The 56,063-nt window shown below is 34.8% G+C and overlaps 2 protein-coding genes across 5 annotated transcripts; one reads left to right on the top strand and one right to left on the bottom strand.

Annotated features, from left to right (window-relative positions):
• Positions 1–20,159: 20,159 nt before the first annotated feature.
• LOC115724845 (uncharacterized) lies at positions 20,160–26,589 on the bottom strand. 2 transcript variants are annotated; one of them, XM_061117109.1, is made up of 2 exons: positions 26,276–26,589; positions 20,160–21,365 (listed from the first exon to the last, which is right to left on the bottom strand). In XM_061117109.1, exons 1-2 carry the CDS (start codon positions 26,498–26,500, stop codon positions 20,391–20,393), a joined length of 1,200 nt encoding a protein of 399 aa, XP_060973092.1. In that variant the 5' UTR covers positions 26,501–26,589; the 3' UTR covers positions 20,160–20,390. The 2 variants fall into 2 exon arrangements, with proteins under 2 accessions (XP_060973092.1, XP_030510065.1); XM_030654205.2 differs by having other exon boundaries at positions 26,285–26,589.
• Positions 26,590–26,662: 73 nt separating this feature from the next.
• On the top strand, positions 26,663–32,931 carry LOC115724823 (uncharacterized). 3 transcript variants are annotated; one of them, XM_030654170.2, is made up of 10 exons: positions 26,663–27,045; positions 27,408–27,475; positions 27,783–27,844; positions 27,928–28,077; positions 28,201–28,377; positions 28,598–28,810; positions 29,191–30,911; positions 31,577–31,642; positions 31,735–31,804; positions 31,980–32,931. In XM_030654170.2, the coding sequence occupies exons 1-10, from the start codon at positions 26,846–26,848 to the stop codon at positions 32,679–32,681; spliced, it is 3,429 nt and encodes a 1,142-aa protein (XP_030510030.1). In that variant the 5' UTR covers positions 26,663–26,845; the 3' UTR covers positions 32,682–32,931. The 3 variants fall into 3 exon arrangements, with proteins under 3 accessions (XP_030510030.1, XP_060973089.1, XP_060973091.1); XM_061117106.1 differs by having other exon boundaries at positions 26,669–27,045; positions 31,577–31,643; positions 31,721–31,804; XM_061117108.1 differs by having other exon boundaries at positions 26,917–27,045; positions 27,300–27,475; positions 31,577–31,643; positions 31,721–31,804.
• The last annotated feature ends 23,132 nt before the right edge of the window (positions 32,932–56,063 follow it).

Genomic DNA, 56,063 nt, shown 5'->3' with positions numbered 1-56,063 from the left:
CGGGAGGACACCTCTGTCCTCTTCTCCCTCTACCCCCGGGTTCTTGGTGCACGGAAACGCTTTTTCGGTCCTCTCGATCCTGAGGGCCAAAGCTCCCTTTTTGGGGCTTGCCCCTTTGCGGACCTTTCCCTTTAGGGAAATCTGAGCGAACCTTTCGCGGATCCTGCGCCTTTTTCTTTCGCCTTGGGGTAGAGGTAGGGTTTTTTGTTTGGTTCCCTTCAGCAGGGTACCTTATAGGGCTAGGCTCCCTAGATTTCTGCTGTTGGGAGCTAGGCGAGGACGTCGCTGGTTCCTTGCCAAGTCCAGCATTCATTGCCTTGGGGTGCACGTGAATGCTAGCTGCCTCCATGGCTTTTTGCATGGCCAGCATCACTTCTTGCATTTTCTGGTTTTGCGCTTTTTGAGCTTCGATCTCGGCTTCGTGATCGATAGCTTTTTGTCTGAGAAGCACCAATTCTGAGTAACTACCTTCGTCGTAGGCATACTCATCGAGGTTTCCCTCGTAGTCATCATCTTGAATTCCTTCCTCTTCCTCGGAACCCTCAGGTGCTCTTGAGGCTACATCTTCCTCATTCGGGTCTTGAGCATCTTCAAGAGGGCGAGGTTGACGAGTACTTCTAGTCTCCACCATGTTTGTGAAGTCAAGTGTTCGTTTTCAGTGGCTTTCTTCAGCTCTCAATGAAAGCACCAAAATATTGACCGAGGTTTTCGGCAACTAATAATATATTATAAAATTACTGAGCTGTAAGAAAGTGAGAGAAGGATTTTTACGTGGTTGGGGCGTTAATGAGCCTTAGTCCACGAGTCTTTGTTATTTATGGATGTCTTTAATCAGAGAATGTATTTGGGGAGTGTTTCACCCTTATAAATACAGAGAATGTTCTTGGTGAGTATTTACTCTACTTGCTCATATGCAGCCCAAGATTCTCGATCCCATTTAATGAGCTTTGAGGGGGTATTTATAGTGTTTTTGGTGGGGTGATCCCTAGAATTATCCTTACAAGTGTATCTGTAAGTATCCATAAAGTTGGGTATTCCCAATGAATATACCATGGGTAATGCATGGTCAAATCCCTAGGTGCTGTAGGGTTTTTATGTGGAATGTCCTTATTGCCTTTTGACTGACGTGACTCTTCACAGTGTAGCCGTCGCTAGACTTAAATGATCATTACTGTGCCGCTGCTGGTTGGAGGTTGTGCCGTCAGACTTTATTGCGTGTAGCAGTCCCAACACGCTTCCTCCCATGCGGCATTTAATGCGACTTGATTGCTCAGGAGAAGCCTGACACCTCGCGGAGATGCCTTAGCGTTATTCAAGCTTCCGGGAGCATATAGAGTTCCATGTGCCTTCTCCGGGGGCTACGTCCTGGACGCTACCTTATGGCATAAAGACTTAGCAGATATTGTAAATTGCTTGATCCACGTGTCCTTATCTGGTTGGTCCGCGTATATTGGGTAAAATCAGGGGCAACAAAAAGTATTAGCGGCGGACACCCGCCGGTATTGGTTCGCCGCTAAAAAGATTTAAATGCACCACGCATGAATTTTCCTGCACTTATTATCGTCCCACTAATAACGGTAGGCTGTCTGCCGGTATTAACCTAAGCCCGCCTATATTGCTATTAGTTTTATATTTTTTTTATTTTCCAATTTAATATACCCTAATACCGGCAGATTCTTTTATATTTTCAAGTATAAAAAAGTTATTTATTTTAATTCTTTTAATAATTTTTCACATATACATAATTTTAAAAAAATTAGGGGCCATAGTACCTCTTGTCTCTGTCATTGTCATTTCCAAATTGATTGAATATTTGTTTTAAGTATTTTTACATAATACACTAAATTGTTTTTTAAGAAAATACAAAATACGTTATACTGAAAAATTTTATTTTTACGATTTGAACTTTTTTATTTATAAAAATACATTTTAGAAAAATAATAAATTGTTCCATATTCTTTTTTGGTTTTTTATAGTTGATTTAAAGTTAATATGAGATTTATTTTCTTATTATTGTTTGTTATTTTATAGTTGATTTATAGTTGTTGTGAGGTTGATTTCTCGTTGTTTTTTAATCGTTTTCTTGCACTTCATTTTTTTTTATTGCTAAAAAAATTGTATTTTTGTAATTTTAAAACTTTAAAATTGTATTTTTTGTTTGAAAATTTTAATTTGTAAAACTGTAAAGATAAAAGTTAGGTCATACAACTGTAAATAAAACCTTTATAAAAGAATAGGGATTTTTTTTTTTTTTACATTTTAAAACAGTTTTTTTGTATTTATATAGAAATATACGGATCAACCTAAATCGCAATCCAAATCCACATATATAGCAACCCTTGCAGCAACCACTGGAGCAACCAAACTGTAAAAAATAAAAAATAATATTAAAAAATGGTATATGGGGTGATTCCCCTAAAATAACTGCAAATAATATATATATTTAAATAAAAAAAAAAACCCTTGTTATTAGTACCAGTAATGTCTAGCACTTCCTAGGTGACGTCTTGCGATTGGTTAGCAATACTCTATAAAAGTTAATATATTAAATTATATGGTACCCGATACTTAATTAAACTTATAACAATATTATACTTTAAGAGAAATATTAAAGACCACCCATGGTCCCTAACACTCTTATGATATGTAATATCGCTAAAAAAATATATATGTTCAAAGATTTATAAAAGGACAAATTTATATTCTATTTATATTCTTTAATGTTTTATGTTTTGTTGGTGCAATTTAATATCAAGTCTCACTTATTTTAATTTAATAAAGGTACTAGGCACTTTGGTGCCCATAGTTAGGGGTGTTTGCAGTACGGGTGGTGCGAGTTGTAGTCTTTTTTTTCAAACCAAACTGCAACCGCACTGTGAGAAAATGCGGTGTGGTGCAGTACAATTTGAGCGGTTTCAGTGGCAGACCAAGAATTTAAAGTGAGGGGGGCGTAATTTTTTTTTTTTTGTAAAAGGAGGGAAGGCATAAATAAATTTAAAAAGAAAAATATAAAGTATAGTTGATAGGATTTGAACCTTTACCCTCTAACTTAGAGGCCATTTACCTTAACCATTACACCAAACTTACTATTATGTCTATAAATATCATCTTTTAATACAAATATATGTTGTTACTAATTAAATTATATATACATTTTTTTCCCATTTTTTTTTTCAGGGGGCGACTGCCCCCCTCGCTACAATGTGGGTCCGCCCCTGTGCGGTTTTTATTATCATAATTATCACATTATAATAAAAATTTAAAAATTATTCTAATAAAGCTTTAACAATAAAAAAACTTATTATAGTTTTAACATCATAACATATATAATCATCAAATAATTATATTGGGTTGTCTCTAAAAAATAATGTAATATATACATAAATTATATATACTTGTTTTATATAGAAAAAAGAATAAAAGTTACATTGAAAAAATTGAGAATTTTATAATCTATAGTGCACTATAGTTTGAACCGTAATTATTAAATTTAAAACCGCAAATCTAACCGTACTATATAGTTTGGTAAAAATACAAATTACAACCGCATTGCAAAAGATTTCAAGCCATATTTTTTATACGATGTAGTACTGAGCGAACAATTTATATAGTGTAGGCAGTTTGATAAATACCTATACCTATGATAATGCTCATATTTTAAAGATGTTTTAGCATTTTCTTTTATTTTATTTTAAAAGTCAAAAGAGTCAATTTCAAAAAGAAATAATTAAGCAGTCGGAGCTTAGAAACTCTTCAGCAAGTACAGTGTGCTAGTATTCCTTTTCAGAAAAAAAAAATAGAGACACGTGTGTGACCAATCATGATCCAATAAAAAATATCTCGTAGATAAAAATTTTATGTACCAAATCAATTTTAATTCTACTTAACAAAAAAAAAAAATCAATTTTAATTCTCTACTCGATTTTGTCTCCCACCACGTCAACTTTTTGTTCTATATACTATATGATCTATTCTTTTTCTTTTAAGGGATAGTATTAGTGTATGATTTGTTTTTTTTTTTTTATGATAAACTATTAGTATATGATTTTTTTTTTAATAACTAAGTATATGATTGATATGACATGGAATGGAATATATCATATGATTTTTATTATCTTCCATTAACTTTTCAAAAGAATAATGCATTTTTTCTATTAAAATGAATACTGATTTTTATAATCTTCCATTAACTTTTCAAACGAATAATGTATTTTCCCTATTAAAATGAAGAGTTTATTATTATTATTGTTATTATTATTATTATATTTTTTAAAGCATTATTATTATTATTAATTTTATTTTTAACATCTTTCCATTGACAAAAATATTTTCTAATTTAATTATTTATTTTTGACTGAGTTTTTTTTTTTTTTTTTTTTAATGAACTGCAACAAGAGAAATGAAAACAAAACACGGGTTGCAGCTACACACAAAAGAAAGAAAAAGTTAGACTCTCTAGATGAAGTCCTTATCACGCAGAAGTAAGCAGCATTTTGGTGAGCTTCTCTATTATCGGTCCGGGGTATGTGCTGAAGGGAGACATTATGGAAATAGGATAAGGACTGACAGATCAACTCCACAAGGCTTGAAAGAGCAGAGTTGTCTTTCCAACTACTTTTGACTTTTAATATTAGCTGGTAACAATCAGACACGATGAGACTCGGCTGAAGATGAATTGCCATGCACCAGTTTAAACCTTCCAGGATGGCTTGAGCTTCAACATATATTGGTGTGGATGCACCTGATTTGGGGATTGAGATAATCGCTGCTCCAAGACCTATTTTCAGAGATTTAGAGTCCAATGCACCATCCATGTATAAGCTAAACTGTCAGGGAAAAAGGCAGGGGTAATGGTATAGCTTCCCGTGGTTCCCTGGATTCTCTCTGTGTTTGGAGGTTCAGTATATGCATTAAAATGTTGAGCTTCCTTGTAATCCTGCAAAAAACTAATGACAAAATCCTCCACATCAATATTTTTAAAGTGATGATTATTAAAGAGAGCATTATTTCTTGTGTTCCATATCTGCGAGAGGATACTAATAAGCAATGTGAAATTGTCTTTGCTAAGATTGTTTGAGCCTTGGAGGTAAAAATCTTTAATGTTACAATTTTGATTAATGTTATGAAACGTTTTGAGAGATGAGTGCTTCCAAGAAGTCTTTACTCTAGGACAATCAAGAAGAGCATGAGAGACGATTTCAACCTTCCTTCTACAATAATGGAAAAAGGGATTCGTGAGTGATGGAAGGCTTTCTATGAAAAATGTTTTATTTTTGGAGGGATTTGCAAGTTCCAAACAAATTTCCACCAATATTTTAGGCTATCAAGGCTTGAAGTAGAAGGAGAAGCAGTGTTATTGGCAGTATTGGTGAGATGGTATGTCGAGTTAACAGTTAGGGTACCGGAGTGGTGATGCCCTCAAATGAGGCTATCGTGGAGAGTCTGATCAATGGGAATTTGGAGTATGGCATGGGCTTGGTATTCAGGTAGGTAGTGCAAAAGTTTATCCTTATTCCAAGTGTTATCAAGGTTTAGGAAAAAACAGACATTGTGATCAAATGGGTTGATATCATGGAGGAAAGTAAGTGAGTACAGGGAAGGAACCCAATTAGAAGCAGACAGGGGAATGGATCTACCATTACCCACTTTCCATATAAGGCCTTTTTCAGAAGGTCTCTTCCCCAAAGGGGGCTTCTCTAGGTAAGAGATGAGTTGTGACCTTTTGGGGCAGTAAGGAAGTCATTACTTTAAAGTATCTGGCTTTGAGAAGAGAGTGGAGGAGGGAAGTAGGGTTGGTCTAAATCCTCCAAGCCTGCTTGGCAAGAAGCGCTTGATTATGGCTAGTCAAAGTTCTAAGCCCCAACCCCCAAAGAACTTAGATACAGTGAGTGCAGACCACTTCTTCCAATGGATTTTTTTACTGTTAGTTGTAGACCCCCACCAAAATTGGGAGATTATACGTTGGACGGTGTGGCAGGTGGCTTTAGGAAGCTTAAAACAAGACAAGGCATAACAAGGCACCGCTTGGATTATAGCTTTATTGAGAGTTTCCTTTCCATCCTTAGAAAATAATTTGTCATTCCAGACATTCATCTTAGAAGAGACATTTTTGGTTGAGTTGTTTAGGTTGTTTCCTTAGTTGTGTTTTTATATTGATTAGATTATATAAAGTAAGAAATATGACTAATTTTTCTATTTATGGAAAGTAAGGCATAAATGGTAAATTTGATGACTCAACCAATTTCTATCTATCCAGCTGTGTGTATATGATCCTTTGCGAGTTTCTTGAAATGTTTGATCAGATTTTTTTATGAGGAAAACTGAAGCAAGAATTTTCTTTTCCATAAAAGGAAAGTCGCACTTACTGCTCACGATTCTGTAGGTACAGAATAAGAAATTTCTAGGCTGATTGAAGTGTTTTAGAATTTTCAAGTGAGTTGTGGTCTTAGACCATGTATGAGCTGTCAATAAGGTGTATATTAATTATAAATACACCTTATAACAACTAGATCATGTATCTCTTTCATACATTTTGAATTGTATTCATATCTTTTGAAAAGCGAGTCTTTATTTTGTAGAGAAGAGTTTGTTCACATCTTTTTCTATGTTTATGTATTTAGTATTATCTTGAGTCTGTAATCAAGTCTACAAAAGAAGAAGAGCAACAGTGCTACCTTCAGGAGATGGTGCTACAAGCTTTTGAGAGATTGCTTTTCCGTCTTGTCTTGGGAGGAAGAAAGCACTCTTCAAGAAGATCGAAGGGAGCTCAAGCACTTGAAGTTTTAACAAGATTCGATCAGAAGGTAGAATACATCAAGCTTGTGGCATACAATAAAAGAAAGTATATTTATGCATAAGTCAATTATTTTGTATTTTTGAGATCTATCTAATGAATCTTATCTCTGGGTGTAGCCACGTGGACTAGTAACAATCTGCAAGGATTGTTGAAACCACGTACAAAAACCTTGTGTGTTTTTACGTTTCTGTACTGTTTGTTTTCTGGTTTATTCTGGAGTTACAAAGTTGTTTTCTGTAGCTACAGAATAACTGCTTTAGCACCAATTCTATTATTATTTAATTAAATAATTAATTGGTAATTTTAAAATATAGAATTTTAATTGGTATCAAAGCTTGTCACTATTAGTAAGATCTTGAGATTATTTTCTTCCGTTTAATTTGTTTTGTATGAGATGTCGTTGTTTGCAGAAGGAAGCTCTATTACTCGATCACCCCTGTCGAATGAATCAAATTATTCATATTGGAAGGTTAAAATGAGAGCATTCATTAAGTCACAAGATGAGAAGCATTGGAGGGCTATACTTGTAGGTTGGTCTCGACATACTAAAAATGATGATGAAGGTAGTGCTAAGGTAAAACCTGAACTAAATTGGACTACTGAAGATGAAAAATTGCCTGATTATAATAATAAAACTTTGCATGCTATTTTTAATGGTGTTGGTGAAGGCTTTATCAAATTAATATCATCTTGTGAATCTACAAAGGAAGCGTGGGAAATCCTTCAAACTCAGTGCTAAGGTATTGCTGATGTAAAGAAATGACGTTTTACCATGTTGTAAACTAGATTTGATGAATTGAGAATGTCAGAAATTGAACTTTATCTAATTTTTATGAAAGATTATTTGATATTGCTAATGAGTTTTTTGCTTAGGGAGAAAAATTAGATGACCATGTGTTGGTTTAGAAAATTGTACGTGTGCTTCCTAACAGATTTGACACGAAATTACAAGCAATGGAGGAGATAAAAGATTTTGACAAAATGAAGATTTAAGAACTCATGGTTTCATTAAGAATTTTTGAGTTAAATCAACAAATCAAGAAAAAGAGCAAGCAAAGCGCCTTGAGTGAGGAAAGCAAAGATATTGCCTTTTAAGTTTTTGAAAATAATATTTATGCTAATATAACTGATGAGAGTCTCAATGAGGACTCCTTTATGTTGGGCAAAGTTTTTGTCACGGGACACTAGTATTCCTTTACTGTAAAGGATGTGGCTGAAGCTCTTCATTTGCCTATTGGAGTCCAGCCTACAGAAGTGGAATTTGATCGTCAAAAGGTGTTTGAGTTTCTCACTGGTGACAATGATGTGGAACTCTCGGACATAATGCACATGTCTCAACTTACCTATCATGCTGCTCTTATGAGGTTTGCCCTCTCTAATTGGTTTCCTTGCTCCAATTCAGTAAACGTTTCAAATGAACTTGTTTCTTTTTGTATAAAGTTTCTATTGGTGTAAAAATTAATTTGGCTGATGTGGTTTGGGAGCAAATTATCTCTCTTTGAAATGGCAAGAAACCTAGGCTTAATCTTATTTTTCATCATTTGATTTATAAAATTTTGTCTAACCAAAAGGAGTTGATTCTTGAGAATGAGTCCATTGAAGTTGCTGCTATTGGTACCACTTTCAAAGTCCCAAAGAAACTTCCTCAAGGCAAGTATACAAAGAAAAAGGCTCGATTTGCTTCCCTTGGTGTTATAGATAAACATGCTGCTGCTTTAGCCTCCACTTTGCTCCTACAAAAATGGATGAATTCAACTTGCATTTGGGAAGAATGGAGACAAGTCAACCCTACTTCTCATGAGGATGGAAAACATCATGAAATTCTTCCAATCCAATGATGATGCTTAAGTGGTTCTTTTCTTTTTTGCTCATTATCCATGGTTTGTTAAACTTTTTTATGACTTTGTTTATTTTGATTTTTATCTTTGGCTCCTTCATAGACAAAAAAGGGAGTATTATTTATTTTTTGGATTATTGGTTACAACTCTGGACCCTTATTATGCTTTCATGCAGGAGGAGTATTTTTTATATTCTATTATTTTTATTTCTAACTCTTGATGTAGGTTTTTTTCTTATAGATTATTTTGTCAATCAAAGTGTCAAATGGGAATATTGTTAATTCTATTTTTGGTATCTTTCAATTGAAAAAATATATTTTATAATTTAATTATTTATTTTGGACGTAGTTGTTTAGGTTGTTTCCTTGATTGTGTTTTTATATTGATTGAATTATATAAGGTAGGAAATATGACTAGTTTTCTATTTATGGAAAGTAAGGCATGAAAGGTAAGTTTGATGACTCAACTAACTTCTATCTATCCAGCTGTGTTTATCTGATCCTTAATTATTTTCCTAAACTGTTTGATCAGTTTTCTTGTGAAGAAAATCACAGCAAGTCTTTTCTTTTCTATAAAATGAAAGTCGCACTTACTGCTCACGATTATGTAGGTATAGAACATGAAATTTCTAAGTTGGTCGAAGAATTATTTTAAGAAAGTTTCCAAGTGAGTTGTGGTCTTGTTCAGACTGTGTATGAGTTGTCAATAAGGTGTATATTGATTATAAATACACCTTATCGTAGCTAGGTCATGTATCTCTTTCATACACTTTGAATTGTATTCATATCTTTAGAAAAGAGAGTCTTTGTTTTGTAGAGAAGAGTTTGTTCACCTCTTTCTCCGTGTTTATGTATTTTGTATTGTCTTGAGTCTGTAATCAAGTCTACAAAAGAAGAAGAACAACAGTGCTACCTTTGGGAGATGGTTCTACGAGCTTTTAAGAGATTGTTTTTCAACTCTTGCCTCGGGAGGAAGCAAGCACTCTTCAAGGAGATCGAAGGGAGTTCGAGCACTTAAAGTTTCAACAAGATTCGATTAGAAGGTGAAATACTTCAAGCTTGCGACAAACAATAAAAGGGAGTCTATTTATGCATAAGTCAATTACTTTGTATTTTTGAGATCTTTCTAATGAATCTTATCTTTGGATGTGGCCCCATGGACTGGTAACAATCTACAAGGTTTGTCGTCGCTACTACTTGTATCTCCTTGCTCTCAATATTCAGAAGGCGTGGTTGTATGCTCTTCCCTTGCACGCCTTGTCCTTGGATTCCTTTCCAATGTCATTCTTGTCGTCATGCATTCGCTCTTTCCCTTATCCTCACACATCCTTCCCAAAACACACTCACCCCATGCACATCATGGCTCGAATGCGAGCCCCCACCTCCTTTCACCATGTCAAGCCCTCATCTCCACCCCCTATGGCTCCCGGGTAAGCCCCCCCCCCCCCATGGGCTCACATGGAAGCCCCCATCCTCCCGTACCATGCCAACCTTCATTACCTCAGCTCACCCCATGACTCACACTCCCTCTTCCCCCATATCCGCGGGTCGCACACCTTACTACCCCCTATGGCTCGCATGCGACCCCCCTCATAGGCTCGCACGCGAGCCTTCATACCACGATGCAACATTTCCCCACTTACCCATGCGCATGACACCTATCCACACATGTATAGTCTTCTTTCACCCTTGCTCTCGTCATTGCATCACTAAGGGACTAAACATCGAATAACACGAGTACTTCATCGGGAGTCGAACGGATGCTCGATCACTTGCACAAAGGTTCCACGACTCACCCAAATGCCCCGACTCGCCCAACAGCCCATGGACTTGCACAACATCCCATGGGGTCGCACAATAGCTATGGGCTCGCATACCAAGTTGTCATAATTCAGAAGTCTTAGTATTTTGGCCATAACTTTGTCGATATAAATTGGAATTGGATTATTCAAGATGCGTTGGAAAGATGAGAAAGAGACCTTTGAATCTTATGTTCATGGCAAGATCTAATTTTTAACATATCACTACAAAAATCCTCCAACAATTGAAACTTAGTAAGTTGATCTTACTAACACCACTCATGAGTTGTTAAGGGGTTAAACTCCGAGTTGCAGGGTTATACCTCGAAACTTGCGAGCATGGATTTCCAAGATTAACAATCCTCATGTCATATGCATTGACTTAGTCATTCTTCGAGCGACTCTTACAGTTGATGTCTCTCAACTGTTGGGACTAATCATTGACTAATCTCAAAAATCAACTCTATCGATTTTTGGGGTTAACACTTGCCCCCAGTCTACAACAATTCTTTTAAGTGCTCTTGTCGACTGAATAAGTTAAGGGATCTGCCTTGCCGAGGTGTGAGACCCTCTTGGTTTTCTCTGAGGTAGTGCCCCCTTTGTATTGGGGGCTTCCCTTGGTTAAACTTTACTTCGTGCTAATATGACAAGCAACAATTTTACTTGGCATTAACTGAACGACTCCGAGGATGGATATTTGGTCCAATAAGTTTCGTAATTGGCGTTGGATGAGCGAATCTGGAGACCACTCTTTGGCCAGGCCCTTTTCATAACTGACATTGGCCGAGCAACTCTAGGCTCACTCTCTGGCCAAGCCATCTTCGTAACTGACATTGGTCGAGCGAATCTGGAGACCACTCTTTGGCCAAGCCCTTTTCGTAACTGACATTGGCCAAGCAACTCTAGGGTCACTCTCTGGCCAAGCCATCTTTGTAACCGGCATTGGTCGAGCGACTCTAGAGTCACTCTCTGGCTACCCCATCTTCGTAAGCGGCGTTGGCCGAGCGACTCTGGGGTCACTCTCTAGCCAAGCCATTTTTTTACTGTGGTAGGCGAGCATCCATTTAAGGGAGTATGGCTCTTTGAGCATCCTCAACCTCTTATTATTTCTTCATTCTTTTACTCGGATGGGAGGGGACTTATTGTACTTGACTGTGTCCCCCCTTAATTTATGAATATCTGCTTATATTTGAGAGGTGTCTCTCTCATTTCAGCATTATGCCACGAGCATCTTTCCAGAGCCCTTTAGGCTCGACGATTTTTACAAGGAGAGGCATATTTCTTTTGTGAAGCAAGGGTAGCTAATCCTTGCCAGCTAAGAAATTTTTGTACCTTACTTCCTCATTTGCCGTTGTCGTCATTCATTATTTTAAGAGAGCGGACATTGCCTTGCCGTTCTGCAGCAAAGTGTGGTTGACTAACTCCAAGGTAATATTCTTATATTCCAGAGAACAATATTGATGCCATTCGGGTGGCCTTTTATTTCATTACATTAGAATATCAAGATGGATAAGAAGAGATGAGAGGAATCTCACTCTAGTGCCCCAACAGGTTATCTCCTTAGATTTTTGGCCTAAAGGGCTAAACAATAATAAACTAGACTTGCCTTCTCAACAATGATATTTCTTCAAGTGTGCTGCTTTCCACGCCCTTGGTACCACCGTGTCATCGATGCGGGCAAACTTGTAGGTCCCAGGTGGGATGACTTTAGCGATCCGATAAGGGCCTTTCCAATTGGCTCCCAAAACTCTTGCTTTTGGATCCCTAGTATTTAGAAGGACCTTTCTCAGTACCAAGTCTCCGGTCTTGAAGGCATGCATCCAGACTCTCAAATTATAGTACCGCACTGCCCTTTGTTGATACACTGCCAACCTCATTTGGGTTACGTCCCTCCTTTCTTCCTAAAGGTCCAAGTTTTCTACTATGGCTTTTTTGTTGGACTCCTCATTGAAATTCATCACACGAAACAAGTTGAGCTTCATCTCGATGGGAAGCATAGCCTTGCATCTGTATGCCAAGGAGAAGGGCGTCTCACCTGTGGTGGAGCGGGGCATGATGCTATACACCCAGAGCACATTTGATAGTTCATCTACCAATCAACCTTTAAGTTTATCCAACTTCATTTTGAGGTTTTTCTTGATTATCTTGTTCGCTACCTCAACTTGCCCGTTAGCTTGTGGGTGCACTACCGCTGAGAATCCCCTCTCAATACCCCTCTCTGCGCAGTAAGAACTCAATAAGTCTCCTTCAAATTGGGTCCCATTGTCAGTGATGATCCTGTAAGGCACTTTAAATCTACATATCAGGAATTTATTGATGAAGGACACCACTTGCTTAGCGGTGATGCTAACTAGTGCCTTAGCCTCTACCGACTTGGTGTAGTAGTCTATTGCCACTACTGCGTACTTTATCCTAGCCTTTCTTGTTGGCAAGGCCCCAATCAAGTCAATTCCCCACATGGCAAAAGGCCACGGGCTGGTCATGCTTGTGAGTTCAACCGGGGGACGCTTGTTGTAGCTAGCATGCCATTGGCATTTATCACATTTTTTTGCAAGCACCGTCACATCTATCTCCAAGCTAGGCCAGTAGTATCCTTGTTTTAATACCTTCCTTGACATTGAATATCCTCTTGCGTGGTTACCGCATTCTCTAACACTCGATGCGCTTCACTTTCTTTTATGCAGCACAGGAGTGGCGTGGAGTATCCTCTCTTATAAAGAACTCCATCCATCAAGACATACCTAGCGGCTTTATACTGGATTCTTTGAGCCTCTTTATTATCCGCGGGCAACCTCCCCTCTTGGATGTACTCAATGTATAGTGTCATCCAGGAGGGTGCTTCATCTTCCACTTGCAAAACCAGGTCACACTCGATAGTTGGTTAGGCTAAGAATTCCACTGGTACGGATTCTAGATCATCAATTTCTCGAGTGGATGCTAGCTTAGCAAGGGCATCGACATTGTCATTGCTTTCCCTTGGGATTTGCTCAATCGTGAAATGTTGCAGTTGTTCCAGATAACTCCTAACCTTGGCCAAGTATGCCACCATCCTCAGCCCTTTCGCTTAGTATTCTCCCCTCACTTGGAAAATCACCAGCTGGGAGTCGCTAAAAATCCATAGCCACATGACCTTCAACTCCTTGGCGAGCCTCAATCCAGCTAGCATCGCTTAATACTCGGCCTCATTGTTGGAGGCCTTAAAACCAAATCTTATTGCACAATGCATTCGAATTCCCCCAGGTGGTGTCATTACAACCCCAACCCCTGCTCCACTATCATTTGAGGCTTCGTCCACATGCAATTCTCAATGGACTCTTCTTCTGCATCACTTTCTAACCCTTTATTGGCCTCTTGCCCTTGGTCTTCCCCGTCTGGACGATAGGTGAATTTCGCTACGAAATTCGCCATCACTTGTCCCTTGATAGACACTCTCAGGGTGTAAGATATGTCAAATTGACTTAACTCTATCGACCATTTGAGTAGGCATCCTGAGACTTCGGGTTTGTGCAACACTTGTCTCAAAGGGTGGTTGGTCAACACCACAATCGCATGCGCGTGAAAGTATGGCTTCAACTTTTATGATGCCACAATAAGAGCGTAAGCCAACTTCTCAATCTTTGGATAGCGAGTCTCGACGTCCACAAAATGCTTACTGATGGAGTACATGGGCTGTTGTTGCTTCCCTTCCCCTCTTACGAGGGCAACACTTAGAGCGTGTTCGGAAACTTTCAAATATATGTACAGCTTCTCGCCCTTTTCTGGTTTAGCCAACAAAGGTGGATTTCCCATATGTTCCTTCAAGCTTGTGTAGGCCTCTTCGCAATCTTCGCCCCCATGCAAATTGTTTATTTCCTTTAAGGGTATCAAAGAATGGGAGACATTTATCGATGGACCTTGATATAACCCTATTAAGGGCGGCAACTCTCCCAGTTAGACACCGCACCTCCTTCCTGTTCTTGGGTGACTCCATGTCTATTAATGCCTTTATCTTTTCAGGGTTTGTTTCTATGCCTCTCTTGTTGACCATGAATCGCAGGAATTTTTCGGAGGACACACCAATTACGCATTTCAGCGGATTCAACTTCATTCGATATTTGCGAAGGGTGGTGAACATCTCGCCTAGATCCTGGATTAGATCCTTGGCTTTCTTGTTCTTTACTAACATATCGTCGACATATACCTCCATGTTGCGTCCAATTTGGTTAGCAAACATCTTGTTGACAAGTTTCTGGTACGTCGCCCCAACATTCTTGAGTCTGAAAGGCATGATCCGAAACAACATAGGTCTCGATCCGTAATGAATGAGGTGTGTTCCTCATCGAAAGGGTTCATTGTTATTTGATTATACATTGAGTATGCATCCATAAAATAAAGCAATTCATGCCCCGTTGTCGCATCCACTAGCTAGTCTATCCACAACAACGGGAAGCTATCTTTTGGGCAGGCCTTGTTCAAATGTGTGAAGTCGATGCATACTCTCCATTTTTCGTTAGGTTTAGGGACCAACAAGAGGTTTGATACCCATTCAGGGTAATATGCTTCTCAAATGAATTTGATCATGTCAAGTCGGTCAACTTCAACCTTCAGAGCTTCGTGCTTCTTGACATTTAAGGCCCTCCGCTTCTACCTTACTGGCTTCGCGTTCGGATCTATGTTGAGATGGAGGCACATTACGGTTGGGTCTATTCCTTCCATACCTTCATCCCCCAAGCAAACACGTCTAGATTATTTTCTAGAAACTCCTTCAATTCCCTCTTAAGGGTTTCGAGGAGCCCTTTTCCAATTTTGAGGACCTTGGGCAGGCTCTCCAAGATTACTATTTCTTCCAACTCTTCTATTGACTCCACTCGCACTTCCTCACAAACTCGAGGGTCTAGCGCTGATGAAACTTCGTTGCCTTGGCTGGGCCCCCCATGGTTGGTCATCGTTGTTGGTTCTCGAGGCTTTGTGACGATTCAGAGCGACAAGTTATAGCACTCTCTAGCTTCATTCTGATCCCCTTTCAAAGTGGCGACATCCCAAGGGGTTGGAACTTTCATGGTCAAGCAGTACATTGAGATGACCGCTTTCAACCGGATGAGTGATGGTCTTCCCAGCACAACATTGTAAGCTGACAGACAATCCACTACCAAGAAGGTGGCCATCACCGTGGAATGTTGGGGTCTCCTCCCCACCGTTAGTGCCAGTTCTATCATTCCCCGTAGTTGGACTGGTTCTTTGGTGAACCCGTATATTGGTGACGTGCAAGGTTTGAGATCCTCAAGGCCCGACCCATCTCTTTCAGAGCGGTGTAATATAGGATATCTACTGAGCTTGCATCGTCGATTAACGTCTGGTGTACACGAGTGTTAGCCATCTGCACCGTAAGCACCAGTGGATCGTTGTGTGGGAAATGTATTCCTCTTGCATCATCCTCCTTTGTAAAGGTGACTGGGGGTGTTCTCCCCCTCAAAATTTTTTAGGGGCCTTAGCTTCAAATTCTAGGAGTGAGGTTCTCGACTTGCCTCACGGGCGTACCTGTCTCTCCTCCTTCGAGTTTTTCCTCCTACACAAGGCCCTCCTATGACTGTTCTGACGTCTTCCACTGCTTTAGGGACTCCATTGGGCACTCTTTGTCAGTGTTCTTTATTTGTCCATGCCATGTTGATGTTCGCCTCTCCCTTTCCGGCGGTGGACAACGGTAGGTCTTGCTCCGGTGCAACTAGCAGTTCTTCGTCAAGGTGAGTTTCCATGTACAGATGACGACGAGAGTGTCTGGTCATTTTGTAACGATTGTGTGTAAAAGAGTGACTTGTCTTGAGCTTTTCGTTCCCACAAATGATGCCAAACTATAAATGGTGAGAACTCGTCAACTAAGTTAGTGGTCGGGAAATGTAAAGTTACCCAGAAACGTGATAAAGATAAAGATAAAGGTGAAAAGATGTTTGAATATTCCTCTTTCTATTGAATTCAATATTTGAGTTACACCAAATGATTTTCCAACCCCCTCACATCTGAGATGGGGGGGTATTTATAGGCTTTAATGGCCAGGTGTAAAAAGTGGTCCCGCAGGGATAAAATGTTGCTTTCCTGCTGCGTGTTGCAGGTGCTGGGGGCAGTCTGGCACCTTGTACCCTTGTCTGGTGTTAGGTGGTCCGCAATTGCTGGAGAGTGGTCCCCGGGTACACGCATGTGGTCCCCAGTTACATGCGAGGTGGTCCTCGGGTACAGGTTGTAGGAGAATGGTTGCAGTATACCCTTGGTCGTGTCGTCGGGCCTTGCAGGTTTATTGTCGGCGCTACTTGTATCTCCTTGCTCTCAGTCTTTAGAAGGCGTGGCTGTACGCTCTTCCCTTGCACACCTTGTCCTTGGATTCCTTTCCAATGTCATTCTTATCATCATCCATTCGCTCTTTCCCTTATCCTCGCACCTCCTTCCCAAAACACACTCACCCCATTCACATCATGGCTCACATGCAAGCCCCCCATGGGCTCGCATGTGAGCCCCCCACCTCCTAGCACCGTGTCAAGCCCTCATCTCCACCCCTTATGGCTTGCGTGCGAGCCCCCCCCCCCCCCCCATGGGCTCGCATGCGAGCCCCCATCCTCTCATACCATGCCAACCTTCATTACTTCAGCTCACCCTAGACTCACACTCCCTCTTTCCCCTTGCTCGCACACCTTACTACCCCCTATGGCTTGCATGCGACCCCCTTGTGGGCTCGCACGCAAGCCTTCGTACCACACTCCAACACTTTCTCACTCACCCATGGGCATGACGCCTATCCACACATGTATAGTCTCTCCTTCTTTCACCCGCGCTCTTGTCATTGGATCACTAAGGGACTAAACATCGAATAGCACGGGTACTCCACTGCGAGTCGAATGGATGCTCCACCACTTGCACAAAGGTTCCACGACTCACCCAAATGCCTCCAGCTTATCCAACGACCCATGGGCTCCCACAACATCCCATGGGCTCGTACAATAGCCATGGGGTCGTACAATAGCTATAGGCTCGCATACCAAGTTGTCACAATTCAACAGTCTTAGTATTTTGGCCATAACTCTCTCGATATATATTGGAATTGGAAGATTCAAGATGCGTTGGAAAGATGAGAATGAGACATTTGAATCTTATGTTCATGGCAAGATCTAATTCTGAACATATCACTACAAAAATCTTCCAATAATTGTAACTTAGTAAGTTGATCTTACTAACCCTACTCGTGAGTTGTTACGGGGTTGACCTCCGAGTTGTAGGGTTATACCTCAAAACTTGCAAGCATAGATTTTCGAGATTAACGATCCTCATGCCATATGCATTGACTTAGTCATTCTTTGACCGATCTTACAACTGATGTCTCTCGACCGCAGGGACTAATCGTTGACTAAACTCAAAAATTAACTCTGTCGATTTTTGGGGTTAACACTTTATAAGAAAGGTGATAAGTGCAAGATCGTTGACTACTATGATGTTCATTATGCTGGAGATCATGATACAAGACGATCAAAAGCCAGATATGTATTTATGCTTGGATCTGGAGTAGTATCTTTTTGTGGTAAAAGGCAACCAACGATATCCTTATCAACCATAGAAGCATAATACAGAGCAACAACAATGGCCACTCAAGAGAGTACATGGTTAATGCAGTTGATGGAGGATCTATACCAGTCTATAGATTATGCGGTGCCACTGTGATAATTAATTTTTTATTCGTCTAGTAGAGAATACAATGTTTCATGCTCGAACAACGCATGTGAAAGTGCATTACAATTTTCTAAGATAGAAAGTTCTACGCGAAGAGTTAGAGATGCACCAAGTAAAGAGTAAATTCACTAAAGGGCTCAACACTTCAAGATTTGAGAAGCTAAGAGAACAACTCAATATGAAGAGTTGGTGTTGAGAAGGAGTGTGAAAATCAACACCAACTTTTAGAATTTTCTAATCTTAAGAGATAATAAGATAAATGTGGATATTTAAAGATCTTTTTAGTAATTGAAATTAAGCCCAAGTTTAACATAAGCTAGAATATTCTAGTTACTTACACTTTAGTCAACTATACCAACCGATTATAGATGGTATAAATAGGACATTGGGTCTTTTGTAGTGTAATCATCCAAAAAGTGTCCCAAAGAGAGGAGTCCAAGTGTAGTGTGAGTTTTCTTATTCTAAGTTTGTCTTAGAGAGTTAAACATATAAGTTTGATAGAAATTATAAGTGAGTAATCCAAATAAAGTGTCTAAATATTTTAAGAGTATTGTGGTCAAATTATTATGTGGTATAATTATTTTTGTATCAATAAAGTAATTAAGTTTTCATGTGATGTGGTGTTCAATAGTGTTGCTCTCCACTTATGTCCATGACATCAAGGCTAAGTATGAAATAAGAAAAGATAGGGAAGGTCACATCAAACTGCACTTTCAGACGTTAGCAAAAAAAGAGTAGAGATCAATTAGTTTTAGTTCTGATGAATAATCGAAGTGTATCACATTACAAAATATATAGAAAAAATTAATTTGGTGGACGATTTTATTTAAATTTATTTTTTTGCTAAAAATTTATATACATATAGTATTAAATATTATTTAGAATTTATATCTAACACTAAATCAGTATTTAGTATAGATGATTAAACTAAGTTATCTATACTTTTAGGGGTGATAATTCAGGTCATGACCTGCAGATTTGACACAAATATGACTTGAGATTTTATGGGTTCGATACAAAATAAAAACTATTTGGATCGTGTTTGTATTTTATAAATCTTTTGTGTCATGGATCGTATTCATATCATCCATCTAAAATAAATTTAAGAATTTTACACGACAAAAACACAAAACGATGACACTAAAAATAACAATTTAGTTTACAATCCGCCAACATGACACGAGATTTTGCGAGTTCGAAATGACACAAAATTTGTTTGAGTCGTGTTTGTGTCCGTGTTTTACAAATTTTTCGTGTCACGGGTCGTGTTCGGACTGAACAAGACCCAAACACAACACGCCAACACAAATTGCCACCATAACATACTCTAACTAGTTTATATATATATATATATGTATATATAAAATGATAAGTGGCAAACGGCACTCGTGGTTCACTATCGAAAAGATTAATTATTGAGCCCCACATGTTTCAGTTTGAGAAATCCTAAGAAGCACTCCCATCAATTTCTCTACTCTATGCTTTATAATCTAAGGGGCAGCTCACCAATTAGCGGCTTGAGCTGTCTCAAACTCTTTGTTATAGTTTTTTTATTCTACTAGGGGGCTAGAATCCATTGTTTCCTGCATAGACTTTGTGATTTGACTAATTTAATATTTATAAAATTTTATTTTTGATATTAAAAAAATTCTAATTTTTTTTATTGAACATAGAGTTATAATTCATTTATTTATCCTCAATATTCTAAAGCAAATTAATATATATTATTATTACATATTAATATTACTTTTTCTTTTTTGAGAATAAATGAATAATTTCATTTAGATATGTAATTTTTCATGATATACATATATTAGTTAAGAGAAATGTTAAGAGGTACTTTAAGGTGCTAAACACTATAACATATCATTGTGGGTGCACTTCAATATCGCGTTCCACACATTATTATTTGATAAATAATATGAGAAACCACTAACTAAATATATGGTGTCACGTAGATATGGTGTTGGGCACCTTAAGGTGCCAAATAACAATACTCACTAATTAATTATAGAAATTTATTAGCAACAAAAGAAAAGAGAAAAAAAAAAATTCTTTAACTAGCACATTCATACAAGTGTTCACGTTAGTAGTTATGCAAACATAATAGTTTAAGTACGTTTAAGTCTGTATCAAAATCAAGAATACAAACATCATTCATGACAAAATTTTAGTTAAGGATCAAAAGATACCAAGAAAGCCACTAAAATTTGGCAAAACTAAAAATCAACCAATTAACTCAGCAATAGTAATGTTGTGTGCCTTCTTTTTAACTAAATTTACCTATTTCCATCTTCTTGATCACTTTATGTCCATGGTATATAAAAGAATCTAGAATACCCGAAACAGTGAAAACACCTCCAACTATAGCACAAACATTAGTGAGGAAGTGTAAGAATGATATATACTCCTCAGCAAAAGTTACCTTAATTGGAGAAAGATCATAAAAGAAAAATACACCAGGAAGAAACTGAATGTTGCCATATTCTGAAGTCCTAATATGCTCAGTTACTGAAAACTGATTAGATTGAATAACTTGTCCAGACACATGTGTATAAACAGTAGGTACCACCTTGATAAAATACTGATACATCCCATTAGGACTAGGTGTTATAAATTCATGTGTCCATTCCACACCATCAAGAGGATTCACCACACCAGGAAAATATTCCCCAAAACTCAATCTATTGATTTTGTGACTTATATTAAAACTATCTTTCTGAAATGAGAGAAGATCATGCACATGAATGTTTGATTGTTGAAAACTTTTCCCAGGTGCAAAATGAAAATTTCCAGCAACCTTATTAACTTCTAAGAATCCATATACATTACAACCCTCACCTTCTTCATCTTTGATTTTTTGTAAGAAACCTTCTCTTTTGCACTGATCAATCATATCAGGATTTGACAATGCCCAACCTTTCTTCCTATACGCTTCCCGGACTTGTTCACAAGTATTACAACAATTTTCATCATTAACATTATTTGATGTTGCTTTTGCACCATAACAAGATCCACAATATGTCTCATTACTATTATTATGACTGCCACCATGTTTCTGCAATGGCTTGTCAATCTTTGATGCACCAATTCCATCTTGTTTTGTTATTTCTATTACATTACCACGGGAATCTAGCCTCTTTTTGATTACATCATGTTTTATATCCAAATGTTGCTCTCCACTTATGTCCATGGCATCAAGACTAAGTATGAAACAAGGAAAGGCAGGGAAGGTCACATCAAACTGCAGTTTCAAACATTAAAAAAAAAGAGTAAAGATCCATTAGTTTTAGTTTCGGTGGATAATTGAAGTTATCATAATACAAAATATATAAAATTCCTAAACTTAGAGGGTGGGCGATTTTTGTAAGAGGATTGCTAATTATAACCTCCTATTATAACCTTTAAGTCAACCTCCACGTTCGAAATCATATGTCAGAATATTTTTTTTCAAATTTTTTCATAGTGATATTTGTTATAATTACAGTATCATTCCCGTAAATTTAAATTAATATGCATACATTTGGTGTATATTAAATTTTTGAACATAAGCTAGATGGTCAAGATTGTCGATGGTGAAGCCGTGGTTGATAGAGAAGTCGTTGGGTCCGCGATGGTCATTGGGTCCGTGGGTCCTTGGGTCTGTGGTCATGGTGGTCGTGGAGAGAAGGGACCAAGGTTGTGGGTGGTGGATTGTGGGTCAATTGTGTGCTCCTCTGTGTGCGTGTTTACACACCCACACACCCACACAGAGAGAGAGAGAGGGAGAGAGAGAGAGAGAGAGAGAGAGAGAGAGAGAGAGAGAGAGAGAGAGAGAGAGAGAGAGAGAGATGTTCAAATGAGAGGGGTAGAATAGAGTTTTAGGAGAAAATGACATATTCTACCAATATTGAATAGTTTAGGTTTAGAAAAAAATTTGGTCCAATAAATATATAATTAGTCAAATTTCTCAATTAGTTTACAGTATCGAAAATAGAGTTCCTGATATTTTAGTTTACCAAGCGTGTTCAAAAAACTTCAAACGTATTTTCGGCATTGTAAACTATTCAAAAAAATTTAAAAATTTATAGGAATGATGTTGTAAGCATAATGAACACCACCATAAAAAATTGAAAAAAAAAATATTCCAGCATGTGTTTTTGAACGTGAAAGTTGACTAAGAAGTTGTAATAGAAGGTTAACGGTAACACTCCTCTTTTTTTAATAGAGAAATTTATGTACATATAGTATTAATATTAAATATTATTTAAAATTTATAACTTACACTAGATTAGTATTTAACATAGATAATTAAACTAAGTTATCTATACTTTATATATATAAAACCTAAGAAATGCCAAAGGATTCCGAGGGTTAATACCACAAACTTTTAGAAATGGTAAGAGACACTCCAATCAGTTTCAGTTTTAGCCCCACACGTTTCAGTTTGACAAATGCTAAGAGGCACTCCCATCATTTTTTATACTCCATGCTTTACAATACATTACAAAAAAATTTACTTTTTCTATTCTACCTCAAATTTTTATAATACATTGTGTGTAATATTTTTTATGTGATGTGAGTGCTCTAAAGAATACTCATAGTGCCTAGAATTTTTATGAGATGTCATATCACTAATAATATAATATATCAAATCATATTTGTTTTATTTTAATAATGATTATAGTAAACGACTAATTATTAATAGAGTACCACTTCATAACAGGGTTACAATGCTAATACAATGCTCGTATAAGTAAACCTATCCACCAAAAAATCCCGTGGTGGACTGAGTTTTCGAAAAACTAAGGAAATAAACTTAGCTTTTTTGGCAAAATGGGGGTGGAATCTGTTAACTAGGAGCCAGACTCTTTCCTACAGAATTTTGAAAGCAAAGTACCTGAAAAATAAAGATTTTCTTTCCTGCAAGTACAAAGATTATGATTCGTGGTTTTCGAAGAACGTGGTGAAGGAAAATGCTATTTTGAGGAAAGGGGCATGTAAATGATCATGGATGGAAAAGATAGGAGAATTTGGGAGGATCCCTGGATCACCCATGGCAGGGAGTTCTATCCATAGGCGAAAGGTGCTAGAGCGATGGATCATGGCAAAGTGGCTAATCTCCTTACTGATTATGGGGATTGGGATATTCAAAAATTAAATTATTTTTTTATAATGAATTTGTTTCAGCCATCCTAAAAAGGGGTAAACCCTCTGGCCAGGGTACGGATAGGTGGATTTAGACTAAGGAGAGTAATGGCCGATTCACGTGTAAATCTGCCTATCTTATCCAAGCCTTTAAAGGGCTCCTCATTATGATATAGCTCCTTCCCTATGGAACAAAATATGAAATAGTAACATTTTGGAACGCCATAAGATGATGTGGTGATGCATTCTCTCTAAAGTCCTTCCCGTTCGCGCTATTCTTTCTAAGAGATTCCATATTGAGGATATGTCCTGCCCATTATGTGGGGATGGTAAGCAAATCTTGGAGCACTTATTTCTCACTTTTAATTGGGCGTCTCATTTGTGGCGATCGTCTCCATGGGTGATTTTTCTCATTTCTGATTCTGGCCATTCGTTTGTGGGATTGGGTCAAGTTCATTTGAGGACTAGGAAAACAAGGCATTTACACAGATGAAGTTTTTCTGTTTGGTTCGATAGTTGTCGATACAATTTGGCAGACGCGGAATGACAAGGTACACAATAGAAGTTTGTCCAACATTAACCAGTGTGTTGACTATATTTATTACTCTTATGCAGATTACAGAGATTCTTTTTCACCCACTCCATCACCGTGTCTAGAAGAAGGTTGGCTTCCACCCCCTCTTGGGTGGGTCAAGCTAAACTGTGATGTTAAAGTTAGGATGGAAAACATATTCATTGCAGTTGTGGTTAGAAATTATCTTGGAGTGGTTTGTGGGGTTCATACAGCTAGATTGGAATTCTTTGATGCTCTCTGTGGTGAAGCGGCTACTTGCTGTTTGGCGTTGAAAGTGGCTAAAGAAGAAAGCTTGAAGTATATTAGTATAGAGAGTGACTCTAGGGTGGTTATCTGGATTTTCGTTGGGAAATTGAAAACTATGCTAAATTTTGTATAACACTCTCTCAGTTGTTTGATTGTTGTAATTTTTATTTTGTTAAAAGATCTTGTAATTTTATGGCCCATAATATGGCCAAGTGGGCTTTCACAAACAATCGGTATGGTCGATTGTGTGTTTTTTCTATCCCAAACAATATCCTTTGTAATGACCGTGAGATCTAATTTCTATCTATACACGTTTCATTAAAAAAAAAAACCTATCCACCAAACTAAATTTTTTATTATTAGTTACTATCTTTAATTAATATATCACAAATTAATTAAAAGACATTTAAGGGCTCGTTTGGTACGCCATATAAGGGTCGTATTGTATTAAATAATAAATAACACTATGTTTGGATAAAACAATATATTCTATTAATTATCACGACTAAATTTTTTAATACAATGTATGTTGTATTATTTAATACATAATAAATGGTCTGTATTAGCTTGTATTACAATATTTACAAAGAGTTTGGAGTAAACATCAATCTCTGACTCGGATCCGAACCGGGACCTAGACTCGGGACCCAAGACCCGAGACCCGGATCCGGACCCGAATCCGACACGAGACCCGGGCCTAGACTCGGACCTAAACCTGGGACTCGGACCCGAGACCCAAACCCGGACCCGAACCCGGACTCGGACCCGGACTAGGGACTTGGACTCAAAACCAGAACTAGATTCGGGACCCGGACCCAGAACCAGACCCGGGACCCGGACCCAGACCCGTAGTTGGTGTTGGGATTGAGTGTCTTGAAAATATATTATAACTTTACACAATCAATTAATACAAGTTAATACCAAACATTGTATTGTATTAAATAATACTAATGAGCTCGTTTGGTACGCCGTATAAGGATCGTATTGTATTAAATAATAAATAACACTATGTTTGGATTAAGCAATGTATTGTATTAATTATTACGACCAAATTTTTTAATACAATGTATGTTGTATTATTTGATACATAATAAATGGTCCGTATTAGCTTGTATTATAATATTTACAAAGGATTTGAGGTCAATAACAATCTCCGACTCGGACCCAGACCTGACCCGGACTCGGACCCAGACCTGACCCGGACCCGGACCCAGACCTAGACTCGGACCCCGGACCCAGGACCCCGGACCCGACCCCGGACCACGGACCCGACCCCGGGACCACGGACCCGGGACCCCGAACCCGTAGTTGGTGTTGGGATCGAGTGTATTAAAAATATATTATAATTTTACACAATCAATTAATGCAAGTCAATGCCAAACATTGTATTGTATTAAATAATACTAATACAATACAATACAACACAATCCAACACAATACAATACAATACAATACAATAAAATACAATACAATACATTACAATACGGCGTACCAAACGAGCTACAATACAATACAACACAATACAACACAATCCAAAACAACACAATACAATACAATACAATACAATACAATACAATACAATACAATACAATACAATACATTACAATACGGCGTACAAAACGAGCTACAATACAATACAATACAACACAATTCAACACAATACAATACAATACAGTGTACCAAACGAGCCCTAAATGTTTTCTTTTAGCAAGGACGATTGCCACCCATTTATCCATACATAATGAAATAAAAGTTTGTCTTTCAATTTTTTCAAAGCTTTTACATGCTACTAATTTTAACCTTTCGGTTTTTTTGGATTTCTTGAACTCTTAATGATTCAGCCCACACTTTAGCTAAATGGTGTCTTGATCATGAGTTTAATGGTTTTCTTTGTTTTTGAAAGGTAAATCTCCATGTAATTACCAAAATTTTAGCTTCTATTCCTAATAAGTTTTTGAGGTTATTCAGAAAAAAATAAAGGTTGGGAGGCCATAATGATAATCACCCATGTTTCCCTTAGCTCCCACATTAGTTTCAAGTGCTTATAATCATCATGGTTGAATTTGAGTAATGTTTCATTATAGAAGAAGATCTAACATAACATATGATATAACAAGAGAGTATTAATGAATAATTAAATCAATACAGGTAAAATAATAACAAAGATAGATTGATCATAAATAATATAAAAAAATGCATTAATTAACATGACGTACATTGATACGCAGGGTTTCTCCTCTTGAAGTATCCACCACAAGCTTTGATTGAGTAGCTGCATGTAGATATAATCGGAGCTCGGAGAGAAAGAGCAAGACCATGACAATGGAGGAGGCAATGGTAATAAGGCCACCACTCAGGGTGCGCTTATAGAAATCTTCATTGATTTTTGGATAAGCATCCAAATTCCGAACCTTCTTCATTATACTATCCATTTTTATACCCCAAATTATAATGTCTTCGCAATTGATCGATAGATCGATATAAAAACCTAATTCTTTATGTAAAATAAACGCCCACTCTTCTCGTGATTTGAGATAATTTAGTTCATTTTAAAAGTGTATTAATTGAATATTATTATGTTTGGATAATATGTAAAAGTGTTTGAGATGCCCTTATTCTTTACAAGAGCATCGATATCCATATATCCAAACAGAGCTCATTAACCCGCCAACTCTTTCATCATTTATTCAGCCTTTTGGCGCGAAAATTAGTAACGAATTGAAACAGCTGACAATCTCCAAATTAGGGTTTCCACTTTCCACCGGTTCTTCTTCTCCATGTCGAGTTTCTCAGATCAGCTCCATGAAGTCAAGCTCTCCATTTCTTTGGGCACCAACAAGTCGTTTTCTTACTCAACCCTCTTGTATCTCCAAGAGCAGTCCGCTAACTGCTCTGCTTCAATTCAAACCCTCGCTGAAGCTACTCCAAGCTTAATCCCGTTAATGGCTGCCGATGTTCAAGATCAAGACGAAGAAATGTATGTACTATTCTCCGACTACTTATCTAAATCATAGTTATCTTAAGGAAATTACTGTTCTCATTTTTACTTTTATTTTTATTTTCTACCCCATCACCAAGAAAACAATTTTCTTGCTAATCTATTTCGTAACATTTATAAGAAACAAATACAATGTTTGTAATCGAATAGAAGCTACAGAAGATGATAAGCTATCGTTTTAAACTACATGGAGGTTTCGTTGCGTGTATTTATACATTCATTTTTCTTTCTAGGAAATTAATATATAAAGATTTGGGAGCTTTATGGTTCTTTTGTGCTGTGATAATTTTAAGCTAGCTACATTATGAGAAGTTGAAAGATGTTGGATTTGATTTGAGCAGTGCAGGACAAGCATTGAAATGTTTGGGCTTCATGATGTATCATTCATCCCTCAGTGCCATAATTTCAGGTATGTATAACAACTAGACATAGGATCGCTACTGTTAGTTTTGGATGGAATCTCTCTCTCTCTCTCTCTCTCCTAACTGTTTATGTGATGCTTTTGAAGGAGCTCAGTTAAATGTAGATTGAGTTTGTTACAGCAAATTTTTGGTATTATTATAATATAAATCAGTCTGATGTACAGTAAAAATTTGTATTCTTTAAAATATAAAGCAGTCTGATATTGATTATTACTCATGAAAAGTTAAAGTTTGTGTGTGTGTGTGTGTGCGTGTTTGTTTGCTATCAGATATTAAATGTTTTATGTTTTGTAGTGGCGGGAGTCAGTTTGATTATGGAGTCATTGGTTAAAATCATCACAACAACAAAAATAAAGGCTAGTATATACATTTCTATCTAAGTGATGAACCTCTGTTTATTTGTTTAATTTTTATTTTAACATTCATCTATTGATTGCAGTCATTATGCAATTTAGGAGTCTGGTGCATATCCATCCAACAACTTAATGAGTCAGTTCTTGTTCCTCATTTTGATTCTCTGTTGCAAGCAGTTGTCCATGGTGTTGAAAATCCTATGGGTTCCTTATCTACAACTTATGAGGCCATTCAGGTAGAATTATTTTTCAAGAATCATGGATAACTACATACACTTCTACTACAATAAAAAGTAATAATGATAATATGGAAAAATTGATCGGTATTTCTTCCTTGCCCCTTTTATCTATCATGACAGGCTATAATGAGGTTAGGAGTTCAATTACCTGAGAAGATGAGAGGATTCTCTCATGTCTGGGCTCCTTCAATATATAGAAGACTTCTCAGCTCTGACAAGAGGGAAAGAGATATGTCAGAACGGTGTCTACTAAAGATTAGATCTCTAATACTACCTCCTTCACTATATCTCTCAAAGGTATTCATATCCATACACTGCTGAAAATTATTTCACTAAATAATTTCAGTGTGGAAAAATGGCATGTTCCTTATATTTTGAAAGAGGAACCAAAGATAGAATTTTTTTAGATGACTTGGACACCCCCCCCCCCCCAAACACACATGGAATCTGATTTCAATATGACCAATAACATGTCATGAGATTATACATGTTTGTTACATTATCTACTTCAAAATAGGTACTTGTCAAAGATATGAAGCAAACATTGCTCACTAGGATGAAAGATCTACTAAACCATGGCAACAAGGTTCAGACAATTCGGGCATGGGGATGGTTTATCCAATTGTTGGGAGCCTACGCATTGAAGAACAGGAATTTAATTAATGATATGCTTAAAATCCCCGAGCTTACATTTTTGGACCAAGATCCTCAACTTCAGATTGCTTCCCAGGTATTTCCTAATAATCCATTTGTGTTTGTATTGAGAGGGGCAGGGGGTTTGTTGTTTTGCATTATTAGAGAAGTATCTATATAATTGTAGGTAATCAAATCCTATTATGGTAATCTTATCCTTGTACGGTTCACTTTACATGTTTCTTTACTTCACTCATGTGGTAACCTTGTAAGCATTTTTTTTTCTGACAAAGTAAACCTTGTAAGCATTTAATCTTGTAATTTTTTTTTGGTCGTCTATGTTATTGATGATTGAATTATCAACAACTAAAAAATAATGTATGTAAAATAATTTCATTGGTAAATTAAACTGAGTAATGCTTTTCGATTGCGTGGATGTCATATTTTAATATGGTTAAAAATGTACTGATATTGCAGGTTGCATGGGAAGGTTTAATAGATGCTCTTATTCATCCTGGAATATTACCTAATACAAGAAATGATGCTATAGAGGACGAATGCTTTCAACAAATGAGAGCATCTAAAATCCAAAATAATGAAATCCAGGCAAATGGTTTCTCAAAAAGTTTGAAATTGATTATGACACCTCTAATAGGCATCATGTCAAGCAAATGTGATGCATCTGTTTACACATCCTGTTTCAACACATGGTGTTATCTTTTACATAAGCTTGGTTCTGCTGTTAATTGTTCCTCGGTGAAGAAGCTTGTGTTGCAACCTGTATGTGAAGCAGTTTTTCAGAATGGCCCTGATCATAAGAGCATTTCGGTGTGGAATCTGTGCATAAATTTAATTGATGATTTAATTTTAGCAAAGTGTAGAGATGCAAACATTGAGCCAGCTGACTCGGAATGCAATCATTTATCAGCTACAACCTCCATTAATGGACCTTGGACTTCTGGAAAGTGCCCATGGAAACAGTATCCTATTAAATGGTTGCCGTGGGAGCTGAGTCAATTGGAATTTCATTTAAAGATTATAAACAGTCTCATCAATCAAGCATCGAAGATAACTGTTTCCCATGAGAACAGAACTTTGGCATACGATGCTTCCTTGAGGGTATTTAGATCTGTTGTGAAAGGAGTCCAAATAGATTTCAAAAAAGCATCCACTACTTATGATGATATTTTGCTGTCTTTGAACACAATATTAAGGTTTATGAAGTACTTATATGACGAAAATTCTGATGGCAGTGACAAAAATGACTTTCAAATTATTTCCCTTCAGCTCATAGAGATTGTTCTTGAAGAAATAAAGCCGTCTGTGTTGGGTTCTCCTCTTTACAAGGTACCATTAGATCTCAAGTATATTGAAAGCCAGAGCATTGCTGATGTTGATAAAAGTAGACATGCAAAAGCTTCAGGGATGTGCTCTCTAACTTATATGGATATGGTTTCACCGGCAGTATATTTAACTGTACTGTACTTCTGTGTTGTGACCCAATCAGATTTAAACACTTCCAATGCCAAATTTTTTCAGCAGGCAATGCAGAAGTATTTTAAAATTATTTTATCATCTTACGAACCACAGGACAATTTTGTCATTACTATTGACTTATTGTACAAGCACAAAGGCCCAAGCTGCCTAAGGATGTGGACAGCAATAGCGGAAAGTCTTAAAGACTGCATATGTGATGTGGAAAATCCATCCTTATTTAACGTGGAGTACAACAATGCATACTTTTCCACATGTAGTCTGTTATCCTACCCATTCATCATATGCTATTGCTACCAGAAAGATTTTATGTCAGCAAAGATTAGTGGCTCACTGGAAGAGTCTCTTGTTGCACCACAGAATAAGCTAGAGTTGGAACAAGCTGTTGGAGTTTGGAAGTCACTCTATGGCTCTCTTCGTACCTCGCAATTGGAGTGTTTCAAAGCTAACAAATTTCCTGAGGATCTTTGTGACACAATAGAGGAGATGCTTAACAATTACAATAGCATATTTGAGTCTGGTAATGATGTTGAATCGTGCCACATGGATTTGGATATTGACCTGGTCTCCTTCTATGCTGGTGCCATGACTTGTATTCTTGAAAGTTTCCAACCTTCAGAATTGATTCCAAATGAAAAAGATGGATGTAGCAGGCATCACAAGAAATTAAGTGGCATAAACAGTTTGTTGACAATGGCTATTAGGTAAGTTCAAGTCTTTTTTCATTTTTAAATTATTATTTGAGGATTGCAGCTGTGCTGAATGTAGGTTTTAGTCCTACAATATTGTAAAATTCAAGTATATTTTGCAACATTTGGTTAGGCTGCTGAGCTTGGCTGTAATGGTCTGCATCAAGCTCTAATATTTTCTCTTGCCTAATCATGAGTAGTTTACCTCTATAAATTTTTTAGGTTTCATGAAATTCTGATGTAGGAATACATGATTAGTTCATTTTTTAAACAAGTATAAAGGCACGGGAAGTCTCAAGTCTCGTGTATTACTGAAATTGCTAGTCTGCCTAAATTATTTATTTTTCCTTTTGTAGTTTTATGTCTCATTTTAATTGTTACTCTAAAGATTATCAGTAAATTGTTTCCACCGAATTAATGTTATTAATTTGGTTCCTATTTATAATTGTGGACTACTAGACTCAGACCTCATTAATCGTTACAGTGAACATAAATATAATTAATTTATTTATTATTTTTTAGATTTTACCTGAATTACTGCTGTTAGTGACAGTTACATTACGTAACTGTTCTCTTGATTCATTCATTATGAGAGCTAGTAATAGTATAGTGTTCTGCATATTTTATTTCTTAAATTTCTTTGTATTGTCACTTATCATGGTTCATATACTGTTGTACAGATTTATGATGTTTTTGCAGACAAAGGTAGGAAAAGCCCCACCAATTATTCCTGTTATGATCTCGAGGTAAGCTAGATTAGCTTTTTGTTACCATCATTTTTTTGTAATAATTCATTCTAATCTCACATTGACAACCCCCTTACGGTGGAAATTTACAGGATATACTCTGCATTGGCGCACTTTATTAGTTGTATTCACTTGAAACAAGATGTTCTTTCATTGGTTGAGGTTAGTTTTCGTCGTATGCTATGTATGATGCTCCCCACAAGTCTTTTTGATAGAAGAAACTATGCTAATATCACTTCACACAATTTTGATAACTATTTTTCTTTTTCATTCATAAATCTTTCCAATTTAAGACTTTTATCTTTTTATGATTTTGTTTCAAATTTATTTCTTTCAGATAATCTCCGTTCCATTGCTCCAATGGCTGGCAGAAATAGAGATGCAAGATGAAAGCACCAATGATCAATTTCAAGTCTTATGGTCAGAAACCCTGAAATGCCTACAGAGGAGTCAGCCACCACTAATTTTTGATTCTGCATTCCTTAAACTCCAATCACCTCTCCTTGAAAAAACTCTTGATCATTCTAATCCATCCATATCGGATCCAACAATCGGCTTTTGGAATTCAACATATGGTGATCAAATTAAGTTGCATTACCCTCAAAACTTGCTCCATGTCCTAGACAAACTATCCCGAAACGGAAAAGTAAATCTCCACAAGAAAAGTCAAGCATTTGTTGAGCAATGTGATTCTCGAGTTGGAGCAGTAGACACTGCTCCAGAAAAATACAGGGCGATTGCCACTCATAACATGTATTCCAAGAGGATAGAACTATTACAGGGTAATGTGGACCCTAAGAAAAATAATGAGAAGAACATGCCATCTTTAAATTTGAAAAGGAAGAGATTAGAGTTAACTGAGCATCAGAAGGAGGTAAGAAGGGCACAACAAGGCAGGGAAAGAGATTGCGGAGGACATGGGCTCGGTGGGATTCGTACTTACACAAACCTTGATTTTTCACAAGGGAATGAGGATTCACTTGATAGCCAAGAAATCTGGAATTCAGAATCCATATTGGACATGCCAAAAGATGCCTAGTCACGTTCATGTCTATACATTAATTTGGCATAATACTTGTTCTTTGATAAGCTCGTTATCATGTCTTTTTGCCATTTCTAAGGTCTGACCACTTAAGCTCTAAAGAAACTTATTCCTATGTATTCTCTCCCTGTATATATTGTGTAAATGGGTATAACCATATTATTTAATTAGCAAATAACATGTAGATGTGGTAAGAATTATTTATATAAAATTCAATATTTCGAGTTTGACGATTTGTTCATTACAACAATTTCTTCTTCTTCTCTTTTTAATTTTTTTTTTTTTAGAAGAAAACCCCCAAAACACCACCCTATATTATTCACTACAACAATTTCAATTACAACAAATGATATTGAATTTGGTGAGGAAAGCGGACAAAATAAAAAGACATTTAAATTTTAAAGTGAGATTGAAAGGCAAAATAATCATCAATCAAATATTAATATTATATGAAAAATTCATGATTATATGTATTTTTTCTGAAAAGTAATAATAATAATAATAATAATAACATATTTAATATAGTGTATGATGTTCGCCACCAATTCGGCCAACCACGAAACCGTCGAGATGTTATAAATTAGTAAAGAGCAATAAAATTAAGTGCATACAAAAATTTTATAATTGTTTAGCTCCATATGTTTGGTAATATACTACTCCATTTGATATTTCATTCAGTATTGTTTAGTGCATGGGATGAGGCCAACTCTCTCAAGCACAAGTCAAATAACAAATTGATAGTCTTTATACAAAGTTGTGAGATTAGAAAAGGGAAACTTGATATTTCATACTTGTATTTATGTCAAAAATGAAAGGAAAATTATAACAAATGTCCTTAAATTATAGCATTATATAATTAAATGTTCTCATTTTAAAAATGGTAGAGAAATAACTTCTTTACACTATTTATTATTTATATTGTCTTTTTTTAGGTAAATTGCGGCATAAATACCTAATGTTTCAGATTTTATACACTTAAATACCTAATGTTTATTTTTGGAGACAAAAATACCTAATATAACAATTCTATACCACTTCCGTTAACTTATCATAAATATAGACATGTGGAGGACTCAAATGCATTACATTTATTTATTTTATTTTAAAATTTAATATTCTTAATATCAAAAACTAAATACTACTTTTTTTTTTTTTAAAAAAAAAAAAAAAAGATGCAATACTAAATTACTATAGCTGAGTGAACCAGTGCAGTATATGGAACATGATCAGGGGCGGAGCGTGGACTTGATTATTAGGGGGGCCAATTATTAATTTTTTTTTTAAAAAAAAAATCTATAATGCACCCCTAACTAAAAAATCGTTTTAATACATTTTCTATCATTTTTGACATCTAAGTAAGTTTTTAGTGCAATTTTTTTTTTATGATCGTGCATATTATAGTTTTTTCTCACCATTTGTAATTTTTTTTAGAAACTTCGAATAGTTTACAGTGTTGAAAATAAAGTTTAAATAATTATTGACCACGTTTATAAGAAAAAATCGTCAACCGTGCAAATTTTTAACTTTATTTTCCGCACTATAAAAATTTAGATTTTTCCTAAAAATTTACAGATAATTTTAAATAACTGCAATATACATAACAATGAAAATAATTTGGACTAAGAATCCTAAATGCAAAAACAGTTAAGTAGTGTACCGAGATAACTCTTTTAGAGGATAAACTATAGAATTATCCAATACTTTGTGTAACATGTAATATCTATATATATAGTGCATTTCCCTTAAAATCATTGTTTTGGCACACTCTTATTTGTTTCGGCATTCAAGAAACTTTTCGATTTTGTTTTCATGTTCGTGCACGTTTGTAATTATTTAAGATTACTTATAATTTTTTTAAAAAAATTCCAAATTACAGTGCCATAATTAGGTTAAAATATTTTATTGTACTCATAATTATTTTTTTATATATGCGTAGTAAATATTTGTTTGAACTTTATTTTCAGCACTGTAAATTATTTAATTTTTTAAAAAAAAAAATTACCAGTAATCTTAAATAAAATAAAATATATGATTAGAAAAAATAATGAAAAAATTATTTTGTAGTTATAATAAAAAATACATAATAAAAATTATAATTTCCATAAAAATACATATTATTTATATGATAATTTTTAATTTAATAAATTAAATTTTTAATTACACATCTCAATAGAGAAGCATTAGTATCAGTCTTAATTATATTTCCATAAATATATTGATAATAATAAGTTGTTAAAATATATTATACTATTATTATATATCTAAATGCTTATATATAGCAGTAAGTTAAAGAGATTAATTATACATATATTTGTTGATTTATTTTTTTGGAAAATTTGAGGGGAGGCCATGGCCACCACACACCATAAAGTACCTCTGCCTCTGAATATGATTATCGAATTGAAGTGTCAATATCATGTGAAAATTGTTATAAGAACTGGTTTTTTTTTTTTTTTTGAAACAAGTAGCATTTAGTTTCTGATATTAAGAATATTAAGTTTTAAAATAAAATAAAAATAAATGTAATGCTGTAATGCATCTGAACCATCCACGTGTCTATTTTTATGAGTTAGCAAAAAATATATAGTAGTAACGGTATAAGAGAATTGTAACATTATGTATTTTTGCCTCCAAAAATAAACATTAGATATTTAAGTGTATAAAATTTAAAACATTAGGTATTTATGCCGCAATTTACCCTTTCTTTTTCATATATATATATTTTTTTAAAATTAAAAGCAAATTACTTAAAGATTATGGTATATCTATATTAGTTTTGTTAAAATATTTTTTATTTTAAAGTCATGTTGATTTTTAAAATTTTTTATGGGTTGTTGTGAGTTGTTGGTATATCAATTTTGTTGTACAGTATATTTCTATTTTCTTGGATGGTATATTATTATTCTTAGATGATATTTATTTTTTATTTTGCTATGTATAATAGTAGTATATAATTTTGTTAGCATAATACAGACGATTTAATGTATGTATATAATTTTATTGATATGTGACACATATTTAATTATTATTTTTATATATTTAATTGTATGATATATTATTTATTTTAAATAATATTTAATTAGTTTTTATTTTATTATATAAAATGGTGTATATAATTTTGTTGTCGTGGTAGATATATTTTATTTGTAGTATATAATTTGGTTAGTATACATATATTTATATATATTAGTATAATATTTTTTTATTGTACTTTTTTTGACATGACATATAATTTTATTAGTATGTTATATATTTATATTTTTACTTTTTGTTATTATATATATTTATATTATAAGGTATATTTTTTTATTATATGGTGTATAAGTTTTATTAGATTATATCATTTTATTTTAGATCATGCATGTTTAGTTTTTATGTTATTATGTATAAAGTTGATATATAATTTTATAAGTATGGTATAATTATTTTATGGTTGTATACAGTGACGGACTCAGGATTTTTACTTTGTGGGGGCTTATTTATCATAAAAAAATATTTATAGCTACATTATAATCACTCTTACTAAATTTATCTAATTTAGTGGGGGCTTTTCTACTATTTTGGCCTATAATTATTAAATTAAAAAATTTACATTTAATTTTTTAAAAGGCAATATTTTTGTTCGTGGGGGCTATAGCCCCCACATCACTCTTAATGGGTCCGTCCCTGGTTGTATATAATTTTGTTAATATGGTATATTCAGTTTTTTTAATAATATTATATATTTTTTTTATTTTTTATTGTATGTATATATTTTGTTGTATGATATATAGTTTTTGTTGTGTATAATGTATCATATTTAAGATAATATTTAGTTTCTACTTTATTATATATAAGGATTATATATAAATTTTTTGGTAGGTATATATATTTTAATAGTAGTATATATAATTTTGTTAGCAGGATATATATATCTTTCGAGTATTAATTTAGTATTGTTATAATTTTTTGTGGTATATAATTTTATTAATACGGTATATTAATTTTTAGTGATGCAATATATCAAATAGGGCTGAACATCGAGCGGGTTTACCGGGTTTTGGGTTCGCGGGTTTCAGGTAAGTTTCGGGTTCAAAAAAATGAAGCCGAACCCGGACCCGAATAGGGCACGGGTTGGCGGGTCACGTATTGGCGGGTTTCGGTTGGCCGCGTTGACCGGGTTGGCGGGTTGATCAGGTCAACTCTTCAAAAAAAAAAAAAATTTTATTCAAAATTAATAAAAATAACAATAAATTAAAATAAAATTTGTATATATTATTAAAAAATTATTATATATTTCTGAATATAAATTATTTAATATAATATATATAAATTTTTAATAAAAAATTATATATAAAAATATATTTAATTTATATTATTTAAGAAAATAAATTTATAAAAAAAAATAAAAAATAAATAAAAAAAATTTGAGAGTTTAAATTTTAAAAAAAGTTTAGGATTTTTTATTTTTTAATTAATAATTTAATATATATATATATTGTAATAAAAAATAAAAATATATATAACATATTTAAATTGCGGGTTGGCGGGTTCAACCCGAAACCCGGTATTCCTAAAAACTCAACCCGCGAACCCGCCCGAAGGGTACCGGGTTGAACCTGACCCGCGCGAACATTTTTTCAAAAAAAAAATTTGCAGGTTCACCGGTTCGGGTTCGGGCGGGTTGCTCGGGTTCGGGTCGAACCCGCTAGAAATGTTCAGCCCTAATATCAAATATTATTATATATATTTAATGATTTAATACATTTATTCATTTTTGTTATAATATATTATTATGATATACTAAAAAAATTATATAACCTAATTTAATTATTATATATATTTTTAAACTAAATTAGTTTAATATTAGTAAAATGGTCAAATATAATAAATTAGCTAATAAAAATCATAAATATATATTTTTTGTACATTTACTAATTTAGTTTCTAAATTTAGAACTATTTTGCATCTTAGCCCAAAATATAAACATAAACTAAATTTGGATACCCTAAAAATTAATGCCCATTATCACTTTATTTTAAAAATATCCCTTCTATTTGAAACACCCATCTTTTTTTTCAATACAGCTTCTGAGTTGAAAGAAAATTGTTTTAAGTAATTCTGTTGTCTATTATAACAGTTCTTGTATTAGTTTTCTTAGTTTCTAGTCTTTGTATTTGCTATAAATACTTCTGGATGTAATAAAGTGAACTTTGTTTTTCAAGTTAATTCTCTCTAAAATTCTCTGTTCTTCTCAAAATTCATACTCTGAATTCTACATAGTATCAAATTTCCATTGACTCACGTCAACTATGGAATTTACTTCCACTGATCCAGCTCTCAAAACTCTAGAGGACCTCACTCATGTCACCACAGCTCCTGCGATCCAAATGAACTCCACATCTCCACATGGAATCCTTTCTCTCATTCTCTCATGTCTACGTTAACTGTCAAACTCGATGTACTAATCTCCTTTCTTGGAAATTGCAAGTCGTTCCAACAGTCATCGGCCATGACTTTGACAAAATTCTCTTCACAGGCCATCCACCACCTTCAACCTTAATCAATAGCAACCCTAACCTTAAATATGGCTAGTGGAAGCGCAAAGATTAACTGTTATTATCTTGGTTGTTTTCTTCCATGACGGAGGATGTTCTTGCCTTTGTTGCTCACTTCCTCACCTCTGCTTACAAATGGCCTGTGTTAGAACAGATGTTCTCTAGTCAATCAAAAGCTTGAATTCTGCGATTAAAAGAATCAGTTCTCAATTGTTTGCAAAGGTGGTCTCTCAATCTCTAACTATGTGGACAAAGTGCAATCCATTGATGGTTCTCATATCCCAACTCAAGACATCATTCTACAGCTTTTGAATGGCCTTGGGTCTGAATTTGACCCAGTCGTCTCCGATATCACTACAAGAAGTGATTTGCTTACTCTTTAAGAGGTTCAAGCGCTCTTGCTTTCTCATGAGAGTCGTCTTGAGCACCACGACACCATGGTAGATCTCACCATGAAGATGCAAGCGAATGTGGCAATTGGGAATTCAAGAAACACACCTTACAGACTACCTCAGGGAACCAAGAATGTTGGACGTGGTTTCTTTCGTGGATCCAATCCCAACAATCGACAACAATGCCAATTATGTCTTTGATTTGGCCATACAACCCCAGTATGTCATTATTGATTTGATAAGAAGTGGGTTCCTCCCAAACCAAGCACCTTTGGCCCCAATGGAAACACTAGCAATACCACTAATCATCCCCTCGTGCCTACATAGCAGAGCAAGAATTTGATTATGATCCTCAAGCCTTTGCCACCTCCTTCCTCCTAATTTTGGTGATGACTCGAGTTGATTTGTAGACACGGGTGCCACCAATCATATCTCTCAAGGCACAAACAATCTTGACTTCGCCATGGTTTACACTGGTTTTGAGGGTCTTACTATTGGAAATGGCAAGAAGCTCAAAATCTCTAATATTGGCTTACCCAATTCACCTACTCCTAATTCTTATCCCATAAGATTAAATTTTGTTCTACATGTTCCCTCTATTACAAAGAATTTAGTTAGTGTATTCCAACTGACTAATGACAATCATGTTTACCTTGAATTCTATAAAACATGTTGCTTTGTTAAGGACAAGGAAACTAAGAGGGTGTTGCTTAAGAGAACCCTTAAGGATGGCCTATACCTACTAGGAGAGTCTTCCAGTCACCGAAGATTGAACATGCCAAGTCAAACAATGTCATATTCTTGTAATCCTACTATTATGTTGTGTAATATTCATCATAACAATGTCCATGTAACCACGGAAACCTCTTGTACTGATTGTGATATCAATAAAATCAATGTTTCTGGTATCTCTAATTCTTCACCAGTTGTTTTTCACACTAGTAGCAAGCATAATAACATAAATAATTAGCATCACAAACTTAGCCATCCCTTATTAGCTGTCTTAAGAAATATTTTATCATTGGTCAATCATTCAAGCAACTTGAATCAATTAAAATTTTGTAAAGCGTGTCAATTAGGGAAAATCCATAAGCAACATTTTTCCCCATATCTAGCTCTAGAGCCTCTCAACCTTTAGAATTGATTCATACTGATCTATATGGGTCCTCACATATAGTGTCTAAAGATGGATATAAATACTATTTTCATTTCTTAGATGACTATAGTAGATATATCTGGATAAATCTCTTAGTTCTCAAGTCTCAAGAATTTGACATGTTCATCAAATTCAAAAGCATGGTGGGAAAACAATTCAATTTACCAATCAAGAAAGTTCAGGCTGATGGGGAAGTGAATACAAACCATTTGCCAAATTCTTAACTGATTAAGGCATACTATTTCAACACCCTTGTCCAAAAATGAGTGAACAAAATGGGAGAGTTGAACAAAAGTACAGGCACATCACAAAAACTGGCCTCACCATGCTTACACATTCTAGCCTAAACTTCTCTTATTGGTGGGATGCATTTCATAATGTTGTCTTTGTCATCAATAGATTGCTAACACCAGTGCTAAATAACAAGCTTCCAGTTCAGTGTCGCTTTGGCACTACACTAGATTATTCAATTCTCAAGCCATTTGGGTGTGCTTGCTACCCTTATTTACGGTCGTACAACAGATACAAAATGGAATACAAGTCTCAGATGTGCATCTTTCTGGGATACTCTTCCACTCACAAAGGGTATCTATGTGAAAATAAAGAATGCATATAGTATATAGCTTGTAATGTTGTGTTTGATGAAAATTCTTTTTTGGCTTCGGCTCCATCCACTTCACATCATGTATCCTCTAACTCAACTTTGAATGTTCCCACTGCTTTTTTTTTCTGCATCTCAGTGTGTACCACAAAATACTAATGCCCACTCTATACTTGTTGTCCCTGAGCAAACTATACCTTCTAATATGGCCACCTCATCCAGTACCAACCCCCTGGTCTCCTCTACTCGCTGCCCACATATGTCACCCCTAGCATCTCCCCCAGTACCTCAAACAGTTGTAATACAACCATTAACCACTAAAACCACCATACAACCTTGATCGTCACAAATAGATTTACCACAAATCTCTCCCCTAGACATTTACCCCTGCCAAATCCACCAACCAAAGTGTCCTCATCTCAACCGCAACCTAATTTACCTAAGCCTTCTTTACAATCTTCCCCTTCCCTTCCTCGAGAGACAACATCAACTATAATAGGTATTAGACAACATGGCATGAGAACCAGGTCACAAAGTGGAATAACTAAGCCAAAAGTAAGAAATGGCCACAAGGTATCCTTTGCCAGAATCATCACTTCCCAATGAACTAAAATTGCTCAAGACAGCTATTGTTGGTTTTATGGTACTAAATTAGGTATGCAGCGGAAGAGTTTTAAATTATCTAAGTATCATTGTACCATGTCCCACGGGATCTCTAGATGTGTGTATATTAATTAAAAACAATAAAAACAATAAGTTTAGAGTATACCTCTTGAAGCCTATCAGGGTATCCTCGAAATTTCTCGTATGTTGTATCCCTTAATCCAGATGATAAGGAAATTACAATTGGACTCACAACAGTATCTTCCAAATTGATCCACCACACATAAGGAATAGTGTCAGTTATTAGGATAAAGTGTATAACATTTATTCTTGTTGAGTTCTCAACACATGAGCAAGAATAATTGAGAGAAAAATAATTTTCTTTTTCTCTCTATGTATTTAGAAAAAACTGGTTCAGAAGGAGTGAGAAGTCTTATTCTAATTTCTCAAATCAGACTCCTATTTATAATAGTTAAATTCCTTTAATTAAATCATATTTAATTTTTTAAATAAATAAATATCTGTAACCGAATTCGGTTACTAATATTTATGAGAGAATTTCTTAACCACTTGAGAGAATATCTCAACAACCTTAAAAAATCTATAACTACTTTTCAAATTAGATTACCTAATTGAATTAATCAAATAATTAATTAGCCTAAAAAAACAAACTTCATAGGGATAGGGACAAGCCATAGATGCCTACCACTGTCTTTAGGACAAGGTTGGTGTTTTTTGTCTTGAAAACATTTGTCCTGACAAATTTTATCTTAACAATTTCTGTCTTTTCTCTATTTAAAAAAATTATTTATTTGTTACAAAAATAAATAATTAGTATTTTGTCAATTCAAAATAGATTTTTTCGAACAACTTTTTACAACTCTTTATTCCTATCCTTGATAGCTAGTGTTTCAAGGTAGCGATTTGGGGACCATGGACCTATATTCTAAGATCTAATAGAGTAGATTATTTATTGAGTCTCATCAACTAAATAATCCTTTGTTTATTGATTTCATGATTACTTCACTTTAAATATGTAATTGAACTCTTAGTAATTATAAAATTATATTTACTAAGTTTAACTGCAATGTCCATTGATATAATCAATTCCAGTGATTAGCCCTCTATGTGTTGGTTCGTAATTAGTTTTGGTCAAAATACCATTTTACCCTTCTAATTACTTCTTTAACCTTTAGTACCATTAATTCACTAGTGGAAGTATAATTCAAGATCCCATCTAAATTTGTGCACAACATTCGAGTTTTAGAGTTAACACGTAAAAGGAATAAACATTTAATTCATTATGAAAATTAATATTCCATAATTGTACATCATGCTCCCAACCATCTATATTATTAGATTCCCAAAACAGAAGTTGTAAGAATTATCTTCTCAGAGAAACTTTAACAAGTGAATCAAATATTTAATAACATGAAAAAGAGTTCATGATTACTCAGGATTTAAGTTGATCTACTATTGATCATCATTATGATATGAATTAGGTCTTTATGATAAATGGTATGTTGATAAAGATAGTTTTATTCATTTTGGTCCTTGTCATATATAATCTCTATTATATACAATACCTTCACTTAGATGTCTCATTACATCAGTAATCTGAACCAAGATTACTTACACCGTAGAACGGGCATTAGTGAACCGTATGAGCAACCATTGATTAAAGATTCCATAACTTTAATATGTTGTTGATTGTTTTCTTCATAGCTAAGTAGTCTTAGTTCTCAAACCAAGATAGGGTTCACAAACCAGACAGGGAACAATGCTTCCCGGAGGATGTCATTAGTGGTTAACTTGTCAACTTCCACTTTCACTGCTTCTATCCTTACTAGATCCAAGGGTCTTATTTTCTAGCAGATTGGCGTTGCATCTTCTTGAATGGTCAAGGCATGTCAAATAGTGTTACAATTAATTCCAGTCATGTCAGAATGGCTCCATGCCAGCACATCCTGGTTCTTTTTGACTGTGTTCACAATATTTTCTTTTATGGACGGAGGTAGGTTTCTTCCCAGTTTGATGGTTTTTGTGGGGTCTGTTAGGCTTTGTTCCCTAAATAAAACTCTATTTTAATGTAATCTTTTCTATTCAATTATCAATAAAGAAACAGATTTAATTTCATGTTTAATGTATTATTTGGTTCATGTGATCATTTATTTACTTATTCGATTAATAAATTCATCCAAACCCTTATCACATTGATATTCTTGTTTATTGTGTTGTCAACACAGTGGAAAGTAATCAAGATTATGTGATTAAATGTATTTCTAGATTAATCAGTAGACAAGGTTAAACTGATATGATAATCTACACCGTAGTTTACTTGCATGTTGGATAAGTGTTATGTCCTTTCCAGGGCATTGGTTAAAGTAAGCTTGGGTTGGATTTATGGAGTATGCATCGGAAGGGACCGATATTGAACTTGAACAAGATATAATAATTTTACTGTAATATCTATTCAATTCAATATCACATAGTTGATCCTAGCTCAAATGATCTTAATCCTGACATGGTTAGGTTCGATCTTTAGAGTGTTATTTGTGTTCTTTGATTTGTTAGTTAAGCCTACCTTTTGATCTGGGTGATACGTACATTTTGGGAACATGATAGTACAATTGAGTGCGAGTGCTAATCATAGATATGGAATCTATAGCTTCTATCCGGACATAGAAGTGAAACGATGATTTCCTTCGAGCTTGGATAAATGATAGAGTGCTCCTTTTAGTGATTATGTTAGTTCACTAAAATATCATTTATAGGTGGCTAAGTGTTTTAAGAATAAAATACATTGAAAGGGTGTAACAGTAATTTTGTTCCTATGCAATGTAAATCATCTATAGAGAATCATTGATTATTGGGATTATAACAATGGATAATTAATATTGTATCTATATCGTGGAATATATAGAGCGTTCTATGTAACTGAGAGTGCAATTCCAAGTTCTATAGTGGTTCAACGAGGAATTAATAAGGTAGAGAATTTACTTGGTAATTCTAGATCTGCTTATTGGAAGTTCAGTTATATAGGCCCATGGTCCCGATACTAGTTGAGACAAACTGCTTGTAAGACTCAGTTAATTGATTTTAATTAATCAATTTTAATTCTAAAATTAGACTATGTCTAGTTTATGAATTTTCACTATGTTATGGCTTGATTGTGAAGAAATAGTATTTTAGGGTTAATTTATTAATTAAGAGACTTTGTGGAGTCTAATGAATACATATTATAAATGACAATTTTATTTGGTAATTATTTTAATTATTAAATAAATAGTTTTGGCATTTATAGGGTTGAAGTTGCAAAAAATGGTATTTGTGAAAAATAGATAAAATAGTTGAGAAAAATGGCAAAAACCAAACTAGTGTTGGGCCCATTAAGTGGCCTGCCACTATGTGTCATTTTTACTCTATTTTTATCAATTATTTATTCCAAATAATTCAACCCTAACCCTAGTGAAAATTAGTATAAAAGGAAAACTATGGTCTCATTATCCAACGAATGCCTCTAAAGCTAAAAATCTCGTTTTCTCTCTAGGTTTATGAGACCTCTTCCTTCTTCTTCCTCTAATTTGAAATACCACAGATTTTCTTCACAAAAAAAAAAAATCAGCCATTAGTGATTGAGTGCATGCCCACACATAACAAGTGAGTCCTCAATCATAGTATGTAAGACTGTGAAGAATCCAAACAAAAAGAAGGAGAATCGGGCTCAGATCTTGGTGATATTCTGCAACCGAAAGGATACAAAGGTTAGACATCTGAGCGGAAAGAGTCATTTAATTCTGCTGTAACCATTGTAAGGTTTCTCATACCCTTTATGTGTTTATTTTTCATTGTTTTACAAATTTATATTAGGATGTTAAAAACATACTTGTTATTAAATCTAGATCATAGTAAAATATATTCTAACAACTGGCCTCAGAGCCATGGTAATTGATTTACTTTCAAGTAATATGGATTTAAAATGATGTATGTGTGATTTAGATGTGATTCATTTTGATCTATGTGTTTATTAGTGATTGATTGATGTTTGTAAAATTTTTACATAAAATAATTATATTTTCGTTCTAGAATTATTTTTATTGGATAGTATAGAAAAAATTAAGTAATTTTATTTTTTTACAGAACTCAATTTCGATTTTATTTGAATTAATTATGATTTTTTGAAAATCGAAAAAAAATCAGGAGGTGTGACACCTCCTATGCGCGCGCAGATCCCTCTTTTCTCGGGTGCGTGCGGCTTCGGACAAGGCTTCTGTCCGAATTTTCTCGGTCAGAAGGGCAGATCTGTCTAAATTTGGGGCCATGCGCGCGCGAGACACCATGCTGGTAGCCTCCTTGGCCGAGGTTTCTCGGCCAGCCCCTTCGCAAGACGCGCGCGGATGGTATACACTGCATGCCATCCGTACCAAATGCAATTTTTTCATTTTTTTTATGCTTTTTCATGGAATTAATTTTGAATTTTTTGTGCAGTTTTGTATTTAGATTTTATTTTTCATATTTTAAATTTAAATATTACAATTAAATTATTTAATATTTTTTTAATTAATTTAAGATATTAGTGATATTTGAACCTTGAAAATAAGTAAAAATCTATCTTTTTGCTTAGTTGGTTATCTTATTTTTTTTTTTAAAAAAAATAAGATTATTTTATCTTATTTTTAAATTTAAGGTCAGATATTTTATTTTTTAAAATTATTAAATTAATTTTTAATAAAATGACCTTATTTGAAATTTAAAATAAGATTATTTTAATTTAGAAATTTAAATAGTAACAAGATATTTTGCTAACTTTTAAATTTTATTATTTAATTTAAATTAAATAATAAAATCAGATAAATGATATTAATTTATCATTTTATTTTATTGGATATTTAATTTTAATTTTTTTTAAATAACTTAAAATTTGAAAAGTTGTTAGCATTTTTTTTGAATTGATATTTAGGTTTGTTGAAAACCTATTTTTTTTTTAAAAAAAAATTATAGGTTTAATTTTAAAATTAATTGTTTAATTTGAATTTATTTTTTTTCGAAAATAATAATATATTTTTTTTATTTTTAAAATTTTTGAAATTATTTAAATATTTAATTAATTAAATTAAATAAATCTTATATCCAAGTATTTAATTTGTTGCATGTGTGTTTTATATTGTTTATTATTAAAACAAGTTTTATAAAACCTATTATTGTTTGATTTAAATTGCCATGGTTAACTTGTTGACAGATCCCATGATCTGATTTTAACCATTGGTTCAATTGTCAATAGGTCAAATAAATAATTTGTAACAGGTAAATTTTGCAATCTTTTTTTATCTGTGTATAAACTTAGTAACATGATAGGATTTATCCAAATCAGTGTGCATGTGTGAGCCTATATGTTTGCTTTGGGCTTAGATGCATATAGGGAGCCCATTTAATTTTTGTAATTAAAATGGACTAGGTTATTAACTAAAATTATCACACTTGATAGTTTTATTTAGGCCCAATTAGTATTTGGGCCTATTCAATTAATAACAGTTGTTTAAATTAAGGTTAAATTCCTCTCTTTTGGGCCTTGTGTGAGAGTTATGGGGCCATAGCAGTGGGTACGACATACTAAACTCAGCTCTCCCTCACATGAACAACCCCAATTGTGAAAGCCCATTTGCCTGATTTGAATAACTGTACTAGGTTAATTAAACTAGTTTAACCTAATAAAATTGATTAGCAACATAATTAATTTTGAAATATATGAAATTAATTTTTCATCAGATTATTTTGAAATTAATTTAAGAAAAACACACTTAGTTTAATGAAATTTAATTCAAGATAAACTAGATGTATTTTTCTGTATTTAACTAAATAAAAGAAGTTATAACTAATTAGATTCTTCTGGAAACTTAATTATTTAAATTTTCAAAGAAAATATATTGAAGTTGAAAATTAGTTTTTCAAACTAATTTTGGATCAACTTAAATTGGAATATTTTGAAATTAATAATTAAGTAGAATCTTCTTGAAAATTAGTTATTCAGATATTCCTTAAATATTGTTTTAAGTTGAAAATTTATTAATTTTGGATCAACTTAAAATGAAATATTTTTCAAATTAAGCTGATTAGTTCAAGATACTTAATTTGTTATTTAATTAAATTTTTGAAAAATAATTTAAGTTGAAAATTTTATTATTTTAGAACAACTTAAATTAGATATTTATCAAATATTTATTCAATTATATCTTAATTATTTTCAAAATTTATATTTTTTTATATAATGATTTTCGAAAATTAAATTTGAAAATTAAATTAAAGTTGAAAACTAATTATTTAATTAATTTTGGATCAACTTAAATTAAGTAATTTTTATTATTAAAATATATGGATTAAAATAAATGATTAATTAAAAAATACATTATTTTAAATAATGAGCTTTAATCAAATAGATATTCGATCTCCATTGTTGGTCTTACAATGGTTAAATGTTTTCAATATAACCTCGAGACGCTACACTTCGTCCCCCTTATGGATGGTAATTCGTTAAAAGCATTTAACACCGTAAGATTTCATATGATAAGTATTTTGTAAGTTTTCGTCTCTATTAGACTCTCCCCTACGGTGACTACTTAGAGATAAACTTATAGAGTATAAAATAATGGTGGAAGCTCATAAAATGAGAATAACCTTGACTCTGGCCTACCGGGACAACATTGGATTCTCATTTTGATCGAATAAAAGGTTGCTAAAATGGTATCCATTTTAAATGAGCTAACTACTCTATTCAAATAATGTTATCTTTGACTCTCGTCTACCGGGACACTGTATTTTATTATGTTGGAAACCTTGAAAAATAATAAATATGATTAGATTATAGTATTTTTGCAAACATATTTGCTTTACTTGTTATTTTCTGAACTTGTGCATGAATTTATTGAACCAATAATTTATTTCTATTTATTGATATTTAGAGTGTCAAAATGTACAACCCACACCCCAATCCTCATCTAGAATATGCCTTTAGGAATGAACTTCAAAGTGTGAAGATGACTCCTGGTCAGAGTATCACTTCACACTTGCTCATGATGAACATGAAATTCCAGAAAGCAGCTAAGTTGGGAATTATTTTATCTAGAGAGCAGAAGGTTCATTTTATTCTCAACAACTTATCACCTGAGTTTAACCAATTTGTTTTAAACAATTGGAACTCTCCGACACAGACAAGCTGGATGCTGAGTTGCGTGCTTATGAACGGACATTATCACTTGCATGGAGATTTTTCTCCAACAATGCAGATAAGGGCTAAAGAAAAGCTGAAGATATTGAGAATTATTCCTTCAACAATCCTACTACTTCAGGCTCAGTTGAAAAGGATAGAGAAAGTGATTCCACTTCCTCGGCTTATCTTTCACAACAGATTGAACCAGCAATAAGAACATTCCAAAAATAGTTAAGCAATGATTCCAATGCTTTACTTTTTGAATCATGTGTTTTAGAGAATGATAAATCCATCTGGATTCTTGATTCTGGATCTACAAAATCATGTTTGTTGTTCATTGCAATTGCTTGAAAACTGAAATTATTTAAAATCTGGAGAGTTGAAACTTAAAGTTGGTAATGGCAAAATGGTATCAGTTAGAGCTAGAGGAAAAGCCAAACTCAAGTTTCAGAACAGAATTTTGGATTTAGACAATGTCTTATTCATTCCAAATTTTAGTAGAAACTTGATTTCTGTTTCATGCTTACAATTGCAACAATAAAAATTAGATTTTTCGAGTTCTAGTTCTATCATTTCTCGAAATGATATTCAAATTTGTGTTGCATCTATGAAACAGGGGCTTTATGTTCTCAGACCAGATGATTCATCTGCGCTTAATAACGAACTGTTTAAAGTAGCTAAACCTAGAAACCACAAAAAGCAAAAGATCGATAATGAAGATGAAACATATCTATGGCATTTACGTCTTGGTCATATAGGCTATGATAGACTTCACAGGTTAACCAAAGGTGGTCCATTGAAAAATGTCACCTTAGGTGAATTACCAGTTTGTGAATCTTGCCTAGAAGGCAAAATGACAAAACGTTCTTTCTCTGCAAAGGGAGAGCGTGCCAAGGAACCACTAGGCATAGTGCATTCAGATCTTTGTGGACCACTGAATGTCAAAGCTAGAAGTGGTTATGAGTACTTTGTCACTTTCATCGACGATTACTCTAGATATGGTCATATTTACCTTATGCATAAGAAATCTGAAACATTTGAGAAGTTTCAGGAATTTCTAGCATTGGCTCAAAACCAATTGGGTAAAACTTTAAAGATCTTGCGAACTAATAGGGGTGGAGAACATATGGATATGCAGTTCAAAGATCATTTAATTGAACTTGGCATTGAATCCCAATTGACTGCCCCTAGCACTCCACAACAAAATGGAGTTGCAAGAGAAGAAATCGCACGCTTTTGGAGATGGTTAGGTCCATGCTTAGCTACTCAACTCTACCTACGTCCTTCTAGGGATATGCTATTCAGATGGCAACTGACATTTTAAATATTGTTCCATCTAAATCAGTCTCTAAGACACCTTTAGAATTGTGGAATGGTCGTATACCTAGTTTACGCCATTACAGAATCTAAAGGTGCCCTGCTCATGTCTTAAGAAAGAAAGATGGAAAACTTGAAAAGCGAACTGAGGTTTGCATTTTTGTTGCAAATTCTAAGGAGACTAGGGGTGGACTATTTTATAGTCGCAAGGATGATAAAGTGTTTGTTTACACAAATGCCACTTTCCTTTAAGATGACTATATTAAGAACTTCAAGCCGCAAAGCAAAGTAGTATTGGAGGAAATGCTTTCAGATATAACTCATTCCAATGTTCCATCCTCTTCTACTCTAGTAGAGGATAATCCCACTCCCTCGGCTGAACCTTTGCAAGTTGATACAACCGAAAAATCTACCACTAATGCTCCTGTTCAGAAGATCACGGCTCCTCGTTGTAGTAGGAGGGTTTTCACAAAACCATCTCGTTATGGCTTGGATGGTGAAATCAATATGGTCATTAGTGACGGTATTGATGACGATCCATTAACCTATAAACAGGCAATGACAAGTCCGGAACAGAAATAATGGTCAGCCGACATGGATATTCTGAAATATTTGAAAAATACTAGGCATTATGTGTTAGTCTACAAGGGTGGTGCTTTAAATCCCGTAGGCTATATCGAGTCAGATTTTCAAGCTTGTCTTGATGACAGAAAGTCTACATCTGGGATAGTTTTTACTCTTGGGGGTGGAGTAGTTGTTTGGAGAAGCGCTAAGCAAACCGCAATATCAGACTCTGCCATGGAGGCCGAGTACATAGCTGCCGCTGAGGCTGCTAAGGAGCTTGTTTAACTAAGAAAGTTCTTCTCAGGACTTGGTGTTGTTCCTGGAATGGAAAAACCACTAGTTTTACTTTGTGACAACACTAGTGCTATAGCCAATAGTAAAGAGTCTCAAAGCCACAAGAAAAGCAAACACATAGAGAAGAAATACCACATCATCATAGAAAATGTGGCAAGAGGGGACGTACTGGTGGAGAAAGTGGACACTGAAGAAAATTTAGCTAATCCATTCACCAAAGTATTGACTGCAACTACATTTGAAAAACACAGATTGAATTTAGGATTAATTGAAATGTACTGATTGTTTTATGTTAGTGCAAGTGGGAGTTTGTTGGGCTTTGTGCCCTAAATAAAAATCTATTTAAATGTAATCTTTTCTATTCAATTATCAATAAAGAAACAGATTTAATTTCATTACTTGTTTAATGTGTTATTTGGTTCATGTGATCATTTATATACTTATTTGATTAATAAATTCATCCAAACCCTTATCACATTGACATTCTTGTTTATTGTGTTGTCAACACAGTGGAAAGTAATCAAGATTGCATGATTAAATGTATTCCTAGATTTATCAGTACACAGGGTTTAACTAATATGATAATCTACAACGTAGTTTACTTGCACCTTGGATAAGTGCTATGTCCTTTCCTGGACATTGGTTAAAGTAAGCTTGGGTTGGATGTATGGAGTATGCATCGGAAGGGACCGCTATTGAACTTGAACTAGATATGATAATTTTATCGTAATATCTATTCAATTCAATATCACCTACTTGATCCTAGATCAAATGATCTTAATCCTGACATGGTTAGGTTTGATCTCAAGAGTGTTATTTGTGTTCTTTGATTTGTTAGTTAAGCCTACCTTTTGGTTTAGGTGATGCGTACATTTTGGGAATATGATAGTACAATTGAGTGGGAGCGCTAATCATAGATATGGAATCTATAGATTCTATCCGGACATAGAAGTGAAACGATAATTTCCTTCGAGCTTGGCTAAAAAGAGATAAATGATAGAGCGCTCATTTTCGTAATTATGTTAGTTCACTAAAATATCATTTATAGGTGGTTAAGTGTTTTAAAGATAAAATACATTGAAAGGGTGTAACAGTAATTTTGTCCCTATGCAATGTAAATCATCTATAGAGAATCATTGATTATTGGGATTATATCAATGGATAATTAATAGTGTATCTATATCGTGAAACATATAGAGCGTTCTATGTAACTAAGAGTGCAATTCCAAGTTCTATAGTGGTTCAATGAGGAATTAATAAGTTAGAGAATTTACTTGGTAAATTTTAGATCTGCTTATTGGAAGCTCGGTTATATAGGCCCATGATCTGTTGGGTTTTATGCCCTAAATAAAACTCATTTCAATATAATCAGATTTACTTATTAATATAGATCAGAAATAACATTTAATGTTGCATGGTTCACATGATTTATTTCATGATTATATGTACATAATGTATAAATTCATCTGAAACCCTTTTCACATACTTGATCCTGTTTATTGTGCCGTCAACAAATTGGAAAGTAAACATGACTATGTGAATAAAGTTTCCTAGATTTATCAGACATAGGGTTTTACTGATATGATAATCTACAACAGAGTTTACTTGCATTTGGAGAAGTGCTATGTTCTTTCCAGAGCATTGGTTAAAGTAAAGCTCAGGTTGGATGCATGGAGTATGCATCGGAAGGGACCGATATTGAACTTTGACTTAGATTTATTAAACTTACCATAATATCTATTCAAGTCAATATCGCCTAGTTGATCCTAGATCAAATGATCTTAATCCTGATATGATTAGGCTCAATCTCGAGAGGCTATTCATGTTCTTTGATTTGTTAGTTAAGCCTACTTTTAGGTCAGGGTGATACGTACATTTTGGGAACACGGTAGTGCAATTGAGTGGGAGCGCTAGCATAAACATGGAATCTATAGCTTCTATCTGGCGAATAGTAAGCAAAGGATGTGTTGTCGAGTGAATTTCGCAACACCAAAAAGTACTATTTAATTGATATAAAAGATAATTTTTAGGGAAATGACAAGTGCGAGTATTCAACCTAGAATGGCGAGTACTCGACTGGGAATGCAAGAACAAGCAACAAGGCTGGAAAAGGTGAACAAGACAATGAATTATAGTGGTTCAGTCAGATTTCGGTCTGCTTAGTCCACTGTATCAAAGGATTCGTCGGTCCATTTTCATGGTGGATCACCCCTTTATATACAAAGTAGGTGTCCAATCGGTTACATGAGGATCACATTCATTGTTAATCCATTATTTACACATTGAATTGCAATAACTAAACTCAAACAACGTTAACATTAATAAATGTATGACAGTTACTAAGTTCATCAACGTATGCGTCTTCCGCATCTACGAGTTGACCGTTCATGTTCCGTTTGTTGAGTTCGCAGGATCGCCAGTACGTTTGGAACGTCTGCGTCCTTAGGTAATCGCCCCTTGTAGACGTCGCATGTTGGAGCTATTAAAGTCTGGACATGCGAATTTATATTGGTCTGTCAGGGCTATTGAGTCGTTGGGACCAAACTGCATCATAGGGAGTTGGTCTCTATACTTGTCGCGGAGATATAGAGGGGACACTCGCACATGCTCTGACACATGCGAGTTGGGTCTACCCTGTATGATGAGAATTACGGTTACGCGGTGCAACTTAAGTCGCACGCAATACCTCGCTGGCTTTATCCTGAGCGAGGTCTAAACTTCGAGGAGTCTCTCACGGACATTCAGCCTTCATTGGAAATCTGAATACACGTGTCCTTTAAAGAGGAGTCTGGTCTCGAGTTTCTAGGTGAGAGAAATCTCACTAAAACACATGCCCCTAGTTTCGCGATGTGACAAGAGCGGTCACTGAGGGAAACTATTACTCGAGAGACAGGTGAAAGGTTGTCACGAGGAGGTGACCTTTTGGTTGTCCCATCGAGGGTTTCGAAAAATGACGGCTGTAATTATTAATTTTTATTATCTCTAGGGTGCCACGTCACGAAACTCTTCGGTTTTCGTGTAGGCGTGGCCATAGTTGGCCGTTAGATTGGGCGACCTTAGGCATTCTGGCTGCCACGTGTCACAATCCCAATTAATAAGGGATATGGGTATTTAAACGCTTTGATACGAATCAAATTTCCCATTTTTCCCTCTTTTCTCTTAACTTCCCTCCAGTGCATACTTCAGAAAAAATCCATTCCCAGATTTTCTGCCACTTTCCACAACATTTTCAATCCCAGAAGTGATCGAGAGCAATCGCAGGAATCAAAACTAAAGGTTAGTTTCTAAATCTCTGCATTTTCGTTTTCTGTTTTTGGAGAAAATGTGCTTTGCTTTCTGGATTTGGATGTTTTTAAAGGCTTTTAGGAATGTATGCTAGTGGGTATTACGTGTTTTGGGTAAATGAAACTGGGTAACATTCATAGTATAGGACCTGTAAACTGACATAACCGCACATAATTCATAGGCACTGATTCACGTCTCGAATACTCGCGGATATTCGGATGAACAATTTGAATGTTCGCGGGTGTTCGGATGAACAGCTCGAATAATCGCATATTTCCAAGACTTATTTCCGCTTAACTGTTGGCTAGACCTTTTAGGATCTTTACATGTCGCGGGCTGAGTGGTGAGAGTATTAATTGCCATTCCAAATGGTGGGTGTGTCACAGTATTCTAATGGCCATATATGCGATTATATGCCCCTTGAGATACTGTGATACACCCAGCCATTTGTTGACGTGCATTAATACTCGAATGATCGCACTCTTTGGTTGATAGGTAGTCTCGAAACGGTGGGGGTCTCCAAGTAACTTCAGGGTTATGCTCGAAAATACATACCTCTTGAGTCACTGGGAAACTCCCAACCGTTTCTGGAGGTATACCGTTTAACCGAGGATGCGTGAATTACTTGCCCAAAATAGCTGTATCTCTTCTCGCATATTGACGGGATGGTCAGTTTTCGCATGGAGGCTGACCTTTTTGTCGAATGCGACTTTATAATCTACTGCGGGTGAGATCACTTACTTTTATTTTTCACACATCCATCACGCTGAAAAGATCTTCTATCTTTCAGATGAGCGATCTATCGGATAGCCAGCAGCTCGGCTCAGGAGGCCACGCCTTTGACGGAGAGTCGGATCAGGAGAGAGACAGTTTTCTCCCTACGGACATCTCCGAAATGGAGGCTGCGGAAATAGAGTTAGGTCCGATGTCTTCCGTAGACATCGAGAGGATGGTACAGGTGTTGGGAATTATTTTACCAGGATCTTAGATCTACTCACAAGTATGTTTATTAACACCCTAAATATGAACTTTCTAAAACGATAAAATAAACACATATAAAGTTAAGAAAACCTTACATTGATGCAGCGGAATAAATGTCTCCTTCCACTCAGATCTCTAACCCTTGATTCCTTTCTGTAGCAGAGTATAATCAAGATCTGAGCCCGAATCTCCTTCTTCTTCAAGCTTTGATCCTTCACAGTCTTCCAATCTATGATTGAGTTACTGCTTACTGTGTGTGGGCACTTACTCTTTCACTAGGGTCACGAAAAAGATGAAGGAAAAGAGGGAGAGAGGTTTCGGCCAAGGTAGAGAGTGAGGAAGGCTCAGTTTTCTGAAGAAAGAAATTTCTGTCAGAAAGGCTTATGAAACTTGTGATTTGACTGAGCCATCACTTTCTATTTATAGGCAACTTACTAGGTTTAAGTTTAGAATTATTTGGCATTAAAATAATAAAATAATAATTTGAAAAATCCTTTTAAATGGCCGGCCATAGGTGTTGTAATGGGCCCCACTTAATTTTGCAATTTTATCAAATTTTATCTCTATTTTCTCAAAAATGCCAATTTTCCAATTCTAACCTTTTAAATGCCAAAACTAATTATTTAATAATTAAAATACATTATTAAATAATATTGTCATTTAATTTAATTATTAATTAGACATATAAAGTCCATTAATAAATAAATAAACCCAGAAAACTCTTTTCCTTACAATTTCACCCCTGAATAGTGAAAATTCATAAAATCAGACATAGTCTAACTTTAGAATTATAATTGATCAATCACGAATCAATTAATGAGTCTTATAAGCAGAATGTTCTCAACTAGAATGGGGACCATGGATCTATATGCTGAGCTTCCAATAAGTGAACCAAATTTACCAAGTAAATTCCTACTTATTAATTCTTCGTTGAATCCACTCTTAGAACTTAGAATTGCACTCTCAGACTTATATAGAGCATATTGTATGTTTCACGATACCAATATACTATCTCATTTAACCATTGTTATAATCTTATTGTGATTTAAAGATCCTCTATATAGATGATTTACATCGAGATGGGATTTCTTTACCGTTCTCACCCCTCAATGTATTTTGCCCCTTAAAACACTTAGCTACCTGTAAATGGTGTTTAATGATCTAATAATTAGTCAGTTAAACAAGAGCTCATCCATTTACTTCTATTTGCTAAGCTCGAAGGGAATCATCACTTAACTTCTATACACCAGTAGAAGCTATAGATTCCATATTTATGTTCAGCACTCCCACTCAATCATACTATCATGTTCCCAAAATATACGTATCACCCTGACCCAAAAGTAGGCTTAACTAATAAATCAAAGAACATGAATAGCACTCCTGAGTTGAGCCCAAGCATATCAGGATTTAGATTCTTTTTAATCTTAAGATCAACTACTGATATT

Source organism: Cannabis sativa, chromosome 6 (genome assembly GCF_029168945.1).
Source record: "Cannabis sativa cultivar Pink pepper isolate KNU-18-1 chromosome 6, ASM2916894v1, whole genome shotgun sequence".
Classification (NCBI taxonomy): Eukaryota; Viridiplantae; Streptophyta; class Magnoliopsida; order Rosales; family Cannabaceae; genus Cannabis; species Cannabis sativa.
Note: the sequence above shows the minus strand (reverse complement) of the source record. Positions and strands in the feature narration are given on the sequence as shown.

Excerpts from the sequence above, each read along its gene's own strand:
- LOC115724823 (XM_061117106.1), top strand. The coding sequence starts at position 26,846 with ATGTCGAGTTTCTCAGATCAGCTCCATGAAGTCAAGCTCTCCATTTCT. Across the intron at positions 28,078-28,200 it reads CAACTTATGAGGCCATTCAG|GCTATAATGAGGTTAGGAGT; the intron begins GTAGAATTATTT and ends CTATCATGACAG. Across the intron at positions 28,378-28,597 it reads CTTCACTATATCTCTCAAAG|GTACTTGTCAAAGATATGAA; the intron begins GTATTCATATCC and ends ACTTCAAAATAG.
- LOC115724845 (XM_061117109.1), bottom strand. The coding sequence starts at position 26,500 with ATGGATAGTATAATGAAGAAGGTTCGGAATTTGGATGCTTATCCAAAA. Across the intron at positions 21,366-26,275 it reads TGCGTATCAATGTACGTCAT|TTTGATGTGACCTTCCCTGC; the intron begins GTTAATTAATGC and ends TTGAAACTGCAG.